A 72,089-nucleotide genomic window follows, 5' to 3' on the forward strand; every position below is an offset into this window, starting at 1 on the left:
ATCCCATCAACCCCTGGGTTACTCTGATTTCCAGTAAGCATTATATTGAACAAAACAGGACTTAAATAAAACCATCCCCCTACCTGTTGAGATGCAGCTGAATTACTTGGGAAGGGACATTGGATATGTTCTTGTTTGGCTTCCGTTGCTATAATAAACACCACAACTGCAGAGAGCATGATCTATGGGCTATAAGACACTTGGCAATTAGGATGTCCACATAAAATTTGGCTTTTGAACATGCTCAGTTTACTCACTGAAACCTTCTTTATAATGTCATGAAGTTCACATAAAAGTTAAACAGACATCTCTTCAAGCAGGAAACAGTTGCCTGGGCAGAAATGCTCCTAAAGGGGAATCTTCTACGGGGAAATCTCCAGTGAGGACACTTCAGAAGCCAGCAGGCTCAGGCCACATTTGCTGTGAAGTCCTTCAGCTATAGAAGGCTGCGACAGTGGCATGAATGGACATCCAAGAAGTCCTTGAGAGTGCTGGCCAGCAGCTACCACTGGCAAGCAGACCTGTGTGAGCCCAGCAACAGTGCCAGAAGTTCAACAGTTACTGAGGCCGGGGCTAGGCAGAGAGTCTCAAGTCCCCTTGCTGATGGGTATCAACTCAGAAACTAGCTGTCCATCCCCAAAGTTCCAATGTTTGTGTTGTTTCATTGGGCGGTAGCCCTGAGTTATCAGGGTTCACAGCTTGGAGCTGGTTCCCTAGCCTACATAGCAAGGCTTGTCCTGGGCTAGGTTAACTTGAACCGCCCAGTGGTCTTGCTTGAAAACCAGCTCTTATCAGCTCGCCTGGTGGCAAGCTCAGGCATCATATTATTTCAAGTTACATAAAATGGCATTTAAGTTACACAATGGTTTTTGAATTACACAAAATGGTTTCTTAGGTTTTGTTCCTAACAATGACCAACTTGGAAAGAAAAGCATTTATTCCATCTCATAGGCCATCATCAAGAAAAGCCAAAGCAGGAACTGAAGGCATGAACTGGGAGGCAGGAACTGAAGCAGAGACAATAGAAGAACACTGTTTATTGGATTATGTTCCATGGCTTACGAAGCCTGCTTTCTTATACAACACAGGACCACCTGCCCCGGGATGGCACCGCCCAGAGTGGGCTGTGCCCTCCCACATTAATCACTAATCAAGAAATATCCTACAGTCTTGCCTGCAGGTCAATCTGGTGGAGACAGTTCCTCAACCAAGGGTACCTCTTTCAAACTGACTCTAGTTTGTGGCAAGGTGAAAAAACTAACCAACACAGGATTTATCTTAGGGGATATATTAATCAGCAGTCTGTCACTAGAACAAATATCTGAGGCAACCAACTTATAAAGAGAAAAGTTTCTTTGGCTCATGGTTTCTGAAGGTTTCTACCTAGATCAGTTAGCTTCATTGTCCTGGGGAGACAGTTCATCAGGAAAGGAGTGGAAGCCAAGCAAATCCACACCTCATGGCCGGAAGTGGGAAGAGAGGGTGAGGGATTCCATGTCCTCAGGAGGAAGCACAGACGTGAAAGTGGGAACAAACACTTTAATCTGGCTCTCTGGCATGCTGTCATGGGCTGTCCCAAATTCTGTGACCTGAAAAATTCTGTACCTGGGAAAGCAAAGTGTTCATGCTGGAGCTGTGTGGGAGTAAGTTCCTGCACTCCTCCTGACCCAGAAGCAGGTAATGCTGGAAGCCTGGTATAGTTGTAGCCCAAAGGGAGTAAGTCTAGAGAGAACCTCTGAGCGAGGCTGCGGTACTCAGTTTACTGCAGAAAGGAGATGCTAACCCAGATGCTGAACATGGATTTCCAGGCACTGTTCTCTGCCAATCAGAGACCAGACCTGGCCACTGTAAACTCAAGCACTCTTTGTTTCCACCCAGAAGCTCCCAATGACTCAGTGGGGAATACTATAAATCACACCATTGTGATTCAGTCTTTCTTGCCACAGGAAGGTAGAGTGTTAAGGAAGAGATACTTTGCTTTGGAAACAAAACCAACAGTCAACCCCCTAAGAAAACGATCTGGGCCAGGAGGAAGACAAGGAGGGAGCCCTGTGGTTTAGAGGCTGGGTGTGGTCTAGAATGTTCCAGTTAAATGGTCCTTTGCGGCCAGAGGGACAGGTGAGGTCAGAGTGAGCCTTTTCTTAGTCTGCTCCTCCCTGGAAATGACTCTGTCCCTCTGGACTCCTTCCGTCTTGAGGCTTTGTTTCAGCCAGTGTTGCTTTTGAAATGGCTTCTTCCAAAGTGGAGAGAGATTCTCTGTAGGACTCGTGGGCCTGCAGGTTATGAGGACTTCAGAAGAGGGAGAGGAAGTGGGGAGGAGTGGAAAAGGGAGGGAAGAAGGAAAAGGAGAGAAAGAAGGGGGAGTGGGAGGAAGAGGGGGAAAAGAAGGGGAGAAGAGGGGAGGGAAGGACAGGAAGGGAGGGGAGGAGAGGAGAGGAGAGGAAGGGAGGGAGGAAGAGAGGCAGAGGAGGCTTTTCTAGTTTGAAGAGGGAAGCTGTGCACCCTTATCACAGTGACTGCTAAGCCCAGGGATCCAGTGACAGGGAAAAGAGGGGATGTCCTATGTCCTGGGGGGACTAGGACAATGGCTCGGTCGTTGATGCATAAGACACACCCTCCTTGCCATCATCATTTCTTCCTTTGAGCCAGAATCCACCCTCGGATGTACCATGCTGTCATTAACAAAAGCCCAGCACATTGTGAAAAACCAAGGCATGTCCCAGGATTCCAAGGACCAGTTCCCCTTCTCAACACTCAGCAGGGATAGCTATCTACCTGTGTTTGAAAAGCTTAGATGTTCTCCGCCTCATTGACCATCTTTCCCTCCACTTCTGGATGATCCCTAAGAAGATGGTTTATAAAATCTGTGTCCTGGTTGGTTGTTCTGTCTTTCTTTCTCCAACACATTCATTCCTGTGTTTGGAATTTAGAGGGGAAAAAAAAAAAAGAGTGCTGCCATTTGTATTTGAGGGACTTGTGTAGCTGGCAGATGGTAAGCCAGGTGGCTGAACCCCAGCAGAACAAGAACATTCTATGATGAGGCCTTAGTTATCTGATTGGTTAAGCCAATCCACAGAACAAGGCTGGAAGTCACTTAAGCAGGTTCGGTGTTGCTCCTGTACCCCACAGGCTTGTACCCCACAGGCTGAGTGCCAAGTGAATGGACATCTCCTGTCCTGCTCCTCTCATCTGCAGGTCACCAAATCAAGGGAGGCTTCCTAGGTCACTCATCCACTGGGACTCTGATATCAAGTCTGAGTTGGGTATGATCCACAGGTCGACTCTGAGCTTTGGCTTCTTTGGCTGCGAGATTAGAACTGGGTGCAGCAAACCTGAAAGGGCTCGATATTGTAGAGGCATGCGTCGCCCACTTCCTTGATCTACAGAGGGGTAAACTGAGGCACAAACCTCAGCTTGTTGTCAAATCTCAAGACTCTTGACTAATGGTATTGTGAGTCTGGGATTGTTTTTAATTAATGAATCCATTAAAAGCTGCTAGCAAGCATGATGAAGGTGATGGTTATTATCACTGCGGGGTTGGCCAAACACGATATGAACACTGACTGGCTCTGGCCACCTTCCAAAGCATCCTGAGCCTTACCACGTTGGAAACCTCTAGAGGAGGGGCTGATTGGTCACAGCTTAGATGCAGTGCTGAGCTCCCTGCCCTGAGAGTCACATGGCATCCTACCAGGAAGAAAGCATTAGTGGCCCTGGGGCCCATTAAGACTGCAAAACCAGGCAATTTGCCCAAGACCACATGATGAATGAGTACCTACACTGGGACTTAAACCTTATCTCCTGGTTCCAAGCCCAGTGCTCTTTACTCTGGACTATGGTCCCCTTCCCCCATAAGACATGGCCCCAGGGGGAGGGGAAAGTGGAAAGTGGGAGGAGACAGCCCAGGAACAAAGGAACTCCTCACAGGAAGAAAAACTTGAGTTTTTGTGCACTGCCTTGAAAGCATCAGGAGATTTCAGTATCAGTAGCATGCAGATCTAGCCAGGTACACTCAGCCTCAATTATGGGATTATCTTATTCCTAAAGGACACAGGCTTCTGGATTATAAAGAATCAAAAGGGGGACAAAAAAGATGGTTTAGGAGTTAAGAGCACTTGCTACCCTTGTAGATGATCAGAGTTCAGTTGCCAGCACCTACACTGGATGGCCCATGATGGCCTATAACTATAGCTCCAGGAGATCTGACACCCTCTTCTGACCTTCGCAGGCACCCACACACTCATAGTGTATGTGCACATACACTCATAGACACGTAAACATAAATAAAAATAGAATAATCTTTAAAATAAAAAAGGGAATAGTTGTTCTTGTTAAAATAAAAAAAGAAAATAGTGAACCACATTTGTCACACACTAATATGTTAGCTTTCTGTTACTGCAAAAAATGCCTGAGATAATGAGCATGAAAAGAGTTGAAAGGTTGGTTTGCCTCAAAGTTTTGGAGGGTTCAGTCCCTGGGCCTGTGTTGAAGTCACTCATAGTATCAGGGAACATTTGGTGAAGCAGAGAAAGGAGGAAAAGGCCCACAGTACACAGTCTTATCCAAGGGCATACCTCCGAGGACCCAAGTCATCACACTTGGTTATAGTAGGAAATTACCAATACGGAGTCAGGTAGAAATATAAGGGTATTTAATAGGGAAAAGCCTTACTTACAGAGCGAACCAGCCAGCCGGTGGTAGTCTGTACAGCAAGAAGCAAAGAGAGAACGAAACCGAAACGCAGACCCCCTACTCACTCTCACCACGCCCTCACAAGCCTGCCCAGGTACTCCTGTAGCCAGCCCCTAAGAAGGTGTGGCTACAGCTTCCCCTACACTTGGTCCTTCCTCTTAAAGCTCCCAATAGTGCCACTGACTGGTGACAGGGCCTTTGGTGACACCTTAACTAAGTCACCAGACACATTCCAAAAATCCTGAATAATCATATGATTCATTCACACAGAAGGGAGAGAGAGAGAGAGAGAGAGAGAGAGAGAGAGAGAGAGAGAGAGAAAGAGAGAGAGAGCACCTAAGGGAATGGGGGAACAGATGAAGAGTTGTCCCCAGATATTTGTGAATATTTGCTTTCAGAATCCCCCAAATACCCAAATCTATAGCTGCTCAAGGCTTCGTATATAATGACAGAGTGTGTAGATAGAACTCGCTCACACCCTTTTACCTACTTCAAATCAGCTCTAGATTTCTCAAAATACCTACTGGCAAAGGCGTTTTAATCACTTGCCACCACACTGTGTGGGGAACCATGAGAACAAGCCTGATCCTATTCAGTACCAATGCAATTTTCTTTTTCAATGTTTCTGGTCTGTGCTTAGTTCAGTTCAAGGATGCGGAACCCATGGGTGCACAGGACCTACTTGTACTTGGAAGGAATGGAGCAGGAAACGATTCATCTCTTGGCCTCTACAGTAACGAAAGAACAGAGGTGACACTCTGTCCTGCCAATTCAAAGTCTTCTCCATCCTCCCTTCCCTCCCCCCCTCCTTTGTTCCTTCCTTCCTCTCAGTGGCCATGAACCATTCATGTATGCCTTCCACAAGCACTGTGTCCTTCTATTCAGGTCCCCAAATGCCATGAGCATAGTAGACCAAAGGGTTTCCCACCCTCTCAGAAATTATTGTCAGCTTGACAATATTACACACACACACACACACACACACACACACACTATTTGATTGAGTGACAACTGAAGAAATAACTATTTCACAATCACTGCTGTTTCCATGCCAGGAATATTCCCATTTCAACAGGCATTTCTCCATCAATACCCATAAGCCTGTCTTCCTCTGGGGAGACCAGGGAACAGCACAGTCAAAGATCTAGAACAGAAGTCCCATCCAAGAGCCAGTCAGTGACAGAGTAGGGATGATCACCTCCAGAGCTCCAGACAACTGTGGCAGGAAGACAAGGTAACAAGGTCCAGCCACGACTTAACATCACATGCAAGAAAGAAAGCACACAGCCAGGTGAGGGTGGCTAATTCCAGCACTCCAGCAGCAGAGGCAGAGGCAGAGGTAGGCAGATCTCTGGTAATTTGAGGTCAGCCTGGTCTACAGAGCAAATTCCAGGACAGCCAGGACTGTTACACAAAGAAACCCTGTCTGGAAACCACCTCTGCCACGCCAAAAGAAAAAAAGCACAGAAGGGGCTGGGCAGTGGTGGTACACACCTTTAATCCCAACATTCAGGTGGCAGAGGCAGGAGGATCTCTGAGTTCAATGCCAGCCTGGGCTACAGAGCAAGTTCCGGGATAGCCAGGGAGAGAAATCCTGTTTCAGAGAGAGAGAGAGAGAGAGAGAGAGAGAGAGAGAGAGAGAGAGAGAGCACAGGAGGATCAGAACTATGTTCACATCATTGTATCTCTAGCATAAACCTGTCCTGTGAAGAGTTACAAGGGCTGTGTCTGCATGGAAAAATTGATGCTGTAACATTGGAGAACAATGGTTAAAATATGACATTGGAGCATGGTTGCTGACTTTTCTAGAAGCAACCATAGTGCAAATGTAAGATCAGTCAGGAGTGGGACTCCTCTTTTCTCTGTATATTCTCAGGTCAAAAGAATTCATTTCAAAATGCCAGTAGGTCGGAGGGCAGTGATGCTCTCTACCTCATGCAGCCTGACACCAGCCTGCCTAGAAACTTCAAAGGTTCAGTGGAGATTGCTCTTAAGGGCTGTCACTATTCAAGATTAGGTGACCCCCCAAAAGCACACTCTCTTTGCTATGGTCCCATGTGACTTTGTGTACTCCCCCACCCCCACCGGCCCCCAGTGTAATCAGAGAAGGCACTGAGAGTCTGAAGTCCCAGCATGCACACAGAGAGAGCATGATGGAGAATCTCCCCCATGGCTATGTAGCTTCATTCAGCTTTGGGTTTTCTCTGTCATTCAGGCCTCGGCTCTTTCAGCCTCACAGAAAAGTCACCGATCCCAAGAAGGATTGCATAACACATGGGGCTTCATGCTATTGGTCATCTGGATGCTTACTGTGCTGAGAGCTCAGAAATGGCTGTGGTAGTGAAGCCTGATTGGCTCTACTTAACACTTCATCTTCTAGACTGACTTGATCATGGAAATCTTCCTCTAAAACCCACTCATAGCTCTTGGAGTCTTTGAAACCTTGTCTAGAGAGATACTGAGCTCATGTCTCTTTATTGCAAAAGGTGCACAATAGAGTTAACGGGGTGAATGAATATGCTATAAATTAAGCAGTGAGCCTGAACTTAAGGCTGGAGATTTTCCATAAGCCCTCACATACTCCTTTAGAAACTTGGTCCACAATGAGCCAAGCACCTGTCACCCATTCTCCCTCTCCCATGTGGAAGATATGCATGGAAGAGTCAGAAAAGGGCATGGGGACGGTCACCTCTGGATCCAGACTGTGTAAAAATGTATGTTGTTGATGTTCTGACTCTGACATAGGACAGACAGAAGAAACAGAACTCTGGGATTCAACAGGGGCTAGTTACTTTAGGTTCTGTGTCTGTCTGTTCATTTGGACAGGCTTTCATTATGTAGCCCAGGCTGGTCTTGAACTCACAATCCTGCCACAGCCTCCTCAGTGCTGGGTTTATAGGTATGCACACTGCATTGCACCTTAGACTTTGTCAGTTATAAGGGCCTGAGACCACCTGAGAAGCTGAGCCATCTGGTTGCAAGCCATCCTCCATAACCCACTCTTCACCCTACTACCCCCACCCCCAAAATATGGCTTATACAGTAGGGGAAAATGTGTGTTAAGTGTGTTTTAGGTCCACAATCCCTTCTCCAAACTCTCAGGACAAGGGTATCATCAAATTCTGCCTTTCAAAGAAAGACAATGAGATGTGTGTGCTGCGACGGGGTACTTCCTTCCCCTAACTCACAAAGAAATATTTCCACAGTGAAACATGAATATGCACAGTAGCTGAAAGAACACAATCCACAGGTAGTGTGCAGGTGTTTCAGATCACACATTCCCGGCATCATGGGCTCTAGAACCTAATTCATTTTGGAGTCTCATAGCGGTCTGGGCTGTGGAGTGGGTCGTGCAAGCCTTTCTGGGCTTCTAGTGTGGACGCTTGCTACATGGGAAAGTGTTGAGCTCAGTCTCTCTAGTGGATCCAAGAGCATCTCATCAAGATGAGGAAAACTCACATCTCCAACGTACCACGTTAGGTGTTCTTAGCTCAGTGTATTTCCCAGTATGAGCTAGGGCCAAGGTTACTTGGATATGGCAATGACCCGGTCTGCTTGGATTCGGGATTTGCCATGAGAGGAATCCCTACTTTCCCGAGAAGGACACGATACTTCATCTTTTACCCCACTGGCCTGAAAGAGGGAGTTTCCAAAGTAGACTATAGAAGAACAAAAGCTCACTGCGTGTTCACCAATAAATTCCCCCAAATCATCCAAAAGTCTGCTGTGCTGAGTGAATTTGGGTTCGGTTGCAAGGCTTTAGGCCAGTGGCCTTGCCACAGTGGCAGTTTCTCTCTTCTATGACTTCTGTGAACTTAGACAGCCTACAGCATTGTTTCTGAGTTCTGGCTTACAGGCTTCACGGTCTAACCTAAAAAAAAAAAAAAAAAAAAAAGTCAAATGCACACTCTCATCTTCCAATTTTCAAGGGCCAGCACAATTTTAGTGAAATTCTCATAACACGATCATCATTTGCCTTAATGGATAAAGTATGCAAGTGTCTCGATATGGAATACTTGGCCACAGTATTAACCACACAGTGACAGGTGTCCCCACTCCCACCAGGGGACTTGTAACTATCCAGTCTAGTATACTATTGTAATATAACACTGGAGGATTTTGCTTATAAAATAGCTGTGGTTTATTCATTAGCACGGAAGCCAAGTTGAAACACCAAGACTGTAACTTCTCCATACCAGGCCATACATAGGCTCACTGACACAGCTTCGATACAATATCCTTCTACAGGTGACACTGTGCCTCACTCATCAGACTGATCATATTCCTGAGTGTTTTCAGGGACCTGCATACTTAACAGCTCACTGGTGCCTGATTCATCCATGTTTGTGTTTAAACCCCTTCAGAGCCAGGTCATGGCAATTCGGCCCAGACTTCTCAGATAATAGGGCAATTATATTATGTCACTGGAAACCTAAGCTCACCAGATCATTGGGCCTATTAATCGCAAAGGGGAATTTCCTGAGCCTCATACCCAGCTGGGGATTTAGGACAATGAGTTCCTCTCCATTCATCTGTAATTCCTGAAAATGCTAAGGTGACGATTATGGTTGTGTGTGTGTGTATTTGTCTCCAAGTCTTCCACAGTGAATAAATCCCCAAGGCATCTGCGGTTGCCAGGCAAGGAGATGTCAATCATGAAGGCAACATGTGCATCCAGCAACCCAGGTGGCTTCTAGTAAGGGGTGAGCATCAAGGGAAATGCAAAGAGCATGTGCAGGATATATTAGCCGCCTTCTAGTTACTGTAACAAATACTTGAAACCATCAAATTATAAGGATAATTTGGGAGGTTTTAATCCACAGTCCGTTAGCCCGATGCATTGGGCCTGTGTTGAGGCAATGCATCATGCCAACAGCACACGGAGAACAACCTTGGTAGGTAAGCAAAATAGAAAAGGAAGAGGGGGCCATAGTCCCAATATCCGGTTTAAGGCTGTAATCCCAATGACCTAACATCTTTCCACGGGACACCACCTCTTGTTATTTTTGTGCTTTTGTTTTGAGACTAAGTCTTTCTACGTAGCTCAGGCTAGCCTCACAACTTGAAATTCTCCCGCTTCTGCGTCTTCGCCCAATTTTGTTTGTTTTTGTTGGTTGGTACCAACTCTTAAAGAGCCCATTGTCTCCCAATAGCAGCACCCACAGAAGCAAGCTTTAACACTTGGGCCTCTGAGGTCCCTCAGCATCCAAACCGTAGCAGAAAAGAATCTAAAGTGGCCCCTAAGAGCACTATGTCCAAGCAGAAGTGAAAAATCAGAGCTGAGCAACTTAGTGGGCAGACATGTGGTTCATGTCTGGCTCTCTGCAGCAAGAAGATACTCCTGCTCTTGGGGTCTGCTGAGCTGGTGGGAACATGCAGAGAGTACAGAGTGTGTATGGGGTGATGGGAAAGGAGAACCCCTGAAGAAGAAGGAATTTCTAAGGCAGCATACATTTGTGGGCTCCATAACGCCTTAACATAGTATCTAGAACTCGAGAGCCTTATAAAACACCACCCTGGTTTCCTGGTTCACCCACCAGCTTCTTCATCTTGCCATCTACTGGGTGCCCTCTAATCCCAGTATTGTATTTAGAAATGCTTGTTTAGAAACCTTAAAAAAAATCAAAACTTGGTATTGAAATAACTAATAAAAATGATTGACAGATTTCTGAGGTCCTTACTTTGAAAATAAAGAAGGAACATTGGTCAGGCAAAAGGGTTGTGGCCACAGGTAGCCTAGCAGCTGTATGAGCTGCAACTGATGCTTGCCCAAGCCTAGGGCTGTTAAAAGCTCATCACAATATTCCATGAGGAATGTTCTAGAGTCAGATGCCTTTGATGCCTGTCTGTGCTTCCCGAAACCATCTGTGAAGTTCTTCACTATAGTGTTTCTGCCACTTACGGGAAGATGGCCATGAATGACCTCATAAAGACAGAGGGCAGAACCCCTAACCCCAATTGAGACCTGTGGGTGCCAAAGACCTTGTAAGAAACTGAGTCCTAGTGACTGAAAAATGAAATCCTATCCCCCTCTTAAATATAAAAACCATTGGGGATTATAAAGACTGGTTGTTTAGAAAAGAGTGAATTTCTATCTATACAATACTTTACAAAATGACAAATTAAAGAACTTGAGGACAGATGGGTGGTTACTCTGGTTCATCTAGGAATGGGGAGGTCATTGCACCCCTTCCTGACTCTTTGTTTTCTGGGGACCATGAAGTGAACTTGTTTGCTTCACCACATATGCCCCACCACGAGTGCCACCTCCCTGCAGGTTCCAAAGCATTGAGGTCAAGGTTTCAGGGAAAGCTGTGAAGCCACCGTGTGAAGCAAAGCAAAGCTGATTTACACCCACCGCATCCGCTGGGCAGTGGCAGTGGGATGCAGCATCTAGAAAGAATGCAGCCACGAGAGAAGAAACGTGCTAGGATGTGCTACAGGGCTAGGCGGCTGAAGGCATTTTCAACATCTGTGTTTCAGCCCATCACCGTTTGAAGAACACCTGTACACATAAAAATGATGCAGGTAAAACTGGGGCGATCTGAATGACCTCTGAAAGGCACCAATGCCAGTGACCAGGTTTGACATCATTCCAATTCTGTAAGATATTATCCCCAATCATAAAATTATTTATGTTGCTACTTCATAACTATAATTTTATAATTATGATGTTATATATAACTACTCTTATGAATTGTAATATAAGTATTTTTGGAATAGAGGTTTGTCAAGGGGTCACAATCCTCAGATTGAGAACCACAGCCCCAGAGTTACCCTGCATGTTGTTTCTACAAATAGCACTTCTGGAGCTGTGCAGTGTCCGGCCATATACAGTACAACAGCATACAACAGCCCCTCCTTCAGCCAGCTGCTGCAAAGGGATAAATCTCAGTTAGTGTCTTGTCGCTGATTTTCTTATCCTAGGTTAATGATTTATTCTGCTTCACAAACTGCTCCACCTTCCAAGCCTTCCTGGTTTGGGCAAATATCAGCACTGATATCTTGATTACAGAGGACTCTCAGGTTCTCAATCTGCAACTGCTTGGAATTCAGCTACAAAACCATTTTCCTGTATTAACTGACCCTTTATTGAGCACTTGCTAGTGGCTGAAAAGATTGACTGTTGCCCAAGCCTGTGACCTCAGCACTAGGAAGCCCGTGGCAGGAAGATTTTATGAAATTCCAAAAGCCATGTGTGTCCAGGCCAGCAGAAGCTACCTAGTGATGCCAAGTCTCAATAAAGATTAATTTCTGCATTAGAGTTACTCTAACTACAACCAACCGTAAGTTACATATTCATGTCCCTTGGTGTCTTTAGGGGTTAGTCCTTGCACCCATTATTTACATATGAGCTATGTGCATCTTTGAAAATACTTTAAACCACCTCTAGATGGCTCATAATAAATAAACAGAAAAAACATTATGTAATTCTTGTTCTAGTATATCATTCAGGAAATAATAACCTGAGAAGTCTGTACACAACCAGTAGAAACCTAGCTTTTGTTCTGAATGTTTTCCATGTGCAGTTGGTAGAATCTAAGACAAGACCCAGTGCACAGTATCCAACCATCACCCTGGAATGTCTGGGGACATATATTGTTCAATCTGTTATTGTGTAGGCCACTTGTGATTATACAGTTCACAGTGGTGCCAGTCACGAGAGAAACCCAATATGGTCCAGCAAGGATGTAGAAATTCATTCTGAGACAAGTGAATAGGATGAGGAAGAGTTGGCAAGGGCAGATAGAAAAAGGGCTGGATAGGAGAAGCGGGCTTGAGTGCATGACTCACATGGGGTTCCCCTTTGTCAAGGGATGGGGCACGTAGAGCATGCCCAGAGCCGTGGAACCCACACCCAACAGCAGCTCTTCTCTGCTCTGCTCCCTCCTCCCCCAGTTCCCATCAGACACAGGTGGAAGGGATGCACAAAGCTGCTTCTTCAACAGCAAGTTGGCACAGTGCCTCAGGTGAGCTCAGGCTTGGCACTTTCTCCACGCTCATAACAGAGGCCTAACCATGAAGGGTTTGAGAATGAATAAAAGAGGGTAGAGCAAGGTGACCTTTAAGGTGGATCTGGATACTTTCCTGGAGCAACTTTCATCTCAACACATGCACACACACCATACAAAACACACGCTATGCATATACACATCCCACACATGTACACATGCACTCACACCATACAACACACACAACATACACACTATGCATATACACAACCCACACATGGACACACATGTATACACACCACATACTATGCATGACACATACACACATATTGTACACACCACATCACACACACTACATATATACCACATAAGGCACCACAGACCACATACATCATACACACACACACACACACACACACACACACACACACACACACACCACCATACCACACCCCACCAAGATGCTCAGACACTCCTTGGATTTCTCTGTTGATCCCATCCCCCTAGACTCCCTGATTTGGCCTGGGAGATAAAGGAAAGACACATATTTAAGAGACAAAAAGAAAGGGGAACTGGAGGAGAGTCCTCTTTAACCTTCCTAAACTACAAGACCAGTTTGCATCACAGCTGCGCATTTCCCAGCTGTGTGACCTTGTCCCTCTGTGCCTTATTGGCCTCATTCATAAAACAGAGCCCACGAGAATGAGGCCGAGGAGGAGACCATGATCTCGTAGGAGATGGAAGAGGCCTGGAGACACTGATATGCATGAAAACACAAAGGAGCACAGTGCACACTTGTGATTATAAACTCTGACTGGAAACCCCTGCACACTCCCCAGAAACTCAGTTCCCTCTCCCTCTCCCTCCCCCACCCTGTCCCTGTGCTTCTCCAGGGAGCACTCTTCCTTCTCCCACCCCTCCCAGCACCTTTGCACTCCTCTTCCTACCCTTCCCTGTCAGGAAGCATCCTGGCTCAGGTTTGAACACAGGGCTCTAGAGTTTGGCTGCTATGGTGAGTTTGGCTGCTATGGTTTATGTCCTCCTCACACGCCAAGGTCACATGTGTTAAGAACTGGTCACCACGATGCTTCTGGGAGATAGTGGAAGCTTTGGAAATAGAGCCTGGTAGGTGGAAGATAGGTCATTGGAGGGAGGACCATGGGGGGGGGGCTATTGAGATCCCAATCCTCCCCCCCAAACCTCCACTTCCTCTTCTTCACCGTGTGTGTGTGTGTGTGTGTGTGTGTGTGTGTGTGTGTGTGTGTGTACTATGAAGTGGCTGTTACACACTCCCTTCATGATGTATTGGCTCACCATGGGTCCCAAGGCAATGACCCAAATGACTATGAACTGAAACTTCCAAGGCAGTGACAAAAACAAACATTTCTCTCTTGTAAATTGACTTTTCTCACTGTCTGTTACAGTGATGGAAAGCTGACCAAGAGATTCACCAAGACGAGGTCAAATCTTAGCTACCCCAGCCTTGCCTGGCTGAACACTGACGCGCCTGGGCCTGTCTTCGACTCTACATTCTAGTCACAGCCACAAGGATGCTGCAGCAGCTGGGCATGCTGTCCTGAAACCAGCCTATAGGGCCAGCCCACCCAGATACCAGATTCCAACACACTGGATTGCCTAACTCTGCAGTCACTCGGGTTTCTTCCCCATTCGCCTGTTGATAGGCCACAAGAGCTGTCAGGAAATGCGCATTCGTGGTCTCCCAAGCCTGTGTTCAGAGTCTTCCTCCTGACAATCCCATGACTTGTCATCTCTTCTTGATCCCCAGATCTCCATCTGCTTTTCCCAGGAATATGACTCAAGTAACAGTGTGTTGCTGTCAAGATCAAAGGCAGTAGACACACAATGGTGAAGGAAACGGAAGAGCGGGAGGAGCATTTGGAGGGGTGGCCCATCTTCCTGTCTAGCCAAAGCTGAGGGACAGTTGGTTACTCTAACAATTCAAGACCTATAATGCTCAGGGTCCCCAGAAAATAATCTGAGGCTGATGAGCATGCGATGGAGAGTTATTTGAGTTTTCTGGGTCTCCATTTCTTCTCTGGTGAACCAGGCTTCTCATAGGGCTGTGGTAGAAATGGAAAGGCCTAGAAGGTGTTGGGCATATTCCAGGACACTTGTCTCTCTAAGTGAGCTCTCTGTGGGAGTCAGCATTGAGACCTGGAAATGCCAAGTCTTGTCAACCTATAGCCACTGACCAGGTCCGCTTCCTAGCCCTTTCCAAAGCAGGACTGCCTGAAGAAGCAGGTGCAGAGCAGAGGTAAAATGAGTCACAAGAAACTTGTGTTCCACCCCTCACTGTCAGAACATCGGAAGACTCCAGTTAAGGGGAAGGACGGCTGCAGACATTTTGCTGAAGTCCTCTGTGCAGGCCTGTGGATAAAGACAAAGCTGTGTCTTTCCTTTTTTTTTTTTTTTTTTTTTTTTTTTTTTTTTCTTTCCCACAAGAAGGAAGAGAAGAGAGCCCACAGTGCAGACAGACAGGAAAGCCCAGTCCCTCCACACTAGCCACCAGTCTGGGAAGTCAGCTGAACAATGGTCAAACTCATCCTGCAAAGAGCAGGCAAGAGAGGGTGACAGAACCCCACCCACCCATATGACCTACAGTCCCCATCCCCCAGAGAATAGACACGTCTGTGCTTCAAATGAGTAGAGCCTGCTTGCTCACAAGAGAGAAGAAAAGGGCAGCTAACACTGTTCTCCTAGTTGAAAAAGCAGGGGGGGAGGGGCAATTATCCCAGACATGTCAGTTAAACACCCTGGCCTTGTCCATTCCACTGTGATCTCAGCATATGAGCCAGGTGCAGTACAAACCCAGGCCTGGCTGGGCCTTTCTCTAGAGTCTCTGACTCAGCCAATCCAGTCTTACCAAGAAGGAACCTTTGTGACAGTAGTCCCAGAGTCACAGGCTCTGATGTTACTATCTTTTAACATTTATTAAATGCCATGGCACACTGAGCCCATGAGGGAGGCAGGGGGTGGGTAGCTTTGGTGGGCTGGCACGGCAAGAGATAAACAGATGCATGGCATTCCAGAGCACTGAGGGAAGACGCCCCTCCAAGCCAGTGAGCTGCTTTTGTGCGTGCTGTCATCTCCAGCCCTGTTCTCAGAACTTTCCACCCAGCACTTGGCAATAGGATAAATCAGAGCCTGACGACTTCTTGGCTACAGTAACACTCTGCCATGAGTGTCAGCACTGCCAGGCACTCCCTGGTGACATGTTTGGCTCCTTCATTCCAAGCACACAGTAGTAAAAAGACAGCTGGATGCAGGGGGATGGCTGTAGCGTTCTTTCCAGTCACAAATTTGGACTAGCCTATCCCCTCTCCCCGGAGTAAAGTCAGTAAATGTTTTACACTGGCCAGGGAGGGAAAGCCAGTGATGATGGGTAAATTATGGATTCACCAGACCCAGTAGAAATGATAAGTGGAGTTTTATTAGGGAAAGAACTTAGACAGAAAACAGTAAGTGACTGTCGCGCATGGGGAGGCAGGGCCTGCATCCTTGGAGCAGGAACAAGCCAGTAGTGCTGGAAGGGACTGGGAAAATGTTGTATGCATGTATTGTAGAGCAAGGGGATGGAAGGGACAGAGACTAAGCCAGAGAGGTGACATTCCTGGGTCCTGTTGCCTTTCATCATGCCCTGTCCTAACACATGCTGGAATGGCCCACCCCTGATCCGAGCGTCTTGTGGAGCTGCAGGGGTGTGAGGCTGAGGAGCCTGCAAATAAGGAAGGAGGCAGTCTCAAGCTCCTGCTTCCCCTCTGGCTTTAGGTTCCTCGACTGTAAAGTAGAGTACCCCAAGGTGCCACAAACTCTTTCTGTGTGAGCCGTCTATCTGTGTGTGCGCCTAAACACAGTATGCAATAACCCCCCCCTCATTGCAGTGCAACACCCTGAATGCAATACCACACATGCTGCCTGCGATGAAATGAAATACCCCAAGTTTAACACAACACCCTGTGAACCGACGCCGTGCTCCTGGGTACAAAGCAGTACCTCCTAAACACATTGCAATGCCTGCTGATGTCAGGGTGATGTTCCCGCAGGCAAGGCCAGCTCCCTCCTGAGGCAATGGTCTGTAAAGACAGCAGGGCTCTCTGTGATTCTCCCATGAGCAGGGAGGGCTCATCCCCACCCATCCTCACACACACAGGGCCTTGCCCTGGGTTTGGCACTCCCTCCCTGTGCTCACCCGGGTTACATTCTTGCTCACCCATCAAATGACTCATAACAGCTAGGGACAGGGTGCCCCAGAGCAAGCTGGCAAGTCATTGCCCATCCACCCCTTCCCCAGGTGCCACCACTAGGAGCTGTCTGACTGTCAGCTGTTCCCGAGCTCAGGAGCTCCTTGAGTTACAAAAGCAAGAGGACATGGAAATTGAAATAGGAGAAGCCACTGGTGGGGGCCAGAGACTCCTGGGGCAGCTATGGAAAGACAGCCCTGCCGGAATGGCAGCATCATTTATTGGTTCTCTTGGGAGAAGCATATATGGTTATAAAAAGAGGCTCTTCAGAATCACAAGCCACTCACCCAGCTTATTCATGGGTCTCCAAAGAACACCCCCCACCACCACCACCTCTGTTTAATCAAAGGCCACAGCCAGGGTGGGAAGTACCTAACAACTGCCTGCCAACATCACAGTCATTGTTTCCCACTGGCTTCACAGGACACAGAGCTTAGCCGAGAGGGAAGAACTCCACTGAAGGGAGGGGCCTTTCCTGGGCCCACCCAGCAAGCCCAGGCCCCACAAGCTGCAGCTTTGCTGTCCTTAACCAAGGCAGGGTTAGAGGCCTGGGGATGTTCAAAAGCTCAAAATGTTTCTACCACTCTGCAAACTACCACCCTGTGGCAGGGGAGGAAGAGGGCCTGCCCATTGGAAACAATGTCATGTGGCCCTGCTGTTGAGTGCTGGGATGCAAAGGCCAGAGCAGAGGCTGGGCAGCCAACGGGTTTCACCAGGCTGGATCAAGTGGCTGCCTTCCTGGAAACTGGCCTTCTGTTGCTAGGCTGATAAGACAGGGAAATTGCTACCCTTGGTGCTCATGGGAAAACATGTTGATGCTGAAGGAGAGCTGTGACCGGTTAACAGTTGAGAAAAAGCAGATCACCCCTGCAGCTGCTCCGCCCAGGGGTAGCTCAGATCACCAGGGCAGGTGTGCATTGAGAGAGCCACTTTTGGTGAGTGTTCCTGGGACTGAGATGGCCACCACACAAGGATGCAGCTTCCGGACATCCCACCTTCTCCATGGACCCCCGGAGATTAGCCTTCACCCTGGATAACAGTGGCCCTTTGTAACACACACATGGCAGCCTCTCCTGGGCATGGACCCCAATGTAGCAATAGCAGGATTCTGTGTATGAGCACAAGATACTGGAAGCTGTACCATCAGGTGTGTGTGGGAAGGTGCTGGCCGAGAGCCTCACTGTTTATAACTGGGGTGGGGGAGGGGCATACAGACTTCAAAGGGTTTAGTGGTCAGGAAATGAAGCCTTTTGGCAGAGCTCCAGGGACAAGTAGCTTACACTGATTTCTGCCACCCCCCACCATAGTGTAACAAGGCACCTTTATGTTGTAATCCACTGCCCTCACACCTTCCCTACAAAGTACCCTCTCCCGGACTGTTCAAACACCCCCACAGTCTACCTCCCATCAGGCAGCCTGCCACCAGCCCTTACATAACCTGTCACTTGAATTTTTCTTCAACATTCCTTGCAAGTAGCCATCAACTTTCAGGAAGAGGTGAGTATATCCTATGATCCAGCCAATAACATCAGTGGCATGAATGTATTAACTCATTCAATCTTTACCATAATCCTGGAAGATAAGTGTTGTTACCATTTTACATATAAACCATAGAAAGCCTGCAATGTGTAATGACTACACAGCTAATAGACAGATGAGCTAGGCCTTGTAGAACCAGGGTAGGCATGGGGAGCAAGGTCTTACTATGCTGCCCAGGCTGCTTTAAATTCACTACATAGTCCTGACTGGCCTGGACCTCTTTAGTTCTCCTTTCTCAGCCTGGTAGGTGCTGAGATCAGTGGATTGCATCATCACTCCAGGCTAGCCCAGACTACCTAGCTCAGATGCCCACACATTTAATCTTCTAAACGACAATTGCTTTAGGACTCAGGAGACTAACATTGACCACTGGCCACAGCATGCAAATATAGGCATGCATGCAAATGTGCGCTCGCGCATGCACGAGCGCGCGCACACACACACACACACCATACATGATGATGGTCTAGCAGTGTTTAAAGGTCATCTAATAGATTGAATACAACGGTCTGAAACTTAGAAGTGAGGGAAAGACAAAAATGGAGCTAAAGAGTACAGACTTATGGGCACTATAGGATTAATATCATGAAAAGGAGAGGAACTTGGAGGTACCCTGGACATGGATGCTCACAACAGAATAACAAGGACATCTGTGTTGGCCACTTTTCATTGCTGATGTTGCAGATCAAGATGGCTTTATGAAGAAGGCTTTTGATGGCCCAGACTCTGAACTCCTTTGCCAGATATGAGGAACCTGCCATTTCCTATGGGTCTTATACCTTCCACTAGAGTAGCCGTGAAGCCAGGTGTCTGCTGCACCATATTCCAGACTGAGCACAGACATATAGGCCGATATGATGGGCATTCTATCATAGCACATAAGACAAAAGCAAAACACAGCATCAGATGGGTTCTACCTGTCCTGGTTTAATTTTGTTCTTGTGATAAAACACTGGCCAAGACCAAACTGAAGAGGAAAGTGTTTATGTTAACTTATAGGTTAGAGTTCATCAATGAGAGGCCAAGGCAAGAACCTGGAGGCAGAAACTGAAATGGAGGCCCCAGACAACTCTGATTACTGCCTTGTTTCATCTAAATTGCTCAGCTACTTTTCATATACAGCCCAGGCCCACTTGCATAGGGATGACACTGCCACAGTGGGCTAAACTCTTCTAGATCAATTAGCAATCAAGAAAACGCCTCAGAGATTGGCTGTCAGTCAATCTGATCTGTTCAACTCTTCAGTTGAGGCTCCCTTTTCCTGGTGACTCTAGGTTTGTATCAAGTTGACAGCTGAAGCTAATTATAACACCACTGTGGCACCATCATGGTATCCAGTGGAACTGAGGCAGCCAGTGAATGCTGTGAACCCCTAAACTAAGTTTGACCTTGGGTGGACTCTCTATTTCCAGCCTTTTTCTCTAGTCTTTCTGTCTGTAGGTGAATGTCCTAGCATCATTTTACTGGAGGCATTTCTCTTGATTAATCTGCCCTTCTGTTCAGTCTACTATCAGCACAGGTTTTCTTAATTCCATTTCTCTTGCTTTCTCTTTTTTTCCTGTATCAAAGAGGAGGGAAATGTGTATTCTCAGCATACAGCATCCTCAAAATGATTACCTCTGGCACAATGCCTCCATAAGGAGTGTTTCCCCTTGAACCTGACATTTTTCTAAATGTACATCAGATGAGATGTTTATATGCATCCCAAAATATGTAAGATGAGAAGATGCTTACACAGAACTGGCACACCTGCATCTTTAATATCATCTCTAGATGATATGAATTCTTCTTCCCTGAAATCTGAGGTCTAACACGCATCTAACTTGACTTTCTTATTTAGCTTCAATCCCAATTCTAGCCCCAGCTTGACAAAGTTGATTAAAACAACCAATGTTAGACCATCTTCACCCCCCCATTAGTGCAGAGCACTAATCCCAAGGGTTTCCAACTGCAGACATTTCTTGGATGAGAATACCCAAATCAGTGGATGCTCATGGACCTCGTATCAGATGGGAGAGCACTTGCAGAGAACCCTTTAACACATCTCAAGATGACTTATAGTACCCAATATAAGGTAGATGCTGTTTAACAAACTAAGCTGCAGTGCCCAGAGAATAATAAGAAAAAAAGTCTGCACACACTTGGCACAGATGTGATTTTTAACAATACTTTCATCCTGTGTTTGATTGAACTGTAGGAGATAAAAATCCTTAGAAGTAAATGTTAAGTCTCAACCCCAGGACAAAAGGCTGAGGCACCTATTTGACTTATCAAGGTGGATGTATATGGCCACCAGGTTCTCCCAGCATCCCTTACAGGGTATGGCTGGCATACCCCACCCCCTATCCAAAACTCCAGCCCAGGAGCTAGACTGTCCTTCCCCCAGGTGCCCTCCTTATGTAGTCCAGCCGTTTTAGTTACCTGGCCTTTCGTCTACCCTTTACTCTCCTGGCCTCTTGGTCTGGCTCTCCCCTTCCCCCTACACCTCTTCTCACAAAGCTCAGGCTCATGTCTACTCTGCACCCTCCCCGATGTCTCTCTCTGGCTGTGCTCCTTCATATCCACAATAAACCTCTTCCACCATCCCTTGGAGCAGTCACGTCCTTTCTTTTTTGTTTCTTTTTCATTCATCTGGTGCTGAAACCCAGGACCAGTCACATCCTTTCCATTTTCATCCGTGGAATGAATGTGGCCTATATTTCTTCTTTGTTACTCCGTGCTTCCGCCAAGAGGTTCTCAGTGTCATTTATGCCTTATCACCTGGTGTTCCCTGCAGCTGTCCTCCGGAAAACCCAAGTGGAACCAGCTGTATGTCCCTTCCCCAAGACCGAAAGGTCAAGTTCACTGTCTGATCCACTCCAAGCCTCAAGATCTTGGCTAAGGGTGACCTGATCAACCTGTGTGTCCTCTTGCCCAGGTGGCATCCATAGCCCCAGGCACACAACCTACAGTTACCTAGACACACAGCTTCTGACTCCTCTGTGAGATCCCAGGATCTGAGGGGGCTTTGCTTCCAAAACCCAAAGAGCACAAAATATGGGAACTCCTCCAAAGAAGACCCTGTTTTTTCTTACAGAGAGCAGAAATCACCCTGTCCCTATGCTGATGCACCTCTCAGGGAAGAGATGAAGAAATATAAAATAAAATGTCATTGTCCCAGACGTGGCATGGCAAAGGTCTTAAAGATACCATTTATAGTTCATAGGATTGCATATGAGTGAAAGGTAACATTGAAGGTTGTACTGGCTGCTCATTCGAGCTGAAGCTGAAGTCAGACAATTTTTAAAGAAGTGTGTCTTGTCTATGTGGAAAGGGAGCCAGACCCTCTGGGAAGAGCCAAACTGGAAGCCAGGAGGCTCGAGCAGGTCACAGCTGGTCACAGAAGTGAGTTCACACAGTCACTCTGCACACTTACTGTGCTTTTCCTCTGCAGAACACTTGAGCTACTGTAATTCCCTAGGATCTCCCTCTCTGTGTCTCTCTCTGTGTGTCTCTGTCTCTGTCTCTCTGTCTCTCTCTCTCTCTCTCTCTCTCTCTCTCTCTCTCTCTCTCTCTCTCTCTCTCTCTCTCTCTCTCTCCATCCCACATTAAGCCTCCATTGGAACAGGTGATGGAGTGGTTAACCATATTCAAGAGGTTAGGGCATGGAAAAAGCAAGTCACCCCAGGAAGGCTCAAGGCTGGAAGCCTTTCCTTCTTATGTTCCTGGAATCATGACACCAAGGCTAGAGGTGGGAATATAATTGAGCAGTAAGAATGCCACAGCTCTGCACTGCCCTGCCAGCCATTGCATGGGTAAGTTCTTTGTTGTTGTTGTTGTTATTATTATTATTGTAATTCTAGAGGTTGAAAGCATCTTTACCATTGAATTACTCATTCCTGAGCCCCTTTTGGGATTTTATTTATTTATTTATTTATTTAGCTGGTTAGTTAGTTTTTTGTTGTTGTTGTTTTGTTTTGTTTTGGGGGTTTTTTGTTGTTGTTGTTTTTGTTGTTGTTGAGACAGGGTTTCTCTATATAACAGCCCTCACTGTCCTAACTCTCTTTGTAGACCAGGCTGGTCTTGAATGCAGAGATCCTCCTGCCTTTGCCTCCTGAGTGCTGAGATTAAAGGAGTATGACACCACCATTTGGCCCCTTTGAGGGTTTTAAATTTTAAGTTACCAGCCTTTAATGGTAGTGGTGGCACACGCCTATTATCCCAGAACTCAGGAGGCAGAGGCAGGAAGCCTGTGAGTTCAAGGCCAACCTGGTTTACAGAGTGAGTTCTAGGAAAGCCAGGGATGCACAGAGAAACACTGTCTTGAGAAACAAAAACAAACAAGCAAAAATTCAAGTTACCCCAACTGGCTATGATTTCACTCTGTATCCCAGGCTGGCTTGGAACCTTAAATCCTCCTCCCTCAGCCTCTGGGATTAGAAGCCTAAACCATCCAGAGGCCCAACTCATTGTCTGACTGGTCTTCCTGCTCTTCCTGCTCTGTAACCCTAATAAAGGGGTGTTCACATGACCCAGGCTCAACCAATAAAAATCTCTCTCCCTCTTGAGATAAGGAACAGCAATACAAGCATGGAAAACCATGGAGGCTGAAGCCAGGTCATGTGCCTTCTGCCTTCGCCTTGGGGCTCAGCCTGGAGATCCCACAAGCAGCCTGAAAGTTCTATGAAGCAGGTAGGAAGTCTGTGAAGAACCAGGAAGAGACCCAGAGGGCACAGGTAGACAACATCAAAGGCAGGAATGGGCTGGGCATACAGACCTGGGCATGACTGTGATCAATAAGAATGCATTGCAAAATGCAAAGTAGATGCAAGAAAGGAAGCCTCACCAAAAGGAAATGATCACTGTTAAATGTATACACTTATCCCCACATCACTCTGTAGCATAAGTTTGCAAATTTAAAGGAGGAAGGGAAAAGGAGTGGAGGAGGAGGGAAGGGAAGAGGGAGGGAGGGCGCAGGAGTGAGACTGTCTTATTTATGCCTTTTTCTCTTGTCACCAGACTATCTCTGCTTGAAAACCACACCTTCCTGGGAGATTAAACCCAAATAAACAGACTGCCTGCAGAGCACTGCCAGACCCTGTTGGGACCCCCAAAAGTACAGAGCTGACAGATAAACTCCCCATTCTCTGTGTGCGCCCAGTTCCCTGCGGATGCCTTTCAACACCCCTGCATCCTATTTCAAGCATCGGGCTGTCATAACCCAGGGAGATAAAAAATGGACCTCTTAGGCAAAGTGATAGGGAGCTGCTGCCTGAGGCCCACCCTGTCCTGGAGAGGCCCCCAGCTCCAAGTAGTCATCTCTACTTCTCCCTCAAGCCCTGTACTTGCTTTTTCTCTCAGCTCTGGGAATGGCACAGTCTAGAGATGGAGAGAATGTCCCTTTGCTGAGGTTCACGATATAGCCTTGATAATCTAAGAGAACATGAACACAGAGTGGAAAATAACAGAAGTGTACTGGATGGCTTTGTGTGTCAACTTGACACAAGCTAGAGTCTTCAGAGAGGAAGGAGCCTCAGTTGAGGAAATGTCTCCATGAGACCCAACTATAAGGCATTTTCTCAATTAGAGATCCATGGGGGAGGGCCCAGCCCATGGTGGGTGGTGCCAATCCTGGTCTGGTGGTCCTGGGTTCTGTAAGAAGGCAGGCAGAGCAAGCCATGGGAAGCAAGTCAGTAAGCAGCTCCCCTCTATGACCTCTGCATCAGCTCCTGCTTCCAGGTTCCAGCCCTGCTTGAGTTCTTATTCTGACTTCCTCCAATGATCTATAAGTATAAGCCAATTAAAGCCTTTCACCACAGCAACAGAAACCCTAACAAGATGAAAACAGACAGAATGATCAATGATGGATGTAATCACAATTAAATAAAAGGGGGGAACAAGAACTTAAAAATAATTGTCATGCTTTACCTAAGAAAAGGAAAGGAAAGGAAGGAAGGAAGGAAGGAAGGAAGGAAGGAAGGAAGGAAGGAGAATCTGGTTACAAAAAGCTGGTAATCATAAATGAAAACCAACTTGACAGTTTGCCATTGGAATTAAGAACAAAGAGCTGGTAGACAGAATCAAGAGTGGAAAGACTGGAGACAAAACTTGGGGATACACCACTTGCTTAGCAGAAGGCTCTTGGGCTCCAACCTCAGGAGTACAAAGCAAAAAAGAAAAAGTGAGAAGAGCTAGATAAACCCTTCCTTTTAGAAAGTCACTCTTGGTGTTTGTTTAGTACCACAAAGGCCACCTGTACCCTTAAGCCAGCATCTGATTCTGGTCACTATGGGTGAACCTGCCGATCCCAGGGCTTGGTCTCATGTCTATCTAATGCATTAGAGTCTGCAGAAGGGCCCTGGGTATGCATGCCTAGTAAGTAGCCCTGGTTTCTCTTCTCTCCCCATCCTTAGAGTGGCTGTGCAAGACTTCTATTGCGGGAAAATTCTCATCCAGAACAACAGAAATGCATTTGAGTACATGTTATGTTAGTACATAAATGCTGTGTTAGTACAATGATCTATGTAGCCAGAACTGAAGGCAGGATAAAGTGACTGTCTCCAGGGAAATGGGTCTAAAGACTCCTGTACATAATTAATTGCATGCAAAGGTACAAACACTATGTGGCAACTCATAACCACCAAACTAAGTGTCCACATAGCACCACAGAAAGACCTTTAGACACATGGGACAGTCTGAAGAGAATTGTGTAAATATTAAATGCGCACACATGCTTTCCATCCATGGTTATGAATTTAAATCAAGGCCATAAATCAAGTTCATTTAAAGTGGTTGTCTTGGGGAAGGAGAAGAAAGGGATGTAAGGACCAAATAAAGGAAACAAATAAGACGTTGCTCTGCCCAGACCTATGAGGACAGGGCATCACAAACTGAGAAGTAGAACTAATTCCGTATTCAATTCCCTGCAAGGGTCTGAGAAAAAGAAAAAGGAAAAAAAAAAAAAAAAAGTTGATTCATATGGAAGTTCTAAAGAATTTGTTTACATCTGCCTGGATTGCCCAAGCTTGCCTGAGGTCTGTCTCCTTTAGTTCTGTAATTGCCTGAATCCTTCCAATAAATACCTATTCCACGCCCACCCTATCCCCACATGATGGGAAAATCAGCTTGTGCTTTTAGCCACTAACAACCCAGAGTATCCTCAATGAATCCATTCCTAGCCAACAGGAGGTCTGCTGGTTGAACTGCCTTTTGGGTAGAGATAAAATGGCCGTTGATCTCTCCAGGACCATCTCCGTTTTGACTGTGGCCGTGGGTTGCATTAGAAAGCAAACTTCACAACCGGGTGTTGGTGGCACACGCCTTTAATCCCAACACTTGGGAGGCAGAGGCAGGTGGATCTCAGTGAGTTTGAGGCCAGCCTGGTCTCCAGAGTGAGTTCCAGGATAGGCTCCAAAGCTACACAAAGAAACCCTGTCTCGAAAAAAAAAAAAAAAAAAAAAAAAAAAAAGCAAGCTTCACTTCTTACCTCCAGTTTCCTGTCTTAGATTTTTCTTGATGATGAATTATACCCTGGAAGCTAAAAGAAACCCTATCTTCTCCAAGTTGTTTTTAGTCGGTGTTTTATCACAGCAACAGAGAAACAAACTAGGATGCCATCCTCCAGTGACCCTATTTCCAATAGGTTCCACAAATTCCCAAAACAGAGCCACCATCTGCAGACCAACTTTTCAAACACAGGAAGCCTGTGGGGGACATTTTGCATCCGCACCATAAGGAGGTCTTTAAGTCATTAGGACGTGGTGTCAACTGGCGCTGGGAGACCTTGTTCCTCATCATACTCTTCTCCCTTGGACCACAAGGTGAGTCTCTTTGCTCCAACTCATGCTTGTACATGATGTGCTGTGTTGTCGGTGGCCAGCAACTGCCACGGTCCCACATATGCTGTCAAATAGCCCTTTATTTCATTCCCATTACAAAAGAGAGCTCTTTGGGTCTACCTAACTTGGCACCATTCTCTGAAACTCAAATGCCTTCAATCCATTCTCCAGCAACCCTGAAAGCCTCTTACTTAGCACACAGGATACTTGGAGATCAAGTCTCCCTTCCCTGGTACACTCTAATCCCACCCCACAGTTTAGTTTCCTTAATTACCCTTTGTGATCCCTGAGTTCATTTTTCCTAATGGCTCCCAATCAGCATACATCCTATCTTCCCCCTGACTACCCCTACTTACCCCCTACAACTCCCTAATCCCCACCCCTTACCTAATAAGTCCTTGGCTCTCCTGGGTATCCAGCAGAGCTGTTTCCTTTTCCTGGCCTCCCTGATGCCTGGGGACAAACATGAGCAGAGAACATTTTGATAAGCAGGGCCATGTTCTGATAGACTCTGCAGTCACCAAGAGGCAGAAGCTTGGTTTTCTATAGGATCAACATGCCTCAGTTTTGAATTCCTGTTTGGCCTTGATCAGAGGCCTATCACATTGTCTCATTCCCTTTGCTACAGCCATGAATCAGTCTCCACACACCTCCCAGGGGTTCAGGGAACAATCAGTAAATTGTTATTAGTGAATGGTGCTCTTTTCACTATGTATTCGCGATTCCAGGAAAGACCAGTCATTCTATCATGGACAGCCTCTTACAAGCAAAAAGAAAAGGAAAAGTGGGAGGGAGTATATAGCAAAGGGCAGATAAAGAGGAATTTCAACACCAGGAAAAAAAAAAGATTAAATTTTTATCCAGTTTAAAATTTCATTTATCTTTTATTAAGATGAAATTCAACCCATTCCAACAGATATGAAGATCCTTGAAATAATTCAGTCCATGAAGAAAAAGATGATGGTGACCCTTCAGTAAGTGAAATTTCCAAGTCTGCTTTCTGTGTGGTTCAGCTCTGACTCTGGAATGCCACCTTTGAGCGCTCAGATGTTGGTACCCTGAAAGCACAAACAAGCATCATGCCAGTCTAAGGGCAACATGGATGCAACTGGAAAAGGACCCTGTTGTGATGTGTCACATGTTCAGTGTCCCCCCTAAAAGACAAGCAACACACTGTTCAGCATTTGTTTTCTGCTGCTAAATGTCAGCAGCCCTTTTGTTGACTAAGCAGATCTTCAATGAGCCAGACAAGTTAGACTGGGTCTAAAAGAAAGCAAATGCCCAGGCTAGCATGCTGTTTGCTGGGTCCCTCTCTTTTCTGTCCCTGTTGACTTTGTGGGTATCTCTTCAAGTATCTAGATAGATAAAGGGATAAGAAGTACAGACTGCAAGGTGGCGACAGGCTCATGCAACTATATCACCACACCATGGCCCATAAGACACCCCAACTGTCCTTCATTTCATAGTAACAGTTCTCCATACTGTTTGTATAGCAAAACTGCCTGCTCCTGTCATGTGCCTGATGCCACCCGAGAATCCCATGTAACGACACAAAAGGGAAGTAAGTCCGAGTAAGTCCCATGTTTGGAATTCCCCGTGCTGCCTGACCAAAGAATCCATCCCACCCAGTCTAACTTGGCAAACCAAGGAATTAATTGTGGTTACTAGGTAAGGTCTTACTGATGGAAGTATAGATGACTCAGAGGCAACTGCACCACTAAAAATCTCACCCCAGCGTGAGTGACAACTAAGAAAAGCCTCTTGCAGGCAGTTCCACTGAAGACATCATTCTCTCCCCCAGAAATTTACTGCTTGTATAACCTTAGGGAGAGACTGTGCGAGTCCTCTCACTCTGGGTTCACCGAGGCTTGCAAGTTTTGTGAGCCTTTTTAGTTTTGTGGGCCTCTTTCCTTTCTCAGGAGAGAGTGCTGAGCTTTGGAGGAAACAGCCACACAGATATCCTACCTTCCCATGCCCCCATTTAATTAAGTTCGTCCATCAAGCAATCTATCAAAAGCTCAATGACACCTCGTTCTACTAAGAGCCCCAAACTCATCCTTACATGTGGACCTTTGTCCTGTAACAGGTTTCCTCCTGGCGCCTGGCTCTGTCTCCAGCCGGTGTTCTTTGATGCCCACAAGAACCTGAAAACTCTAACCTCTCAGCCTGCTGCTTGTGTCTTTGAGAACTCTCCAAGCCCTTACCACCAACAACACTGTGAGGGTGGGAGAATCTTGAGTGGATGCGATAGGTCTAGCCAGGGGCCATTGGACCAGCCTGACGCAGTGCTGAACAGGGTATAGAAAATGTCGTTCCAAAAAGGCAAATGAGTTAATAACTCACAATGCTTGCTTTGTCCTCTACAAAACCAACAAATTGTTCAATTCACTTAAAAAAAATTCAAGGGCTTTTAAACCCTTTGTGACATTCATAAGTCATGACCCAGCATCTATCTTTCTCCCCCACCATGTGTGTGTGTGTGTGACTGTCTGTCTTGTCTTGTCTCTCTTAAACATAAACACCAAAACAAACTTGACAAAATGGCACTTGCTTTACACAAAGCATTGCTATTTTCTGTTTTATCCCATTGGATTTATTTTTAAAATGTTGGCCATCCATAGTCCTTTAAACTGCTGTTAGAGCCAGCTAAGGAACTGCGGCCCCAGTGTCCATCACAACTTTCCTCTACACTAAAGATCAGTGGCTGGTATTTGCTGGTATTTGCCTCTACATTTTCCCAGGGTCTGTGCTCCTCCCCAAGATGACAGGGCTACAGAAGCTGACTTCTCTTCATGGTGGTTTTTTTTTTTTTTTTTTTTTTTTAATTACAACACTACCTCTAGTACAGTGGTTCTCAACCCTCCTAGTGCTGCAACCATTTACTACAGTTCCTCATGTTGTGGTGACACCAACCATAAAATCATTTCTTTGCTATTTCATAACAGTAATTTTGCTACTGTTATGAATTGTAATATGTGACCCCTAAAGGGGTCACAACCCACAGGTTGAGAACCACCGCTCTGGCAGGAGCAGCAACCACGTCTCCTGTATTCACAGGTGAAAACAGTGGTAGCAGAAGCTTTTATGTTTCCCTGGAAACCACAGGCTAGGGCCTCATTTCTAGACCTCTGGGTAGAGGGGGCAACTTCCTGAATATCATAGCCACACAGACAAACCAGAAAACCGGGGTCTTATGGCAATGTTTCTTCCCAATCTTACCTATAGTTTTATTTTTATCTTTATTTTTTAGATTTATTTATTCTACTCTGTATGAATGGGTGTTTTGCCTATGTGTATATATCTGTATCCTGCATGTGTGAATGATGCCTACTGCAGCCGGAAGAGGGTGTTAGATTCCCGGAACTGGAGTTACAGATGGTTGTAAGCCAACACGGGAGTGCTGAGAACCAAACCTGGATCCTCCGAAAGAACAAGTGCTCTTAACTGCTGAGCCATCTCCCCAGGACTCACCTATAGCTTTGAACCATGCCTTTGTTAATCTTATCTTATATTAAACATCCCGGCTTTGGGTGTCCTTCAGGAAGCTCAGTCGATATAGATAGAGACTGGAAATTCCCATCTTATTTTTGCAGAAACCAAGGCTCAAAGAGGTTTGCAGTCTCTACCTATAAGGCCACACAGTAGTAGTGACAAGTTTATAACTTGGTCTAGGTTTGCTGCTGGCAAATGTATTTCTCTCTTTACCAGTCAGATATATATATATAGAGAGAGATATAGATATAGATATAGATATAGATATAGATATAGATATAGATATCAATGAAGTTGCCACAGTTTTTATTTGCTTTCATGTCTGAATTGTAACAAAACAAATTTATCTCATTTTTCCCTCTTTATCAACTTAAATCGTGTGTAGGCACAAAAGAGTGAAATTCCAAACGTCCTCTAACCTCTCTATGGACTGTTGCACTTAGAATCTTTGAATTCTGCTAAAAAAAAATATGATTATCTCTTGCTCAAACAATGCATACTGTACAGTTGCTATGTTGACAAATCCTATAGATGAATATTTTAGGAGGTCAGTGGACATCTACCTACTAAATTGCTCAAGTGATAAAATGCAGAGGTCTTTTACTCAAAATACCAAGAAGATGCAGTCAGCCAGTAAATGGAAGAGCAGCTGATATAATTCTGCAAAGAAAACAAACTATCCTTACCTGTGATCTAAGCCAAAATCCATCTCTACTTTCCCTTGGTTTGATTCCTTTCACACCATGTCACTTTATGTGTGGACAGTTTTACAGATAAATGCAGTTTTACAGATAAATGCAAATCCTTTTGTGAAATGAGTCAGTGTTTAGCCACCTAAGCACTCCCATATACATCCACCCTGCACACATGTCAAGGTCTCGAAGATGTTTGCTCTCATCTGGGGTTGAGTTCAGACTGGCTCCTCACTTCAAGGTCAATGTCAGGCCATTAGCATCAGCCTCACCTGGGAACCTGCCAGACATACACACTCCCAGGCCCCACCCCAACTGCACTGGAAACTCTGGTGGGGCTGGGCAGGTACCTGTGTGCATGCCAAAGCTGGAAGAACCTTTGCTTAAACATTTGAATCAAACCAGAAATACTTTTCTACCTCAAACCCACAGCCACTTTGTGCAACACCCTAAAACATGTAAAAAGCAAAAGCACACATCAGAATTAGATAGGGCTTGGGCTCACCAATATAATGTCTGACGGCAGTGCCCATAGCTTTCGGAGTTCCTGGCCTGCCTGTCCACACACATATGAAGCTGTGTGCTGATCTGCAGCTGCTTGCTCCTTCCCTCCATGAGAGTTGCAGTCTGTTTCAGCTGACCCAAAAAGTGCGCAGAAAGCAAAAGAAGCAGACATGTGGGGGGAGGGGGGAGGAGCAGAGAGAAGAAGGAACAAGCCAAGCCAGTGATGTGGAGAGCAGGTGTTCAGAAAGCAGATGAAAAAGGAACAGAGGCTGAGTCACTAAGTGCTCACCATGCAAGCACGAGGACCTGAGTTCGGATCCACTGAACCCAGATCCAGGCTCAGTAAGAGACCTTGTCTCAAAAAATAAATAAATAAATAAAATAAAAGTGAAAGCACTCAGGAGGCAGAGGCAGGTGAATCTCTGAGGCCAGCCTGATCTATAGAGTGAGTACCAGGCTGGCCAGAGCTATATAGTGCGACCTCACCTCAAAATAATAAATAAAATAAAGTGGAAGGCTGGAGAGGTGGCTCAGTGGTTAAATCCTTGCCACACAAGCATGAGGAACAAAAATCAGTTCTCAGGGCTCCTGTAATCCCTTGGGTTGGTGTGGCCTCTCACTTGTCAAGTCTCTGAGGAGGAGCCAGGGGTCCTCAGAGCAAGTGGCTAGTCATATTAATGAGCTCTGCATTTGATTGAGAGAGACTGCCTCATTGAATAAGGTGGAAAAGTCCATAGAGAGTGATTCCCAGCTTCAACCTCAGGCTTCCACATGCATATACATGCACGTGTGCATATGAACCCCCCCCCACACACACACACGTGCCTTCACACACATGCAAAAACATATGTACACACGTACACCATACACACATATGAAAAAGTGGAAAAGGAACCTATAATAGAGAAGTAGTTGAAAAAAACATTCAGTGTCTGTCCTCCACACCTACCCATGCATACTTGCACACACAAGAACATGTACACACGTGCCCTACAAAGAAAGAAAGGAAATAAGGAAAAAATAAAATAAAAGGCAAAGGAGGGAAACTGGAGCAGAAGAGAGGCTGCAGTGAAGGAGAGATTACAGCCCTCAGTCAGGAAACAGCTTTCCTCCCAGCATGAGACTTCAGCTAATTGCCCTGTTCCTGAGCTGGAGTGGTCCTGGGCTTGGAAAAGGCCATAAGCATCTTACAGGCCTATGTTCCATCTAATCCCCAACAGTGTGCCCGCTGCAGACAGCAGGCTCAGGCCAGCTGCCAGGTGCTGTGGCAGACACAATGGATTCCAGACGGCCGGGAGCCAGACAGAGACGGGGAGAGGCCCCCATCCTCCTAGACCCCAGACCCTGGTCAGGAGCAGGGACAGGCTTCTTCCTCGGACCATTTAAAGGCTGCATGGGAGTGGTCCAGATTCCTGCTGATTCCAGGCATCTCGGCATTCTTTGCTCCAAGCTTTTCCTCAGAAGTCGGTTGGCCAGAATGAAAAAAAATATCCAATTATTTCAACTGCAAAATTAGAGGGAGGGAGGCAAGAAAGCAGGGAGAGGGCAAGAGAAAGAAGAAAGGTGATGACTAGAAAGGCTCGGTCTTGCTCACTCGCTCACTCCCACATGGACTTGATCTCCACGTGCAGGTTTTTTTTTTTTTTTTTTTACAAGTTTCTGTTTTCCTTTCTTTCTTTCTAATATCCCCTTTCAAAACAGGAATTAGTTTAATCTAGGAACATCACAAGGGAGGTTAAGTCAGCCAGCTAGGAGAAGGACCATCATGCCTGGAAATTGCAGGAGGGAATTAGAAGAAACCACAACTTCACCCAACTCACACTGTGACATGAAACATGTTAGCACTTGGGCAAAGACAGGTGTGGGTAGAGGAGGGCCTTTGAAACCAACTCATCTGTTCCTGGTTGTTAGCCCGGATCTGCCAACCTTGGAAGGTGCCCTCTGCGCGTCCTCCTGGAACCCCATCCCACACCCTGGTCTCCACCCATCATGTCAGACAGCTCCACAAAATGACGGTTTTTATAACCACCCACCCATTGGACTTGGAGAGAAACTGTTTTAAAGAATCAGGAAGAGGAAGAAAAGCAACAGTTGGATACCAAATAGACCATATATCCAAACCATTATGTAAGGCCAGCCTTAAATGAAGGGGGAGAAAGAAAAGTAGGACCACGTGACTCATGGGGCGGGGTGGGGTGGTGGTCTGGAGTCATGATTCATTCACTCACATCTCAATTTGACGGCTGAGAAGATCCTGAAAGTTAAGAGTTTAAAAATGGCCCCAACATGATGACGAGTGGGATGGGGTGGGATGGGTGGACTGGCACGGCCTGGGATGGCACAGATGCAATGGATGAGGCAGGCTGGTGGGAAGTGTTGAGATCTGGGAAGGAAGGGTCCGCACAAAGGACGTGGTCCTATAAGGCAGGAGGCTCTGTTTGAACTGAGGATAATAGAACATTCTTCAGAATTTCCTGTCCTCCTCACCTGCCCTCCAAGGGATGATCTGAAGGCTACACCCCCAATGACACTGGAAACCGGCTTGCGCTACACAAGCAATAACCACTGGTGCCTTGCTCTAGAGAAGCACACTCTCCAGGCTTCTGGTTTAAGTCTCCCCAGGGAAGATATTTACAAATGCACAGGGTCATAGGAGTCACATAAAAGGCTGCCTATGTTTTCAGTTCTTTTTTTTTTTTTAAGCAAAAACGTCCATTTCCCTTAAGAACTGCCTTTACAAAGGGCTGAAGTGATGTCCAACAGTGCTGTCCTCCCTGCCTGACCTGGTGGTCTGCATGAGTGATTATTCTAGAATCTTGATCCTCTAGGCTGCCTTTCCTTCCACCTCTGTCTGTATCTAATCTTTATGACAGAATGCCGCCCCCTTGGGCCCTCCCACCAGCACCCGACCCCACTGTGTCACTCAGTTTATTTTCTTCACCCCCCCTGCTTCCATAGAGCAGAAAATGAGGTGGGGATGCTGCACAATGCAAATGAATGAATGAATGAATGAATGAATGAATGAATGAATGAATGACAGTATCCCCAGGAGACAGAAAATGCAGTTACCCAAAGTCATTGAAATTCTTCGTGTCACCAAAGCTGCCTCTAACATGACAAAGGTGAAACAGAAGTTTCCATATTTTCCACAATTCCAGGTATCTCACTGCACCGTGGATACTGTGTGTCTGCTCTGAAGAGAGAAGATGCTTCCAGAAGGCAGCACATGAGCCTCCTCAGTAAACCTGAGTTCAATAGCTGGGTGGTAGTGGTGGCGGTGCATGACTTTAATCCCAGAACTTGGAAGGCAGAAGCAGACAGATTGCAGTGAGTTCAAGGCCAACCTCAAAGTCTACAAAGCAAGTTCCACGACAGCCAGGACTGTTACACAGAGAAATCCTGTCTCAAAAAAACCAAACCAACCAACCAAACAAACAATAAATAATCTGAGTTCAATGTAGCCAGGAATGGGTGCCTGTAATCCCAGAAATCAAAAGGCTAAGGCAGGAGGATAGTAAGTTTGAGGTCAGTCTGGGTCACATAGTGAGACTTTGTCTCCAAGAGGAAGAGGAAAGCAGCAGTTGCGGAAGGTTAGCATGCTAAGGAATGGTTTCCCAGCATTGTCTTTGAGACAGCTTCCAAGAGATGCATTCTGTCCTTCAGCTCCCCACCATACCACACCCTAAGCATCCAGTGATCGAGTACTGATGTCTTTCTAGAATGATCGCTGGAAAAATCTCTTCATGAACATTTTGCTTGAAAAATATCAAAGTGGAAACATGGTTCAATATTGTACAACTTGCTCTCTCTGCTTGTGGATTAGGTTGTAGCGCTCAGCTATTTCTCTAGCACCATGCCTGCCTGTTGCACCATGTTTTGTGCTGTGATGACAATGACTAAGCTCCTGAACCTGCTGGATGGACTCTTTAAAAGTTTCTTCCACAGTTTGATAGAACATTGGTTGAAAGGAGTGCAGCCAAGACTGTGACCAAAGGTGGCATTATGCTTCCAGACAAGTCCCAAGGAGAGGTGTTGTGCAAGCAACTGTAGTAGCTATCAGATCAGGCACGAAAGGAAAGGATGCAAAGATTGAACAAGTCAGTGAAAGCTGGACACAAAGTTTTCCCAGAATATGGAGGCACCAAAGTAGCTCTAGATGACAAGGATTATTTCTTATTTACAGATGGTGACATTTTTGGAAAATATGTGGGCTGAAATCACTGTTGAAATGGTGTAACATGAACTAACTCTCCATTCTGCTGATGTTCTGAACTATTTCATTATGTAAATAATTTCCATGCCTCCCTTACATACTAAACTGATGATACCCAAACTAAAGAAGAAGAAAGGAAGGAAGAAAGAAAGAAAAAAGAAAGAACGAGAGAAAGAGAAGAGGAAGAACAAGAAGAACAATAACAAGAACAAGGAGGAAGAAAAAAGAAACCAAATTGTACAAGTTGATTCAGTTAGATGCAAAGGTATGTGTGTGTTGGTGGATTGGTTCTGAGCACAGCTATGCTGGGATGTGCTGGGACCTTTGAGAGATGGTGATTAGCACAAAATAATTAGACCACTGGAAATGTCCTAGAAAGGGATTCATGTAGTTCTGGGAACACGGTTAACTGTCAAGAGTGTGAATCGTGAAAGGAATAGATGAGCAGCCCTGGTCTGCCCTCAGTCCAAGTCCTATCATTTCCTCCACAGATTCAGACATCCCTTTTAGAACCTTCCGGGCCACCCCAGATACCACTGCAGACACAGGCTTTTCCTCCTTCCTGGCTTTGTTCTTAGGACTTTCTATCATCACAGCTGCATTTAAACTTCTTTTGTTTAATGCCTGCCTCTGTGAGAGCAAAGAGCATTGCTGTATTATTCTTTATGTTTTTTTTTTTTTTAATCATCTGACATAGTACTGACTCACAGGGGTAGATATCGACTGTTTAAAGTTAATGGCCTAAGCACTGCCACTACACATGCTCACACACACACACACACACACACACACACACACACACACAGATGCACACATGCACACACAGAGATGCACACATGCACACACATGCCTATGTGCATCAGACCACAGTGCAGGATCAGAATGAGACTTGAGAGGATGTGGTGACTAACTACCTCTTTCTCCTTCTCCTATTGTGTGCTTGCTACAGGGCCTGTATTTTCCACTTGTGATTAATCTATCTGGGGATCTTTTCCTATCAATTTTTTAGTTTTCAGTTTAAAGTGTTTAATTACATTTTTTGGCTGCTTATTGAGTGAGCCAATTTGAGTTAGAGAAATATGAGGCTAGTTAGCTACCTTCACTACTCCCCTGCACCGGGCTTAGACCTGAGTGACTGCCCTGTGTTAGACAGACCCCTTAGGCTCTTGAAGGCCAAGGAGGTATGCCCACTGGACTCTGTGTCTCTCCTTCTAGAACACATTCCAAGTCACCAGGCTGACAGATTCTATGTCCCAGTAGCTTCAAGCTCTTGCCTAAGGTCAAAGTGGGCATCTGTCTGAACCTGTCCTCCTAGGGACAGACCACTCCAGGAAGAGTGCTCCCCCAGACCCTAGAGTCCTGGGGAGAGGAGGAGCAGCGGTGCTGAGGGCAGTAAGTATGATGGATGAGTATGTAAGTATGCTGATGTATGAGTAAGAGGTCTACAGGTGCACAGGGACCTACAGCAGCAGGCCTACGTGAGAGGGCCACTTCATTTGTCCTCTGAGCCTGGAGACAACATTCAATTCACAATGTCAAGAGCAGGCCACCTCCCTCACTGTAATCCCATTCCCCTGTGTAACAATGAATGCCACCTTCACACCCGTCTCTATGTTGAGAAACTACAGAACAGTCTGCATGTGTGGGGTGGGTCTTCTTTTCCCCTGACATTTTAGCATGCAGTATAATGCTGGCCACAGCCCTTCTCTTTCCACAGCTCAGGTCTGCTTTCTGAGCTCATATCAATGCAGATCCTTTTATGAGTTCATAGCACTTCCGCCCTGCCTCCAACCTCAAACAAACCTACAGGCTGTATACCTGTGCTGTGTTTATTTTGTAAACTAGAGCCTAGATTCCTAGAAATAGAGTTAGTATTTTGAGTAAAGAGTATAATGTAATTTTATAGCTGTTTCCAAACGTCTCTAGACAAGAGGCCCATCTCACCAGCCTCCCAGCTCTGGATACTATGGGTTGTTTTAAATTTTGAAAACTGAGTTGCTAAAATCTGACTGCCTGATTGATTTTGCTATTGTCCCTCTGACTGCTGGGTGATGGGGGGCCAGCATCATACCAGGCCTCTAGCCATTGGTTCTTCCTGGTGTCTAAATCCCCTAGTTTTATCCACCTTCATTGAGATAGGTGTCAGTCACACCAAGTTATGACCATTTACCCACGTAGTTATAAGCATTATCCATTTTCCCCTGTTATCTACAAAATGTATTTCTCACGTAGCTATCAGATAATCAAATATTTTGGGGTTTGGGGTAGCATTTTCTACTTTCTGTCTAATTTGAAAAGAAATCCCCACTCATCCTAAATCCTACTCTCCTCTTTTTATTGCCATTTGCCTCTCCCCTCCCTTTGTGGTGGAGCCAAGCCAGGAAACAAAGGAGCTCTCAGAAACAGAGAGGCCTTGAAATCTGTTCTCTGGGTCGTTTCTTCTGCTTCTGCTCCCCATTAGGACTGTAAGACTTCTTGTCTTCCAGCAGCCCCTCTTCAAATGTCAGCACAGCTGCAGTAGTAACATTCAAGGCCGTGTCAGGAAACTAGGCTGGCCTTCATGGGAACTCTCCAAGGATGGACATCTTGGAAAAGAGAACAGACAGAAAAGACAAAAGGGAAAGGAGTAAGATGAGGAGGAGGAGGAGAAGGGGGAGGAAGAGGAGTATCAGGAGAGGGAAGAGGAGGAGGAGGAAGAGAGGTAGGGAGTTACCCATGCACCTAACAAGCCAATGAAGCCACTCCTCTGCATAAGTCAGAGGAGTGGATAGATATGGCCGAGAAGCCAGATGCAAGGGCTACACTGTTCCTGACCCCCAGGCACAGGTGGACACTTTTAAGAGGGAAAGCTTGCCCGGCGAGAAGCCCTGTAAGGCAAGGTCAAATATAGAAAAGGCAGAGTAGGAAGGAGATTGGGGATAGCTTCAAAGAGGGGAGGAGTGGAGTGAGGCCGAGGTTTCAGTCTTGGTGAAGTAGAGAGAGACTTCTCTGAAGAATGACGTGATCAAGAACAGACGTGGGATGAGAGCTTTAGAGTAAACCTCTTTCCAGACAGACCAATGGGAAGTGCATGCAGAGGAGAGGTGACAGCAAACCTGGAAAGGTGGCTGCAGGGGACGAGTAGTCTGGCCTTTGTCCTATAGGCAATGGAGATGGAGCTTCAGAACCAGAGAGGTGGGCCTGTCCCGATGCTGGAGCAGGAACCCATCAGAGCATGCCCAGCTCCATCTGATCGTCCCACTTAGGGAGGGGTAAGTCTTAAAAATATAGATCACCTGACTCAGTGGGTCCTCTCTCCTAAACCGATTGAACCCAGATGTGATTCTGCCAATTAGGGACATCTGCTTCTTCCTAGCTGGGTCCCCAAAGGCAGCAGGCATATCTGTAAGATCCCTTAGTTTTTACAGCTACTGTTTCTTCTCTCCTTGCTTCTCTTTGGAAACACCGAAGAGTGGCCGCAGAGAGCTCTACGTTACCCAGGGTCTTTCTCTTGTCTAACTATCTACAGAGTGGACATAGAACACCCACGTCCCCAGAGCAGCTAGCTGATCTGCTTTGAGAAGAGTGACCTGACACCCAATCAGAGAGCATGTGACCCAGATGTAAGCCAATCTACATCTCATAAGCCTCTAGCCAAAAACAGGCTCTTGATCCACTCAAAGTTGATGAAATGCAATTAAGACTGCCTGGGAATGCTGTACCAAGTAGCATCTTCCTCCTTCTCCCTCCTTCCCTTTCTCCTCCTCAGTAGAACTTGGAAATCCCTCACCTTGTGATCCTGCAGGATCCAGTGATCCTGCAAAGGGAAAGCTTTCTTTGTAGCAAGCAGACTCTGGGAGAAACTGCCGGGTCTGAGTTATATAACCTTAGGGAATAAGGTCATGTGTGGATCATACCAGGCAGCCCCATGCTGCTGCTTGCTTAGCACAGCCAGTAAATCCCCTCTTTTGATTCGATTGCTAGATTTAGATTTCTTGTCGATTTGCAACTGAAGGAATTATCACTGTGCTACGTACAAAAAGTCCTTCTAAGAACTATTCTTCCTCCAGTACAGAGAAGCAGGAACCTTTAGCCTGCTTTACAAGGAAAATGAGCGACCCCCAGACCCCAGAAATTCAATCTGGAAAATTTAGAAAGTTTCTAGAAGTGGCAAATAGGATGTTTTCTTTGGTCAGTCGAAGAATGCTGTCCCAGTAATTAAATGTTACCATCGCCTTGCTTTTTGGCTATGATGCAATCTGACAATGTTTGGGTGGTACATTGTAAACAAACGTTTCTTTACATCTGTAATCCTAGCACTCTGGAAGCAGAGGCAGGAAGATGGAAATATCAAGACTGTCTAACAACATCCTAGCACAAATTGTTTTTTTTTTATTTTATATTATGTAATATAAAGAGTTCTGAAAACATTGGGGAGAATTGTGCTGGGATGAGAGCACATGATTCCCACAAACAGAAAAAACAAGGTTAATCATAAATAATGAGTCTAGGGGCTGGAGCTATATTTTAAGTTGATAGACTGCTTGCCTAACATTCAAGAGGCCCTGGGTTTCATCCCTAGCATTGTATAAACCAGGCATGGCTTTGCATGCCTGTGATCCCAGCACTCAGGATGTAGAGATGGGTGGATCAGAAGTTCAAGGTCATCCTCTGCTACACAGTGAGATCAAAACCAGCCTGAGATAATACTCTAAAGTATTTAGACAGGATGTGTCTTAGCAGAGGTACAAAGCAGTGCTTAGCGGAGTATACAATAAGGCTGCCTGTGTATTCTTATAACAAGGTGCAGACTGGAGTGGCTCATATAACCGTACAGCAGGAAGTAAAAAGGGAGAAAGGCATTAAACCTTACCAGATAGCTGTGTTGAGGGGAGGAAGGGCAGTTTCGTTGTATGAAGTAGTAGCCATTTCTCCTTGCCTTTCAGTCCTGTAGCTGAACCAGGCAATTGTTGATTGTGGTCTATTTTGTCTACCACCATGTTTTTGGATACAATGAGGTCATTTGTTAGGGCATGCTCATATGTCCATATTTCCACACAAAATGATGAAAGGGGTGTCGGTCTGACCCCTCCCCTAGTTTCCAGTGTACCACTTCCACCTGCACCCCATCCCAACTCAACAAAGATTTAGGCATAGCCCTATGAGGCTTTGTGTTACTGGAAAGGGCACACTTGCTGCCCACTGCTCGGGAAGCAAGACAAATGCTCCTGTTATTGGGACCTCATCTGGTACCAGCTGTCTTACATAGGTGTAACCACTGGCTGCCGCAGCCTTATGAATTGTTCCCAAACTTAGTGGCTTTGAAAAGTAACATTCTCTTTAGCACATGGTTGTGTAGGATTGTTGCCTGGTTTAATTTTGTTGTATGGTTCTTATTTCAGAGTATACAGTCAGAGGAAAGTGACGGGGAATGCACTTCTGTGTATGTGTGTCTTATTGATGGTTTAATAAAGCACTGTTTGGCCAATGAGGCAGCAAGTTAGGCAGAACTAGGAGTCGAGGAGGATTCTGGAAAATGTAGTAAAAAGAAGTCTTGAGATACAAGCAGGAAGTGACATAGCAGGCAGACTCATATATAAGCAGGGACAAACAGGAAGTCATTCTCTTGCTCTTGCCCTCTTCTCTATGGAGCTGCCATGTGAGCCCGGGAAAAGGAGCCAGCAGAAGGCATCCTCCATAAGATAAGTCTTACAATTATGGTTGATAATTAAGACTGAACTAGCAGATGAGAAATCCTAGTCATTGGCCAAGGAGCATTTGTACCTAATATAAGTCTCTGTGTGTTACTTGGGACCTTAATGTGGCAGTGGGTGGAATTCGGGAGGCCTGGCGGAAAGCACCCATGTGGCTGCAGGGCTCAGGTGGCTTTGGCAGAAAGGCTTATTGTTACAGGAAAGCTCCTTAATTTCACCTAAGCTCACCTCTTAGACCCAAGAAAACCAAGAATTGAAGAAGAAAACCAAGAAAAGAAGAAAGGGTGCTATGTCACCCTTTGGAACCAACCCCACCTGATTTTGTAAATAAAGTTTTATTGGAATAGAGCCATGCCTGTTGATTTCTGAAGTGTCTGTGACTACCTTCATGTAATAAGGGCTGGATCATGGTAGTTTATAGACTAGTAATCTACAAAGCTGAAAATGCATGCTATGGTCCTTTACAGAAAATGTTGCCTCCTCCTGCTCTTGAATACAGTCTCCCTGAGTCTATGAGTGGTGAATTCACTTAAAATAGTCTATCAAGCATGTGTTGTGAACAGAGCTTTGGAGAAATAAAGAACCACAAAGACAATAAACCCCAACTGTTTGAACCCAACTGATATATTTCTATCCCGTCATATCCTTTTCCACTAGGAAATTTTAAAACAGGAATTTAAAAACCAGAAGTCTGCTTATTTAAAACATGTTTGTAAGCATCTTCTATAAATTGCAAGCACTGCCCTGAGCTTTGGGATTCTATCACTAAGTCAAAAGTATATGAACCCAAGTGTCTGTCAATAGAGACTCCACTGGGCAGGGGTACATGAAGATACCATTTTTCATTTCTGTCCCCCAGATGACAGAGCTCGTGAGGGCAGAATTGGGTCTCCAGTGCAGGTTGAACCCACTGGGATGCAGGTCCTTCTAGATGTACTTTTGTGTCATTACAGAAGAGCTGGTGGTTTCAATGGCTCTCCCTCGCCTTCAGTTCTGAATCTCGATCTCTTACAAAAGCCAGGGCAGTGCATCACACAGCCAGCAGACCCCTATCAGGACAGGAAAGCTCACCTTTGCCCTTCCTCTCAAGTGTCCTCTCAAGAGCAGACACCAAAGTCAGACCTGGGTGTATCGAGAAATCCTGATTAGAGGTACTGCTGACCATGCCCGCTTGGGCTTAGTCACAGGTAACTGTGACAAGTCAGATCCCAGCCCCATGAACCCGAGACATAGTTGATTTTTTTAAGTGAATTTCTGTCAGGCACAAAATGTGCATATTAGATACAAAGGTGTGATTTCCTATGAGATCACAAAGCAGCAGGAGGTGAGAAATAATTTTTTAAATTTCTATGGCCCAAGTGAGGAAGAGTAATATGAGGCGAGAGGAAAACCTGAAAGGGGCTCACAAAAGCAAGTCTAACCCCAGTCATGATCAGGCACAAGAGCCTTGGGGACCATTCCTTCTGCTCTGCTTTCAGCCAGAAACACCCTCTTCTCTCTGCAGACCCCTCAAGGAGAGTTAGCCAAGGGCCAGGTGCCTATGAACACAGTACTCTTTCCCAGCATGTGAGAGACTGAGGCAGGAGAATTCTTAGTTTAAAGCCATCATGGACTACATATTCAGTTCAAGGCCAGCTAAGACACACAGTGAAATTCTGTCTGGAAAAATTGGGACTGGGGTGGATTTTGTATTTGTGCCATAATTGTAGGATTATTATATGGGAAAACATTTCTACCCAAACCCTTGCTTTCTTCCACAGTTCTGCCCTATAGAAACTACTTTCTGGAGACCTAAAATGACTCTGTTCCGTGTACTATACTGTAAATCCCCTACAGTAGCATCTGAACCACAGGAAAATTACCAGTGGGTATTTATTATTCTCAGGCTAAATTCAAAGGCAACTTGACCTTACAAACAATGACTGAGCTCTTTCCTGATATCTTGAAGGACTTCTCTGACACCTGGCAAACATCATTAGGACCCAGCCATTGACAACTTGAGGGACTGAGAGCCACATCTGTGGAGTATCAGGCATTTCAAAAGCTTCTATCCTTATTTAGGAGCAAGAAAAGAATGACTTGATCACAGGACTAGAATCTCATGAGAGCCTATGGACTCTAAATTCTAGTGTGTCTAGTCATCATTCAACTAATACTTGAGTTTCTCATGGGAGACGAAGTCCAGACGGCCAGGAATGATGGAGCCAAACAAGTCCCTGTCACCATGGAACTTCTAAGTCATAGAAACAGGTCAACAGAAACATATGCAATTTAATAGTAATTGAATATTATTTTAGAAAATACAGCTAAGACAACTAAAGTGAGCTAAGTGAGAGATGAGACATAGCTGGTGCTGTGTTCTTGGGATCCTGGGAAGAGCTCCCATGAAGAAGATCCTAATAGCAATGGACTTAGGGACTTATGGGACAGAGAAAAGGTCAGAACAACAGGGACCCTTGGAATGTGCACAGTGTAGGAGGGGGGCTTGCATGTCCCGGAGAGGGATGTAGATTATATTCTAAACATGTCAAGCAGTAGGGGAATCCCAGCAGAGATTTTAAAGTAGCTGTGATTTTAACTGCTCTCTGAAGAAATTCTAAGAAAAGACCAGGAGGAGGAAGAGAAGGAAGGGAAACAGCTGTAAGTCCATTGTCAGAGTGACATGGGTCTGGAGTGGAGGCTGCTGCTATGGTCCTGTCTGATCACGGTAGATGTTTGCAGGAGGACTGATATGAAAGGAGTATTTTCTGGCAGAACCCTGAAGGAAGCCAGGTACTGACCTACAGAGACTCTCTGGTACCTGATGGGAAAGAGTTGTTGAGGGAGAGAAAGCAGAGGTCTGATGGGAGGCGGGCACTCTGGCTCCTGAATTTAAATCCTGGGAGCAGAGATGTCCCACTTTCATTTGGGACTCAGGCCTGCTCCTTGCCTCTAAGCAAACGCCTGCAGAAAATGGCTTCCCTCAAAGAATACTCAGAAATTCCTTTCAGTTCCCCTTTCTGTTGGCTGTGCTGTAGACAGGGCTGGGCCAGATACCCTCCACACCCTGGGTCTATCCATCCGGAAGTACTGAGTCAACAGCCCTTGCCCAGAATCTACCTCAGTCTCTTCCCACACCTCAGAGAAACCGTTCCCAGGAATGAGGTGGGGCAGCAGGAGGAGAGGGCTAGGTGTGTGCCTGAAGATCTCAGGGATGGGAGGCTCCTAGGATCAGGAGCCCGGGCCTCTTACTTGCACAGGGATGCCCAGAGAGCCTGCGGCACAGCTTACCGGATTCCATGGTCTGTTTCTCATCAGCTCCCGATTCAGAACCATCCAGGATCACCCTTCAGCAATACTACTCTATATGAAACCGTGGAAGGTTTGCAGGAAAGGAAGGATAAATTTATCCATGATTTATAGAATGCCCAGCCCTGGGCTAAGGGTGTTGTGTTGAATAATCTCTGTTAATCCTCACCCAGCCCTGGGAACTAGCACTGCACTTGTGATATTTAAACAGCTGAGATTGAGGAAGACTTGGAAAACTCACTTAAAGTCACATAGCTTACAGGTGATCCTTGGCCTAACTATCTGACTCCACTATCTGAACCATTGAGAGAATTTCCAAGGGGAAAAGTTTGCACAGTGTGTTATGAGTGACAGCTAAAGAGAGATTAAGAACCAGAAAGTACAGCTGAACAACCAAACATTCAACAACAAAGGATATGCCTATAGTCATTACCAGATACACTGGAAGCACAGAGTCTTTTGCAGATCAATAACAGTCCAATAAATAAATAAATAAATATGGGACTGGGTAAAGCACATACCCAGCTTGAGGGAGATCCCAGGTTAAGCCTCTAATACTACAAAAAAGTATACGCAAACACATAAATAATTCCAATTTTAATTTTTAAAAAGAGGCTTGACAGACATGGTGGCAAATACCTATAATCCCATCATGTAAGAAGCAAAGGCACAAAGATCAACTGTTTGGTGCCATCCAGGTTACATAAAGATTATGTCTGAAAAGATGAATCACACAAACAAAAAAGTTCTACAACACAGGAAATGATGACATGAACATGTGATCCCAGCACTCAGGAGGTAGAGGCAGGAAGATCAGAAGTTAAAGACCATTCTTGGCTAGATAGCAAGGTTGAGGTCAGCCTGGACTACTAGAGGCCCTGTTGTTTTCGTTTTGGCTTTTGTTGTTGTTTTTTAAAGCTCTTAAAATGCATAAACAACGGCCAGGTGCTGGTGGCTCACGCCTTTAATCCCAGCACTCGGGAGGCAGAGGCAGGTGGATCTCTGTGAGTTCGAGGCCAGCCTGGTCTCCAGAGCGAGTGCCAGGATAGGCTCCAAAGCTACACAGAGAAACCCTGTCTCGAAAAAACAAAACAAAACAAAATGCATAAACAACAAATAAATAGTCTCGAGGAACCAGTTTCCCCCTCCCCCATTTAAGAACACGTAGAAACAGCCATCTATGAAGAATAGGCCATCACTACTTGGAACCTTGCCCTTAGACTTCTTAGCCTTCAGTACCTTAAGCAGTGAATTTCTATTGCTTACCAACTTATTGTAAAAGCTATCACAACATAGAAAGGGAAAGTGTAATACTCTTGTTGCTTTGTATTTATCTAAAGATTTCATATTTTGTTATAAAAACCTCCTCCACCTTTTTAAATCTCTTCTTCTCCCACCCAACAACCTAACGCTCTAAGTGCTGTTCTGTTCAAAATTATGTAGCAACTACAATAATGACTGAACTAGCAAAACATGACTGCAATGGTGGCATGATCATCATGGGAGTCACCAACCACTTTCTGTCTGGATTAAGTCCCACAAGATGAAACCTATATTGACACCATTATCAGGCCAAGAGCAGTGGTTCAACAAATCAGAGGCCCTAAGGGAGAACCTGCTACAATCATTCCTTATATGTACATAATACTAAATCGAATCCTAATGATTTAAGACTGTATTCACAGATCAATGCATCTCTCAGCCCTCATCTGAGAAGGTTCTATTGGCAGCATTTGGTGATTAACACAGTGACCCACAGCTGACCAGGGTGCACAGAGTAAGAAACTGCAGAATGTTCAGCCCTAAAGGAAATATGTATACTGAAAACCCCCACCAAAGGCTCAGAGATCATTGTAGAAGAGGAGACAGAGAGAGTGTAAGAGCCCAGGGTGGCAGATGAGTAAAAGGAAACTGTCTTCTGGACACAGCAAAACAGTTGCACAAATGTACTCACAGTGATGGTTGTGACGGTATGCACCAAATCCATGCAAGCCCAAGCCAGACAAGACCCCAGTATAGAGAGGGGAACTTGCATTCAATCCCACCCCAAGCCATGAAGCAATTGGTAGTTGTTAATTTGCTAATTTTCCAAGTGACCTTTCTTTCAATTTTTGAGGAATTCTTCATGTGTTCTAAATACAGACCCTAAGTCAAATCTATGATTTCTCAAAATTTTACACCCCTGTAGATATCCATCTCGTCCTACTATCATAGTCCTTCCTAGAGCTATTTTTTATAACTGAGAGAGGGAGGGATGGTTTTTTCTAAGAGCATATCCCCTAGTAAGTCAACCACACTCCAGTGGAAGACCACACACCCAAGAATATTTTGGGCAGCACAATTTAATCTGTATTTACAGGTTTTCTTGTTCTAAAGGACACAAAATTGGGTAGCTAGCCAAGAGCAGGGGACCTGGAAAGAGTAGGAGGGATGAGTATGATCAAGATGAGTACGATCAAAACACATTATAGGAAACTCAAAACTTCCAAAGAACTAATAAAATTTTTAATTAAAAAAGTAGCAGCAAATCTGCTTGGATTGTCTTTATTATTCCTGTTGAAGTATTATAGACAAGAACTTATAGCAAATTCATCTATACTGTCCAAGATTGTTGAGGGCCATAAAAACAGCTTTGCTTCTTTTTGACTTAAGGTCAGGGAGTTCAAAACTATCCATACTCTTCCAAGGTTAAAGTCATAAAACCTAAAGGTCTAAGAGATGGCTACTGTAGGATGTTTGGTCTTAGGCATAAATATCTTATTTAGATAGCAAGAGACTTGGTCTAAGGTGTGGTTACTCTTAACCCACAAGGTCAGATAAAGAGAGATTTAGTCTACTCAATGTTTGGAAAATTAAGGAAGTAAGTCTATTTGTTCCTTGTATCTTGGTAAAGAAGTCTCTTGCCTTTTTCCACTTTTTGGTTTGGGTATATTAGAATGTTGAAGAATAAACTTGTGGCATCCAGTATTCACTGGAATGCCCTCCCAACTATTCTGTGTCTCTATCTTTTCCTTAGTACCTTTACTGCCATTTTCTCAATCCACACTCCCCCTCTCAGGTACCAAAGCGGGCAAGTCGGCTGGATGTGACTGAAGCCCAAAGTCAGGTTCCTACAGATGGTCCCTCAATGTGGGGCTGCTACAGTTGGCAACAACACAAGGTAAAGCAGGAGACACACTGAAACAGACTTGGGAGTTGCGATGCAGTGTCTGAACAGCTTTATAGAGTAGAACAGGAAGAAAGCAGGCTGAGAGTTCTCCCTGTTAGATATTATATATGCAAAAAAAGAATTGCTTTGCATTATAATTGTTAGAACACAGGCAGAGCAACAGTCTGGCTTAACACCATTACAAAGGGGAAGTCCTACTCTAGGATCTTAACTCAAACTTGATTGGGAAGAAAGTCCCTTGAAGGTTACACAGAGTTAGAGCTTGAGCTGCAGTTTCCATCCCCACTGGCAACTTCCTTGTTTCTAGATTTTCCTCGTTTCACATGTCAAAGAAGATCCCAGCAATTGTTGAATGTGCTTAAATAATTTGCTGTCTGGCAAAAGGAACCACAGGGAAGGAACTGTTTCCCTATGGGATGCCCTAGCTCAGGGTCTAGGGACCTTCCCAGCCTGTGCACTGACTCCCGTTCATTTATGTTCCTCACCCCCTGGACAGGGCGTGAGGGCTCTTACACCAGGCTCCTGGTAAGCTGACCACCTTGACACTGCCGTCATCTTCCAGTTCAGCCTGTGCAGAAGTAGAGCAGCCTTTGGGTCCCATGGCCAGTCTTTCTTTGCATTATCTTACTTTTGCTTCCTAAACTTTCATGAGCTCCTGGCTCTTAGGATCTTGAGGGATGTTATATTCATAAAACTTTGGGGGTTTTTTGTTTAGTTTTGTTTTGTTTTGGGGGTTTGTTGGTTTGTTTTTAAAGACAGGGTTTCTCTGTGTTATAGCTCTCAAAATTCTGTTTTTAATTATGAATCTGAATTTGTACTTGGAGGGCTTTTTGTATTTTTTATAATTATTTTTATTTTAGAGGCACTCATATTTACATATCCATCCCCCCATTTCCTCACCCTCCCATCCTCCCATGTTCCCCTCCAACCCACCCCCCCAACTCCCCAGGGATAGTGAGGCCCTCCACGGGGGACTGTCAAAGTCTGTCATATCATTTGGGGGAGGGCCTAGACCCTCCTTGCTGTATCTGGGCTGCAATAGTATCCCTCCATAGGGAATGGGCTCCCAAAGTACATTTGTGCTCTAGGGATAAACACTTGCTCCACTGTTAGAGGTCCCATAGACTGTATTGGCCTCCTAGCTGGCACCACATTCAGAGGGCTTGGTTTGGTCCAATGTTGTATCCCCAGCTTTACAACTAGGGTCTCCATGCTCTCAGTAGGTCAGGTCAACTGTTTCTGAGGATTTCTCCAGCCCGTCTTGGCTCCTTTGTTCATCCCTCCTCCCTCTCCACAACTGGATTCCAGGAGTATGGTTCAGGGCTTAGCTGTGGGTGCTTGTTTCTGCTTCATTGAGATTGATGTCTACCTTGGTTACCTTTCCTAGAGCCTTCATCCAGTAGCTGATCAAAGCATTTGGAGTTTTGTACAGTGGACTTGGGCATCGGAGGTCATAAGACTTCACAGACCTTGGAGACCAGTCCCTGGGACATTGCATTTTAGAGCAGTGTTTTTCTCAGCTCTTCTTTAAAGTGGCAGAAAGGAGTTAAAACAGGTTTCCACAGTGCCCCTTGCTGCTGACACTGGGCATCTCTCTACTTCTGTTCTGGGGAAATCTGATCTACAACCCCACTGCCTCTGTTTTCAGTCTCCACACAGATATGTTCCTTAGAAAAACAGCTACGTATGGAGGCTGGCCTGGTGGGGACTACCTGCGATCCCAGGACTTGGGAGGTTGAGGTGTCAGGATCAAGAGTTCTTAGCCAGCCTGGGCTAAATAGCAAGCTCTCGTCCCAAAACTAAAATAAAAAGTAAAAAGCACAAGCTGGGAGAAAAGAAATTCTAACTTTTCCAGAAAAAAACATAAATTGGGACATCATTTAAAGTGCCCTCAGTCATAGCAGCTGTGTCCACATTGAACATATAGAAAATTTGTATCTTTAAAGTTTCCACACTGATAGGAATGTATGCTGAGGTTCAGTCCTGCCTGGTGGAAATCCACTGTAGTCATCTTTTACATGAGAGGAGAATTGTTTGTAGTGGCTCCCAATCTATGGCCTTGGCTGCCCAAGTCCACTGCATAAAATGAAGTAGTGTTTTCATGTAAGCTACACTTAGTCGCAATCTAAACTAATCATTCCTAAATTTCTCTTGATATCAAATGCAATGTGTGAATAGCTGGCTGCACTGTGGTGTTCAGGGAATAAAGATACACAAAAATATGGGCATATTCCAAGTACATAATTTTTGTCCTTCTGAATCTTTTTTATCTGTAGGTTGTGGAATCCATAGATACCCACAGATTAGAGAGCCAACTGTATGAGTGACATGTGTTTGTGAATTTAAATTTGCTAGTAGCCACCTTAAAAGTAAAAATAACAGATGAAATCAATTTTAGGAATATATTTTATAACATGAATAAATAAAAGATCTAGAGATTGATATTGGGGTCCAAACTTCAAGCTGAATATTAGAAAAGCAAAGCAGCTGGCCACTAGCTTCTTACCTCTACCTCAGGCTGAAAGGACTGATCCTGTCTCCAAGAGCTCTCACCAAGCCTCAGTCTGTAACCTCTCCTCGGGGTGGCTGGAAAATGAATGAATCACCACTGCCTGATCTCTATAGCTTGAAGCTGACTTTGCTTTTCTGAACCCTCAGTCAAGCTTTAATAAATCACAAATAATATATCACTACAATATTTTATTTATGTAACATTAACAAACATCATCATTTGAACATATAGTAAATGTTAAAAATTGTTAAAAGGCTTCCAGTTCCTTCTTTTTAAAAGATTGATTTTAATTTTTAAATTCTCTGTGTGTGAGCACACATCCAAATGTGTGTGGAGCTGTGCACACCAGTATAGGTACCTGTAGAATCCAGAAAAAGGCATCAGATACCCTAGAGCTTTAGTTACAGGCAGTCATGAACTAATCTAAACCAAACAGTTGAGAACACTAATCTGCTCTATGCAAGAACAGTATGGTTCCACTAACTGCTCAGCCATATCTCCAGAGATGTTTCATTTTTGCCGAGTCTCTGGGCTCTTGCCTGCTTCTTAGAATAACAGTGTGTCTCAGTTTGGGTAAAACATTCTTCGTGTGTACCAGTTGGCCGTGTTGAAAGGAAAAGACCTAACTAGCACATGCCATCTGGCAAAATCCCTAAGGATCATAATCCTTACCTGTTCCTTCAACATTGGCTTTCCTGAAGACCTGTCACTGGCTCTGTCCTGGAAAGCTGAATAGACATTTGTATGAATAATTAATTTGTGGTGTCCTTTCCTTCTCTTTAAGCCATTCCATAAAAGCCTGTCAACATTGACATACATTTTCTTTGAAATCTGAAAATGAGCTTTCAAAAAAGAAATTGAAGAAAGCATAAGGGTTGAATTTGCTAGCAAAGTTCTCATAGCCTTGGTCTCACGGGGTCCACTGAAAGCTAATACCATAAACTTGTAATACTTTGACTTCTCAAAGGAAATATGTCACTGAATACCCACTGCAGACGAAGCCAAGTTGTTCAGTAACACTTGAGACCCCAACTCAACACCATACTAAGCCAGCCCCATTCTTCTGAGCAAGCCAGGAAAGCAGGAGACTTGTGATCCTTAAAGAGGTCAGGAAAGGACTGCTTGCCAGGCCCAGCTCAGGGGCTGTCACAGCACGTTTCTGGGCTACACTTCTTCCCTTTGCTCCATCCTCTGCAGTGAGCATGGGGGTCCAGATTGGTCACTACTTGGCCTCTGTCCAGTGCACTCACAAGCCTCTAAGTTGGAATCATTCTTCCTCTTCCCAGGAACTTCCTCTGCTAGAGGCCACATGTTCCTTGGCCAGCCTGTCAGTCCTGAAGGTGCACCGGTCTTCTTCCCTGCCTACTACGTTTGCCTCAGCAACCTGCTTCTGAGTCACAGGACTCTGGGCACAAAGGCTCCAACTCTTGGAGGGTGCTCCTCTGAGTAGTCCTGGGCTGGCAAAGCCTTCTATAGAGGATATTCATTCATTTCCTCTGTCTTCCCCGTTTTCTCTCCCTCCCTCCTTCTATTCTCTGCTTTCCTTCCTCTCTTCTAAGTACAATGCATCCTGACCCTGTCCCAAGGGCTGAGCTAGATGATCCCCCATGTAAGAGGTGACTCCCACCTTGCCTTTGACTTACACTCATTTACATGAACCTTTGAGCTCAGCCTTGCTATTCACTGGCTCTTCTACTAAAAGCAACCCAAATCCCTTCCAAGCTAAATGGCTACTACCTCATCCAAAAGCAGCCAAGGAGGAGCAGAGTGCAAGGTTTTCACAGTCTCGAGGCATCCAGGCACAACGTAGAGTTTCAGAACCTAGAAGTCTAGTTTATTCATCACCCATCAATTCATTTCTTCAGTCATGTATTCTAACGTGTCCTCAGATACTCCCACTGTAGAGAAGGTTGCTAAGGCATTGAGAAACATTAACGATGGAATAAGACAAAGGTAAGCTGGGAGAGTTGGTCACTGGCCTCAGCTCTCTTAACTCTGGGAGTTGTGAGAATAGTAACTTCGGAGTTCAGTGCAGATAACAAGCATGATAAAGAAGTAAATTGGGGATGGTGGTACATACCTCTCATCTTAGCACTCAGGAGGCTGAGGATCTCAAGTCCACGGTCAGCTATCCTGTCTCCAAAACAAATAAAGTGAAATAGCTCTACCAAAAAGAGGATAAATCAAGCTGGAGAAATAGCCCAGCAATTAAGAGCACCTGCTGCTCTTCCAGAGGACCCAGGTTCAATTTCCAGCATCTACATGGCATTTCACAACCTCTATAGCCCCAGTCTTAAGGAATATATGACCTTTCTTGGCCTCCAAAGGTTCCAGACAGATACACGCAGGCAAAACATCCACAAAAAAATTAAAAATCAATAATTTTAAGTGAGTGAATTGAGAGAGAATAAATTTATTACCTCGCAACAAATTTCCACAAAGACATGCTTTTCACAATCGTAGGTGTAAAATACAGTTTGAACAAACAACCGGCCTGCAGAAGTGCTTGTCCGCAGCAGAAATGCTCAGACAGAATCCTGCAGGGTTACCCCATCCGCAAGTAAGAAGCAGACAAAGAAAGGAAATGTGGGGCTTAAACACCAGAGCTTTATTTCCTCATAGCGGGGAGAGGTTTAAGATCATGGCAGGTAAATTTACTGTGGTGTGGAGTCTTCTCTCCGTAGCTTGTCTGTCTTCTCTCTGTGTTCATGTATGGTTGTTCTTCTATATCTCACTCTGCCCATCCTACAAGAACACATGTCATATTCACTCATGGCCTGTGATGGCTGTTGGTGATGGTCAACTTGACCCTCCAGGGAAAAGGAACTCAGTTGAGGCATTGCCTCCAGTAGATTGGCCTGTGAACAAGTCTGTAGAGGCCTCTTATTATTATTATTATTATTATTATTATTATTATTATTATTATTAGTGATTGATGTGAGAGGATCCAGTTTGTGGGCAGTGCCATCCCTGGGCAGATGGTCCTGGGTTATATAAGTAAGGCAGTTAAGCAAGCCACGGAGAGCAAGCCAGTAAAGAGCACTCCTCCATGGCTTCTGCTTCAGTTCCTGCCTCCGGGTTCCTGCCTAGAGATCAATGTCCGGGCTTCTTCCCCTTGTGATGAATTGTGAGCTGGAAGTTATAAACTAAATAAACCCTTTTCTCCTGTAACTTGGTTTTTGTTAGTGTTTTATCAAAACACTGGAGAAACAAACTAGGACCTGACCCAACCTACCGATGTTATTTAAACGTAATCTCTTTAAAAGGGCTCTCTCGAGGCAGAAAAGATGGTTCGGTGGTTAAGAGCACTGGCTGCTCTCCAGAAGACCCTGGTTCGATTATTAGCACCCACACAGCATCTGTAGCTTCAGAGCCTTGGGCACCGGGCATGCATGTGGTGCCAGAGACAGATATGCAGGCAAAACATAAATACATTAATTTTAAAAATAATAAATAAAAGCCTTATCTCAAATTCTGAGGTACTCTGGGTGGGATTTCAACATATGAATGTGAGCAGTCTCCCAGCTTCAGATACCAGCCCCTCCTTGCCCTGTAAATCCCTCTTCCAAAGATAAAACTCTAGGAAAGAAAATTAGTGGGACCAGGTACATTCCCTAGCTGTGACTGAGCCGGTACTAAACTCATACTGGTCCTCTCCCTCCCCTACTCTAAAGCCCAAACCCTCCCCCACAAGCTGTCCCCTTGGCAGATCCTGGTGTCCTTCATGGTTGTATGACCCAACCCTCATGGCTCTGACACCCTTCCCTGCACAGGGTTGCTGGGGTTGCCATGCGGTTGGTGGCCCCAAGAGGAACTCACTAAAACCTCTAAGTTCCACACAATTCCTTTTGCATTGTGTAAAAACAGGGGCCCCCCTCCTGCTGGCAGTCAGGGTCATTAGCCCCTGAGGGATAGAGACTCTCCCTTCCACTTACTGGTCTCTGGATACAAGCCACCAATGCCCCCAGAGTGAGCTATAACTCACAGTTCCAGAGAGCCTTCCCTGCTGCCAGGGCTGCTAACTCTGTAGAGAGCCCACACTGGCAGGGAGGGGAAGCAGAACCCTTAGGAAGCCATATGGTGAGGCCATTCCTATCTCCACCCCACAGCTCCTCCATCCCTGCATTAAGGTTCCAGGCCTTGAACTTTAAAGAGCTGGATTTTGGGCATCTCTGGAGCTCACCAACTCCAATGAATAGATTATCAGTATGTTGTTCTGTCTTGTCTATTCTTCCCCTGCAGAAGAATTTTATGGGGAGAATGGCCTCAATGTGAACTTAATGATGTATTCAGGAATCCATTGGGGAAGACCATCATGCCAGAAAGGCTGGCAGAAAAACACAGTGGAACTAACGAAAATAATTGAGAAGAAAAACTTAATGTCGAAAAAAATAAACAGGAGCATCAGCATGATTACATTTTTAGGCAAAAATTGATAATGACAAGAGTTGTCAAGGATGCAGGGAAACTGGAACTCCCATGCATTGCTGGCAGGAGTTGTTAGATACTTTTAACATCAGTCTGACTTTCCCTCAAGTGGTTAAAGCCATATAATCTCGCACCATCTTCCCTGATATGTCCAAAGTAAATGAAAAATATGCTCACAGGAAAACTTGCCTTACAGAGTGGCTTCATTTGTTATAATCAAAAAAAAAATGTGAATGCAATCCAAACGCGTCAGCTGTGGAGTGAATAAATAAAATGTTGTCATCCCTATAAAATAGAGTCATGGTATAAATAAGATTTGGCATTATTGAGCCTTGAAGACACTGTAATGTGAAAAAAAACAACTGCAAAAGACCAAATGTTGTACCATTCGGTTTCTGTGAAAAGCCTAGCGTAAGCTAACCTCTAGAGTCATCTGTAGTAACTGAAGTCTTGGGAAGAGGGAATGGGATGGCTAGTGATGAGTATAGGCTTTCTTTCTTTTCTTTCTGACTGTTTATAGGAGCCATTTAGGTTCACAGCAAACACAAGATGAAGTTACAGTGAGTCCCCTTAAATTTGCTCTACCCCATACATAAAGCTTCCCATTACCGACACCTGCACTTACGGCCACAGGTGACTCTGCACTGGCCGGCAGATAACCTGGAGCCCCCAGTTCACATTATGGTTCACTCTTGATGCTGTAAATTCTGTGGGTTTGGGGTGTTTACTGACTGCCCTTAGTATTCCATCTGCTCTGTCCATTCAACCCTCCATCCCCTGTCGTCTGGCACCCACCAGTTTCCCTACTATCTCTGTCCTTTTGCCTTTTGCAGAATATATACTTAGAACCTCCCTGGGATTTCTTTGGAAAGTGATAAGGAATATTCTAAAATTGATGATGGCACTGGTTAACCATTTCTGGGAGTATGCTAATGTCCACCAAACCAAGAATGTTTAATAGGTGAATCATATGGAAAGCCTAGACCTCAATGAAATTGTCACAAAGAAAAGCAAGCAGAAAATAATAGAGCCCCAAACCAATATTGTATGTGAGCTAGGGGCAGGGCCTATATCCAAGGTCATGCACACACAAGCTTCCACAGACCTAGGAGCCAAGCTTCAGCAATTACTATGCACATATCAAAGCTGAGTGAGACCTATAGGCAAGAGAACTTTGGACACCAGCCTGCTGGCATCAGGACATACATAAAGTGTTCAGCTCAGGGCCAGGTATACCGTGAGGCCTCAGAAAGCACTGAGGCTTCCTAAACTCTTTATCTTATTCCATGTCACCCAGAGTCATCTCCTCTCATCTTTCTAGCTTCTACAAGATGTGCATGCAGAGAACCACACCATGGCTATCTGTGAGTGGGTTTGGACTTCTTTTCATGGTATGGCATAAGGAGGTTTTCTTGTTAAGAGGGGTACTGAAGCCATCAGAAAACACTTTATTTGAGGAGGACAGGGAATGGCAGGGAGCCTTCCCTGTCCCTGTGAAAATCACAGCAGCCACAAAGCTTCACACTATTGACAGTTGGGACTGAATGGTTGGTTTTCTGTTGCAGGGGGCCTGTTCACCTGTGAGATAGGTGGTAGCAACTCGTCTCTGCCTGCTACTAGGTGCTAGAAGACATGGCCAATTGTCCCTACCCTGGATTAGCTTTAATTATCTACCTGACACAGTTGTTAGTTGTATTCCTTGGAGGGCATACTGGAACCAGAGCACCTTCTGTCTGTCTTTTTGCTCCCCAGCTGCCATTCAGGAAGCACCTTTGCTCTTCCACATGCACCCAACATGAGGTGCTGCCTCACCATAAGCCAAAGGCTCTAAGATGTGAGCCAAAAGGAGCCTTTCCTCTTCCTAAGTTGACTTTCTGATATTGTCATCCTATTAACAGGAAGCTGTTGAAAACCCCATCCTAAAGTTTTCTGGGTTGAAACTTGGTTCCTATTATGACATCCTGAGAAGACCAGAAACTTAATCTGATTATGGCAATTAGAGGTGAGGACTGTGGGAAGTGATTGGGACTAGGCATAGTCATAGGGATGTAGCCCCACAATCGAACCCTGTGGCTTTAAGGTAAGAAAGAGGTGACACCTGTATACACAACGCATTCCCTGTGTCTTGCCACATGGTATCATGTGCTACCTCAGAACTCTGCCAACAGGAAGACAGACCATCACCAAATGTGACATCTTGGCTTTCAACCTTCTGAAGAGGCACCAAAATAAACCTCTTTGGCTTAGTTACCCTGTCTGTGATCTCTAGCTATTAGGTAAAGAAAAGAGATCAATGCACACCTCCTAATAAAAAACAAATAAGGAAAAGATTAAAGATTGAGCTCTTGAAGAGTTAAATTCAATAGCATCATTCATGTGAAGGGCTCACACTTGCATTTAATCAATCCGCAGCAGCATGTGGACTGTGGCTTGCTATTATTTAACACTGGATTCTAAATGTGTGCATGTCTGCTGCCTCATCAACTGCTTTTGCCTTTCAAAGAGAAGAAAAAACAATCTGGGCAGTGGGGGAGGGGGCCCATTGGTGAGAGTGGCACATTCCTTTAATACCAGCACTGGGAAGGAAAAGACAAATGGTCTCTGTGAGTTCAAGGCCAGCCTGGTCTACAGAGTGAGTTCCAGGACAATTAGGGTAGTTACACAAAGAAACCCTGTCTCAAAAGATAGGAGGAGGAGAAGAGGAAGAGGAGGAGGAGGAGGAGGAGGAGGAGGAGAAAAGAAGAAGAAGAAGAAGAAGAAGAAGAAGAAGAAGAAGAAGAAGAAGAAGAAGAAGAAGAAGAGACAACTAGGTTAGTCATACATGGGTGAGCCTCAAAGTCAGAATGCTATCCTCCTCTCATAGTTGTTATCCCTACTATAAGAGGGACTCAAGACCACAGCTGGATCCCCAGTGCCGGAAACAAATTCACAGGTAGATAACAGGGAAGCCAAGGCTGTGATACAGCCACGCCTTGGAGTTTGAATGCACTGATGAAGAGGTCAAACACCTTGTTTTGTCATCAGCCTTCAGCAGAAACAATCTTGAGTCCTCCACCCTCATCAGAGGAGCAAGTGGGCACTATGTGACCAGTGATGGGATAAGTCAGTAGAAATCAAATCCCCACTGTTTGTGCATAATTTTCTAACTTTTGTAGTTTAAGAACATTCACCTCAAACAGAATTCATGAGAACTGAGTCAGCTCTGGCCTCATGGAGGCACCCAGTGCCAATGACCCACCTATCTGCACAACTTGGTACCATTAGCTTTACATTCAGCTTAAAGTGACAGAAAATCAGAGAGAGAGGTGGCTTGACAGCACAATTCATTTATCTCTATGTAAGACACACACACACACACACACACACACACACACACACACACACACAAGTTCAGATCTGCTGTGAACATCCAGTAGTTACTAAAACTGTGCCATCCTTCCCGGGCCTGGCTTTGCTGTCCCTAGGAGACGGCAGCACTCCTCTTCAGGTTCTGAAGTGTCTGTGTATAGACTGGGGGATGTATTTTTTTTAATTTTACTTATTTTGATTTCATGTGCATTGGTGATTTTGCCTGCATGCATATCTGTATGAGGGTATTAGATCCCCCGGAACTGGAGTTATTGACAGTTGTGAGCTGCCATGTGGGTGCTGGGAATTAAACCTGGGTCCTCTGGAAGAACAGCCAGTGCTCTTAACCACTGAGCCATCTCCCTGGCCCTAGAACTGAGGAATTTATAAAGAACAGAGATTTATTTGGCTCCTGGCCCTGGAGTCTGGGTAGCGCAAGACCATGGTGCTGACACACATACCAAGGACCTCATGCAGCCTTCACCAAGGCTGAAGGACAAGCAAGCACATGCAGGACTCAAGAAAATTTATCCTTTTAGCAGGGGCTCATCAGTGCCTTTGGTGACAGGATAAACCCATTCACAAGGAAGGAACCCTCTTGACACTGTCACAATGGCATAAAAAACATCAAATGAGTGTCAGGAAGCACATTCAAACTGAAGCTGGGCTTCTTAGAAATCTCACCAAATACTTGGTTTTCTCTATAATATATAGTTCAAAACATTGTTATCAGCTGGAGAGATGGCTCAGTCATTAAGAGCACTGGCTGATCTTCCAAAGGACCCAGGTTCCAGCACCCACATAGTGGTTAGCAACTATCTGTAACCCCAGTTCTAGGGGACCTGGTAGTGTTTTTTTTCTGGCCTCCATGGGCAACACACAAACACAGTACAGAGACATTATGCCAATACACATACAAAAATAAAAGTAAACATAATTATCTGGTTCTCCCAGGTGCAAGGACTGCCGGGAAATGCCACTTTTTTTAGTTGCGTACCCAGGTGAAGACCCTCCATGACCTATTACTATGTAGGAAGGAGGATATGGACAGAGGGTAGTGTTCAGCTGCAACTACTGTCATGGCTATTGTAGTTGGCCTTATACCACATGTTTTATGAATGCTGATTGTTTTATCAGATTCTCAGAGGGCAATGATGCCTGAGAAAACTTTAAGAGAATCCAGAAGAACTGTTTTAAAAGTGCTTGAGAAAGTGGGGCTCGAGCAATGGCTCAGAGATTAAGAATATATGTACGGTTCTCCAGGAGGACCCAAGTTCACTTCCCAGCAGCCCAGTCAGGTGGCTCACAGCTGCCAGTAATTCCAGCTCCGAGGGATCCAACCCCTTCCTTTGATCTTCATGGGCTCACACACACACACACACACACACACACACACACACACACACACACACACACACACGCGTACAGTAGCATGCACATACACACACAAATATAAATAAAAATAAAATATTTTTCAAAGTGTTTAAGAAGAATATAGCAATTCTTGGTGTACCAGCAAAAATCACATCAAAAATCATAGAGATTTTGCTCAGGGTTAGGCTAAGGCAGATAGCACTACTGCTGGAAAGTGAAGAAAATAATATAGATGACAGGAAGATGCAGCAAATAGGGAGAAGGGATTGACATGTGAAGCAAGCTTGCTCCTAATTTGAACTAGTAAAAAACTGTATTAAAAAAAATGGTGATTCCAGATGCCTGGGGTGGGGACACTGGTATTTGGCTTAACGACCCTCTCCCTAGAGAAAACTGAAGCTCATGGAGGACAGCCAGCTTGCCCACATCCCCATATAATTATGCTGGTAGGTTTAATAGCATCATCCTCAAGCCCTAATGAATCTCCCTAACACCACACTGGGGAATAACTACAGCGCACATTCCAGTACCTCAGATAGAACCCTTTCTTTAAAAGCACAATTTTACATGTGATCTTTTTTCTGTAAACATGAGCATAGTACTTGGTATAAATACAATTAAAGGCCCAATGTAGTAACCAATAGTGTCCCAGAGGGCTCTGTGATAGATCCCTGGGGACCCCCGATGTCGACAGACAATACCTAACACTAGCTGCCAGTTCACCAGAAGCCTTTTGATGTCCTTCAGGCCTGAGTTTCACAACCATGGTGACTTTCAGTAAGAATTTCTGGGAAATGGAAGACAAGCTTGTGAAATAGTACATCAGTAACACAAGCCAATGACATCAGTCCAGGGGACCAATACCACTGATAGTATATATGAGGGTGCTCATATAGCCTCATTTGGAAGTAGAACCTTACGAATCTAGATGCAAATATGTGTCAGGTTTATGCAAATTTATGAAAACATATGCAAATGTCCACCTAAACCTCAAAGCAGGAAAGTCCACCGATATGTACTTTTTTGGGGGTGGCGGGTCTGGGAGCTAGGGATCAAACTTGAGGCCTCAAGGTTGCTAGGCTAGTGCTCTGCCACTAAGCTAAGCCTTGCCTTAAAGTTCTTTTCTTTGAACTAGACTGTAGCTCGGTTGTATGTCATTTTGTTGCAATATATGGCCTTACCAACATGTTCTCCAAAGAGATACAAAGTAATTCAACTTCAGAAGGTCACAGTATTCAAAGTCAGCCACACATTCAAGTGGCCCAAAAAGGACAGGGATTGTTGAAGGTCTCTGACACACGGGACAAGTTTCTAGCCAGTGAAAACTCTAAACTCAGAATTGATAAACAACATAAGGTTAGAGTCCCTGCATCTGTGGTGTCCCTGTCTACCCAGAGTTGGCTTGAGAGCCATCTGTTTTGGAGGAGATGGGGGTGATAAGGGATCAAGGTCTGTTGGCCTCCAGAGTGACTGAAACTTGCAGATAACTCTGTTTTCAGTCAGGGTGATGGATTTCCCACCAGAGCATCCTCTCTCCATTGTAGGAGGAGAGAGTGTAGGAGTGAGATAGCAGGGGAGGGCCAGAAGAAAGTAGGACGGAAATGGGACTGCTCCTTTTTCCATCTAAAACTTTGTGTCTAGAATATCATTATAGGGAAAACTATATGCAGACTTAAAATAGCCTAAACTAATTATGCACAAGGAGTATGTAAGATGATCAGATGTTACTAGGCTTCTGGGTACTGCCCTGCTGTGGTTTTGTAAGCGGATGTGTTATAAATAAAGCCCAAACATAAACACAAAACTGGAGTAAGGGGTGGGAAGGAGAGAAGCTTGTGCCATCTCTACCATGTGCACACACAAACAAATGAGCCAAGATGGCTATGGCTTCAAACTCATCAGTGATGGCCACCCTGGGTTGTCGATTTGACTACATATGGAATTAACTAAAACTGAAGCAGCTGGGCACACCTCTGGGGGATTTATTTTTCCTAATTAAATCATTTGAGTGGGAGGACCCACTTTTAAGCCAGATCTTTTGGAGTTGGGAGATACACCTTTAATCTAGATCTTTTGAGGTGGGAGGGTCCACTTCTAATCTGGACCACACCTTCTGCTGGCAGCCTATATAAAGGCCATGGAAGAAGGAAGAGTGCTCTCTCTTTGCCTGCTTGCTCTTGCTCTCACTGGCAACTCCATTTCTTCATTGGCATTAAAGCCTACTTCTTTGGATTCTGGCATACACTGAAAACCAGCTGAGACATCCAGCCATGTGAACTGAACAACTATGGGATTCTCAGAACTTCCATTGGTATACGGCCATTGTTGGACTAGCTGGACCACAGCCTGTAAGCCATTCCAATAAATTTCACATGTAGATATATCTGTGTGTGTGTGTGTGTGTGTGTGTGTGTATGTGTGTTCATTCTTTAAATTCTGTTCCGTTAGAGAACCCTACCATATCAATCTTTCTATCATGTAAATCTAGAAAAGATTTCCAGATGGATTCAAGATACATAAGCTTATCATTACATCAGGATCTACTTTTGACTACATCCAAATTTATGGCTCATGCTCAAATCTGGCGTGGACGGGGGCGGGGGGGGGTGCGGTTGGGAGGGGGCAAATCTGACCTTTGCAGCATGCCTGGACCATCCCCAGCCCCACCACTGTAGTTTCTGCACTAGCTGCTGAGATCACATTGACTCATATGGACCAGGCATGGTTTCAGGCCCAGAATAATTCTTGCATTTCCCTAATCTCTTAATAGTAACCTTCTGTCCATTGTCTTCTTGGCCAAATAGGACAGGAAACCACACACACACACACACACACACACAGAGAGAGAGAGAGAGAGAGAGAGAGAGAGAGAGAGAGAGAGAGACAGAGAGACAGAGAGAGAGAGACAGAGAGAGAGAGACAGAGAGACACAGACAGAGAGAGAGAGACAGACAGACAGACAGAGAGAGACAAAGAGCGAGAGACAGAGACAGAGACAGAGCACTGAGATGCTCTATTCCAAGTGTTAGGTGGCCTTCGAATATGTCTACCAGGATTGTCTTGATTGCTTTAGTTGAAGTGGGAAGACCCACCAACTTGGGACGGCACCATTTCCTCTGCTTGGGATTCTAAGTTGCATAGAATGGAGACCTCTGAGCACAGGCATTGCTCTTTATTCCTGATCATGGATGTGATAAAGCCAGCTTAAGTTCCTTGGAACGCTTAAGCTGCTTCTGCTGTGACTTCACTGCTCTGGTGGAATGTAACCTAGAACTGTGACCAAAAATAAAGGCTTCTTCCCTAAGCTGCTTTTTCTCCCAAAATATTTTATTGCAGCAACCGGAAACAAATGAAGACACTGCCTAAACCTGAAAGTGTAGAAAGTTCAATATGGTATTGAGCTATATGCTAGGAAGCATAGTTGCTCGTCAGGAAAGGCTGAAAGCTAGAACATGGGTAAGTTACTGATGGAGTTGCAAGTGGCAGTAAGTCCAATATGACCATAATTTTAACAGAACAGGACTTTGCTGGCTTCACACATAAAATCACACTGGAGGTAGACAGTCTACAGCTCACGAGAAAGACATACAAAGTTGTCAGGGACTGGGAATCTTCCCTGTTATGACTCGTACATTCTGAGCCCGAGGCTTCCATGGTTACATGAATCCTATATGTCTCACTTAGCAACAAGCATGGTTAACAGCAGCTCCCTCCCCACCAGTGTATTATTCCCCTCCTACGTCTAAATTCATTTGAAATGTCAAAACCCTGTCTCAGATTGGGGATTTAGCTTGGTTGGTGGAGTGCTTGCTTAGCATGCATGATGCCCTGTGTCAGTTCTCAGCCCTGCATAAACAGTATGATGGAGAGGACTTGGAAAGAAGAGGCAGGGGAATAAGAAGTTCAAGGTCATCCTTGACTATGTAGCAACTCTGCGCCCAGCCTGGGTACCTCAGACTCTGTCTCAAAAAGAGAAACGAAAAAAAGAAGACGGCCATCTCTTTGACCATTAAAATCCGGGGTCTATTCCTTTGTCCTTAAATCCAACTTGACTAGGAGAATTCGGTAGGTATGACCTTGTACAAATGATAGAAATTAGGCTTTTGAAAGCCCAAGACCATCACATTGTGAGAAAGTCCTAGAGTATGTGGGAGAGTGGGGTACTTCGAGAACCAAGGACCCCATGAAGCCATCAGTGACCAGTAGAAAACAGAAGCATTGAAGTTATGCAGAAGTAAACAGCCTTTGTTTGTCTGCTTAGTGACTGGTTGATATTTGTGACAGTCTGACTATGGACCCCAAGCTAGCCTCCAGCTGATAGCATCCTCTGCCTCTGCTGCATTTACAGTGTGTACACTGGGAAGTAACTATGTATACACCAGAAAGCAACCTATGAAGCCATGCCAACGGCTCTTCAGTACGCAACCCCAAAGCAAGTTCCCAGACTTGCCAGCCAGTTGTCACCAATTCCATGCAGAAAGCAACCTTTAGGTAATAGTAAAGGTAATAGTAAAATAGTAACACTCTTTAAAAAAAAAAAAAAAGTTGGCACTATTGCTGGCCTCACTTCGTTCTTTTTATCTGAAGATCCCCTAGCTCTCTGGGATACCTGGAGACTGTCTTCCCAGGGGCACACCCAGGCTCAAGAGAACTGACTTTGAGGGTCTCATCCCCATTCACTTTTTCCTAGTGCAGCTGAATGAAGAGCCTGGAGTTTACCAGAGCCTCCCCTGGCTCTGTAGAAGACAAACACACCCACGCTTTGAGGGGAGCTTCCTTACCCCATATTAAGAAGGCTCAAGGCTGGAGCAGCACACAAAAGAGCGGATGATGGCTCTGTCATCTCACTTGGCTTGAGGAAGTTCCTGCTTTGTGAACTTGCTGATTAACTGGAGGGGGAATCTCAGGGCTAGAACTATGTTCCTACTCAGTTAAGTAGCCAAGTGAGGAAAGAGCTCTCTGTATGAACAGAGTTGGGACAAGAGTGAGGAGGTTGCCACTGCACCTAAGAGTTGGTGCTAAGTATAAATATTTCATGCTATGAAAACTTTTTGCTTCACTTTCTTTTAATTTACAATTTATTGTGTATATGTGTGTGAGGATGACCTTGAACTTCTGTCCCACCTTCTGAGAGCTGGTGTTATAGGCATGTGCTATCTCGCCAAGTTTGTTCAGTGTTAGGGACTGAATAAGTTTGTACATGCTAGGCAAGACTACCAAATGAACAACACTCCAGCCCCTTCTATTTGAAAAACAAGATTGACTTTTAAAATTTTATGTATATGGGTGTTTTGTGTGCATATATATCTGTGCATGTGTGTGTGTGTGTGTGTGTGTGTGTGTGTGTGTGTGTGTGTGTGTGTGTGTGTACTGTGCCCAGAGGCCAGAAGATGGCGTCAGATACCTGGAACTGGAGTTACAGATGGTTGTTAGTTGCCATGTGGATGCTGTGGTTTGAACCCAGCTCCTGCAAAAGAGCAGCAAGTGCTCTTATTCACCAAGCCATCTCTCCAGCCTACATCCCTCCATCAAGTCTTTTTTTCAATGATTTGTTTACTTTCATTTTATGTGCATTGGTATTTTGCCTGCATGCATGTCTGTGTCTCTGTGAGGGTGTCGGCTCCCCTGGGGGTAGAGTTACAGACAGTTGTGAGCTGCCATGTGGGTCCTGGGAATTGAACCAGGTCTTCTGGAAGAGCAGCCAGTGCTTTTAACCGCTGAGCCATCTCTCCAGCGCCCCACTCCATCGATTCTTGACACGCATCCCTCTATGAGTCATCAGTAGCTGAAGCCTTACGTGTCTATCTGCCTGTGAGCTTCCCTGTGACAAGAGAAGTTTCTACAACTTCTGATATTTTCTGAGACATTAGCTAACACCCACAATTACAATTTCTTTGAGACTCAGTACCTTATTTAAGCATTACCATTAAGATATTACTCCAATTAGAATTATTAAATCTTTTTCATCTTAGCCTCCAAATATTTTTAGATTCCTATATTCTTAAGGCTTGTTAATTTTCCATCCATCCAAGCAATATTTGGTATATGTCCTTTTCTGTCCCCTAAAATACTTAGGAAAGTCTTAAGCAAAATTCACTTCATTAATCTTATCCTGGTTTCACTTATTTTTTATCTTGTTTTGTCTGAGTCAAGGTGTCTCTGTGTAGCACAGGCTGACTTTGAACTTGGGCTCTTCGAGCCTCAGCTTCCTTAATGCTGGGTTTCTGGCACTCACCTCCATACCCAGCCTGAAAACTCTTATTTTGATAACACTTATATCATCCACTACAGTGCTCACTCAACCCAGGAAACACGGTGTTTAGAAAATATTTAATAATTTGTCACATCAAATAAAATATTATAGCATTGCCCTTTACACACAGAGCCTTAATAGAGATGAATAGAAGATCCACAAAGCTCTCAGGAATGAACATATATATTCCATCAGAATAAAGACCTTTGGAGAAATGGAATGGGAACACAAAAGACTCCTGAATGTCATCTAAAGTGTGGTGGGTTTCAAGCCAGCATGGCCTTTGAATGCCCTTTGGTCAATATTTTAAAATACTTTTACTTTAAAATGTCAGCATTTTATCGTTATGACAAAATATCCATCCTCTGCAACTGCTATGATTAAGAAGGATTTCAGATGTCAACTTATAAGTGATGAGGAAGGTTTCCTTAAAATGTCTCCTTTAGGAGACATGCAAGCTAACAGCATTCTTGAACAACACTGTTCTAGAGACCACAGTTACATGGCCCCAATTTAGCAGGCAGGAAGAGTACTTGCTTGCCTTTGCGTGCTCACAGAGCCTGCTGCGTGGGTGGGTACGTACAAGCTTGTATGCAGTTCTGTGTGCATGAGAACACAGATTTCTACTGATGAGTCATAATTTTATCCTGGGATATACGTTTTTTTATTTTAATAAATAATTTTCTGTGCCAACCCAGCCTATTTCTTTATTTACTTCGTATATTTATTTTAGTAGCACTGAAGATGGAGCTGAGGGTTGCATAGAGTCAGCAGATGCTTTACCACTGATCCTGTGCCAATAACAGCTTTCTTTAAATTTTTTCTGTCATGAATATTTTGTCTTCGTGTGAGTATGTGTACCACATGCATACCTGGTGCCCACAGAAGCTGAAAGAGTTCATCAGCTCCCATGAAACTGGAGTTATAGACAGTTGTGCAATACCATATGGATGCTGGGAATTGAATCTAGGATCAGACATAAGAACCGGCAAATCCGCAGAAGAGAGGAAATCTGCCTGTCCAGAGCAGCCAGTGCTTTTAACCACTGAGCCATTTCTCCAGCCCCTGGTCTTATTTTCTTAAAGAGAAATGGAAGGAGTCCTGAGCCAAGAAGGGGAGGTGGGATAGCCTTCACAGAACAGAATGAGGTCATAGAAGGCACAAGAGCTCATCATTTGAAGAAGATGCCGTGGACATGAGTGGGAGCACTCTCAAATGATTCAGAGCATCTGGCATCAGATCTGTGTGAGTCCATGCCAAAGACACAGTGCCAGGTCCCTACTTTCAAGAAGTTTGCTTTCCAGTAGATACTCAGAAGTAAAACATACCAAGATGAACCAGGAGTGGTGCACGCAAGTAGTTTCAGCACTCAGGAGGCCGAGGTAGCTAGAAACCAACCTGGAGTTACATGTTGATACCTTGTCTCAAAAAAACTCACAAACAGGCACAGCAGAGATGGCTTAGTGAATAAAGAGCCTACCATGCAAGCATGAGGGCCTGAGTTCAGATCCCTAGCCTCACATAAAAAGCAACAAGTGATGGCATGTCCCTGATGGTGCCACCCCAGCACTGAGGGGTAGAGACAGCTAGATCCAAGGGGTGTCTGGCAGCCAGTCTAGCTGAAATAACAAGCCCCAGGTTCAGTCAAAACACAAGACAGACAGGCAGTTGAGGAAAACATCTTGACAGCAGTCTCTGGCATAAGCAGGCGCGCCCACAGTCACTGTGACAAAACAGCTATCCTAATCAATGGATGAAGAGGAAACTCTTATCCATGGTATTTGGATTCTTGTGGTGGGAGTGTGTGACAAAGAACACTTTTCACTTCAGGGTGCCCAGGAAACAGGGCATTGGGAGGAGACTTTCCCAATGACCTAAGTGCCTCCCATTAGAACCCCACCTCTTAAAGCTTCCAGATTCCACTACCTGGCAGCAGTGCCTTAGAATCTGTAGGCTGAACTTCTCTTGGCCTTTGGTGGACATTTCATACCTAGCCTGCCCCTGGTGCTGTGGAGTAGTTGGGCATCACGTTCACCCACTGATCTCCTCCACTTTTTCCTGCTCTCTTACCCACTCCCTGGAGACAAAGGATGGTGTTCCTTCCTTCCTTGGTAATCATTCCCATCTTCCTGCAAATACAGGGTTTGTTGGTTGTTGCTGTTGTTGTTTTTCCTGTTTACAGTGTCCCCTCAAGCTCATGGGATGAACACTTGGTGCCCAACTTGTCTCACTCTTTTAAAGACTATGGAACCCTTAGGCGGTGGGGGCTGGCTGGAGGAAGTTGGTAGGACTTTGAAAGTCATTCCAGCATGGTCTCTCCACTTCCTGCTCTGTAATATGACAAACCATGACCTGTTTCTGCTACCATGGAGCTGCCCTGCTGTGCCTTCCCTGCTCTGCTGGCCCTACAACCTTCTGAAACCAGGAGGAAAAAAAAAAAAAAAAACACCACCACCAACAACAACAAAAAACCCTTTCTCTTTCAAGTTGCCTTTGCCAGCTATTTTGTTCTGGCAACAAGAAAAGTAGCTAATACACAGGTAAAGATGGATATTCAGTGTATCTTTCCTCCTTTTCCTACACACCACACACACACACACACACACACACACACACACACACACACACACACACACACTGCTGCTTGATCTTTTGGCTTAACCATACCTTCCTGACAGCTTTTCCCAGGAGTGCACAGACAGCAACCTTGCCCTTTATCCCTGTCATACAGCATTTTACTGAAGGATGTCCATAGCTTATCCAGTTTCCTAACAAGGAGCCTTAGATTGTTTCCATGACTGCATCATTTGTCTACAAATGATGCTACTGTGAGCAACTGGATATGCATCTCTACTACTACAGGCTGCAGACACCTCTGGGAATGAGTTCCCAGAAGAGCCACCCCACCTTTGATTCCTGGCAAATTCTTACTCACCCTCTGACACCCACAGCCCAAAGAATCAGACATGAGAAAAGGCATGTCCAGAGAAATGAGGAAACTTAGCCACCTGTGTTCAGTTGCCAGCACCAGCATCATAGGGCAAGGCCCCTCGTTTTTTTGCTTCTGTAGTCTTTTATGAACAAACTGTTCAAATATAGGATTTTATTTTATTTTGCTGATTTGGGTTGTTGGTAGGTTTTGAGATAGACTGTCACGACACATCCCCATTTTGTCCTGAACTCCAGGCATCACCACCACACCTTGCTTAAGTTTCTGAAGGAACTCAGACACTCCAGTCAGGGATGCTTGTGTGCTCACTCTGAGCACTGCTTAGTGATAGGCAGCATGTGGTCTATACATTCTAAGGACTGATGAGTGGCCTTGTCAGTTTCAGGACACCAGGTAAATCTCAGAGATGGGCCCTCTGCCACACAGTGCCTCCCCATGTCTTAAGGAAAACCTTGCACAGCTACACACATGGCACATTGTCTGTTCACGTTTCTTTCTGGCTTCTGAGATGTTAACAGCATTCACCAAGGAGCAAGGAAATAGGGGCTACATAGAGCGCAATCCTCCAGTAGCAGAAGTGTTGGTGAAGACATGTGGGCACACTGAGATGCAGACAGTGTCTCCTGAAAGATGCCATGGCTCTTGTGTAGCATGAGAGGGTCCCCAAGCTTGGTCCTTAGTGTGCCCATGTTGAGAAGAGGTAGGACTCTTAAGAAGTAATTAGGTGATTAGATTCTGATGTCCTCGGGTATTGATGATGTTTTGGGGGAGGGGGCCTAGTTAGTTCTTACTAGAATATGTTAGGAAAGAGCATACCCCGAAACTCTCTAGCCTCCCATAAGCCCTCCCACTGAAATGTCACTATCTTGAGGACCTTTGCAGAGCCCAAGTTTCAGCCTTAGACTTCAGCCTCCACCTGCGAGTAAATCTACCTCCTGTCATGATTTGGTCCCCAAGGGCCCATGTGCTGAAGGTTTGGTCCCCAGCTACTGGAAAGCAAAGGGGCCTCTTGGAGCAGGGCCTAGAGGAAGGAAGTAAACCCTTGGGTAGTGTGCCCTTGAAGAGGACTATGCTCCCAACCCTTCCTCTACCCCAACTCTGATTTGCTTTTTGTTTTGTTGGGACAGGGTCTTGTAACCCAGGCTGACCTCAAACTCACAATGATTCTCTTGCCTTTTTGATGGTTGGTTTTAATTGCCAACTTTATACAACCTAGAATGACTTGGGCTGGGCTTGGTGGCGCACACCTTTAATTCCAGCACTCAGGAGGCAGAAGAGGCAGATCTCTGTGAGTTCGAGACCACCCTGGTCTACAAGAGCTAGTTCCAGGACAGCCTCCAATGCCACAGAGAAACCCTGTCTCGAAAAACAAAAACAAAAACAAACAAACAGAACTTGGGAAGAGAGTCTCAATGGGGGAATTATCTACAGTGGTGTTTCATCACAGCAAAAGTAACCCCAACTAAGCAATCTTGGGGGACAGACAATCAAAGCCACATCATTGCTTCCCCTATCATTCCTACCATCAGTTTGAAAACTGACAAGCAGAGAGGGGTTAGGAAAATTGTCCAAAGATACACAGCCAACACAAAGCCAAGCTCAGAGTCAGACAACCTGAATCAAGTCCACACTTATTTCAATGCTGATCCTCCTAGCAATTATGTTTAAGAGATTTTTAGTTTGGTTAATGTATGTATCTGTATTGGGGTCTGCAAAGTGAGCACAGGAGCCCAGTGAGGCCAGAAGAGGGCACCAGATCCCCTGGAGATGGAGTTAAAGGCAGTTAACAAGCCATGTAGGTGCTGGAAACTGGTCCTTTACAAGAACAGCATTCACTCTGAACTACTGAGCCATCTCTCCAGGCAATAGTGATGAGTTGTTTTTTTTTTTTAACATTTATGTATATTTCTGTGTCCATGTATACATTTTATATTTGAGGGTACACACATATGTAGAAGTCAGGGATGGTGTTTGTATGCATGAATATGTGTGTGTGTGTGTGTGTGTGTGTATTTACTGTCCATTAGACAACAGTTAGAGTTTTGTCTGTATATTTTAGAAACCAAAATTAGTGTAGTTTGCAAAAAAATAGAAGACCACATCTTGCTTACATAAATGAAAAATATCAGCACTTATGATTTTAACAGTGCTTAGACCCCATGTCTCAGTCACTGGTCTGTTGCTGGTAAGAGACATCATGTTAAGGTAACTCTTAAAAAAGAAAGCATTTGACTGAGGACTTGCTTATGGTTTAGATGTTTAGTTAATTATCATTATGATGGGGAGCATGGTGACATGCATGGCACTGGAGAAGTAGCTGAGACCCACATCCTGATCTGCAAGCAGGGGAGAGTGACACCAGGCCTGCTGTGAGATTTGAAACTTCCAAGTCCATCTGCAGTGACACACTTCCTCCAACAAGACCATACTTCCTCTTCAAATAGTGTCACTCTGATGACTAAACACTTAAATTTATAAGTCTACAGTGACGTTCATATTCAAACCAGGACACCCTATTAACACAGAGCTTCTGCCTCATGGTCCAAACTGGCTTCTGAGCGCCAGTCATCACACTTGTGGTCCATCCGACAGCATGAAGGAAGAAGAACCCCTTTTCTTTAATACTACTTCCCAGAAGTTGAGCATGATCATTTTAATTTTAGTCCATTGGCCATGGTCTTATCCTGTGGCCACACCTAATACCAAAAGGCTGGGAAAAGAGGCCCTCCTCCAGAACACCCTGCTAAAAATATAGGTTTATTGCTTCTAAGGAGGTAAAAATGTGCGTCTCAAAACGCCGTGGCGGATTCCACCACAAGGGTAAACAACACAAACATGTGGTGTCCAAGAGTGGACAGGGCTATGGAAGCAGTAATGAGCACACCAGGCATTTCCAAAGCCTTCCTCCTTCCACTGCACTGAAGGAAGAGCCTGGCGACCATCTGGTGTGGTCATGAGTTCCAACAGATGACTGACATCAAGTCAGCTGTTGTTCAGAGTGGCCCCCACCTGGAGACTGCTCAGACTCATGATTCAGATCGGCCTCAGTGAGCCCCTGTAGAGTCCAATCATGCCTGTGTTCCCAGCACTGTTGGGTGCTTCTTCAGCCTTCCCTGCCTGGCTTTGTGGGATCAGAAGAGGACTGTGCCCTCCCTCTGATGCCTGGTGGCCTGTGTCTGAAATTGTGTCTCTGGTGACCGCTAGGCTCTGCACAGCTGCCTCTGTCTGCTTCACCCCTTCTAACTCAAGTGTGTTTGCCCTCAATAAATACAAATAGCACCCCCAAGGTCATTTTCAGATCTTGACATATAGCCTTCAAGTTTTGAATTTGTTTCTTGTTCCTTGACCCTCTGGGCTCAGACTCCATTCCACAATGACAGCTGTCACTCTCAGTCTACCCAGAAGCAGACCCTCCAGCCCCCACCTCCACACAGCCTACCCAGCAACTCTACAATGTATTCAGGCTCAATGCAGGGCAGGTCCAAGCACTGCTTTGTGGGGCATCTCTGCAGCCCTCCCTCAGAATGACAAGGAGTCACTCACTGTGTAGCATGTTCTAGGAAAAAAAGAAAAGACAGTTCAAGCCAGCTCAGAGGCATATTGCATCTACAGGGACACCAAACCCTAGGGACCTGGTTCTCAGCAACTCTTGCTGCTGGAGATCCTCTTGGCAATGAGAGGACTTGTGGCACCTTTGGGTGCCAGGACTGGCTGCTGGGAGGAGCATTTGCTCATTCAGACCATAAAAAAGGTCTTCTGCAAGCTAGACACACCATGTCCTTAGTTCCAGGTCAGTATGACCCACTGTCTGCTGGGGTGGCTCACTTCAGGTGTCAACATTCGTGGATTAAGGAGCATTCAGAGCAAGGCTGTTCCCAGAAGGCACCATCACACGTGGGTGCACTGTGGGC

This window comes from Cricetulus griseus, chromosome 3, assembly GCF_003668045.3.
Source record: "Cricetulus griseus strain 17A/GY chromosome 3, alternate assembly CriGri-PICRH-1.0, whole genome shotgun sequence".
NCBI classification, from domain to species: Eukaryota; Metazoa; Chordata; class Mammalia; order Rodentia; family Cricetidae; genus Cricetulus; species Cricetulus griseus.